This window comes from Carassius carassius, chromosome 48 (genome assembly GCF_963082965.1).
Source record: "Carassius carassius chromosome 48, fCarCar2.1, whole genome shotgun sequence".
Taxonomy (NCBI): domain Eukaryota; kingdom Metazoa; phylum Chordata; class Actinopteri; order Cypriniformes; family Cyprinidae; genus Carassius; species Carassius carassius.
In genome coordinates this window covers 16,746,884-16,818,972 of record NC_081802.1, presented here as the reverse complement: position 1 = coordinate 16,818,972, position 72,089 = coordinate 16,746,884, and the positions used below count along the sequence as shown (strand labels likewise).

General features: G+C 42.5%; 1 protein-coding gene across 1 annotated transcript; it reads left to right on the top strand.

Annotated features, from left to right (window-relative positions):
* Positions 1-22,045: 22,045 nt before the first annotated feature.
* On the top strand, positions 22,046-71,839 carry LOC132131705 (CD276 antigen homolog). The gene is made up of 4 exons (XM_059543793.1): positions 22,046-22,156; positions 70,515-70,555; positions 70,662-70,994; positions 71,084-71,839. Exons 1-4 carry the CDS (start codon positions 22,140-22,142, stop codon positions 71,224-71,226), a joined length of 534 nt encoding a protein of 177 aa, XP_059399776.1. The 5' UTR covers positions 22,046-22,139; the 3' UTR covers positions 71,227-71,839.
* Positions 71,840-72,089: the final 250 nt, after the last annotated feature.

Here is a 72,089-nt window from a genome sequence, read left to right as displayed (position 1 = left end):
AATGATTTGTTCGGTTCCCGTCGTGCGCGCTGAGCTTCTGAAGCGGTTCACTCAGAGTTGTATCCCTAACATCAAGAGCGCTGAAGAACTGGCTATGGATCTGCACTGAATTGAATGCAAATCTGTAAAGGCTATTGTTTGTTAGCGATGAAGATCTTTAGTCAATATTATAGATATATGGACAATATGTACAAAGATAATATTTAGATTTTTACAGATGGATCAAAGGATTTACAAACAGAGGCAATGGGATCTGCTGTATATATACCTAGACATCATGTGGGAGTAAACAAAAGAACATCTGACAGCTTAAGTGTGTATACAGTCGAGTTATATGCAGTATTACTAGCATTAAAATGGATTGAACAATCCGGATGGGACCACGTTGTAATATGTAGTGATTCTGTATCTGCCCTCATGAGTATAAAGTCTGGTGTGACTAGCAACCATCATGAATTACTTTATGAGATTCTATTTACAAACTCAATAATAAGTAGGCATGGGAAATACATTACATATTTGTGGGTTCCAGCACATATGGGCATCCAGGGAAATGAGAGAGTAAAAAGACTAAAAAGAAAATGTTGCGAGCTAAACAAAACTCTTCATGTTATAGGAAAACACCCAACAGGATTATGTGATGAATGTCAGGAGAAGGAAACAATTAATCTTTATATCATTTAAGAAATATGTACTAAAAAGACAAGAGTTCAAGAATCAGCTACAGGATATATTAGAATATAATGTTAAAAAATATAGTAACATATGGAAATAATGACCGAGGACGGAGATATATGTTTAATTTTCTAAGGAGAACTGGACTGGAAGGACGAGTTTAATTAAAATTTAGTAAGTTAGAGTGAGACAACAGATAGCAGTAATGCACTACTATGGATGCCAACTGCCTTAAAACTCCAACGAAGAAGAAGAAGAAGAAGAAGAAGAAGATGAAGATCTTTATTAGATGAACACCGCGTGTGCTGTCCACGGATCAACAGGTATAACTTAGGCTACATTCGATAACAGAACACAATACCACTATGGCATTAGTTTGTTGTACGTGTAACTTTTAACAAAAGGGAGCCAAGTTGAATGCAGCTTGAAAGCTGATTAATATCATGTGCTTCTTACACTCGCTCGCTGACTGAATACCTCTTTTTGGCGAATTCTCTCGTCAGAAACAACAAAGTGCAGATGTGTGTACGAATCTTTAATTAAGAAACTGTGTTAACAGTTTCAGTGATTTTAATGGGAGTTTCTGAGAGTGATTGAACTCTAGACTGTCAGTGAAAATGTTCTTTGAAAAAGTAAATGTTATTTGCTTTCTTTCTGTACAATGAAAGATTAGTAGCCGTTTTTATATCACATTAACATTCAATGTTAAATTCACATTTAATATAAAGTCAGTTGTATTAAAAATATGTTATGATTTGACACCCATATCTGTAACTTAAGTAAACAGACAGGTTTTTATGCATAGTTATTAGATTACATCATTAGGCTACTTTGACCATCGCATATTATCTAACATAATCTATGAAGGTGAGAATTGAGATATTTCATGATATAGTTCATGTGTCTGGGAATGTTTCTAATTAAAATGAAAAATAAAGAAATAATGCTTAATAATAATCTGCCAATATGTTGTTGTGGCTGCTGTGTGTCACATGATGGTCCCCCCACCCCGACTCATGCCCTCTCAAAAATATAGAGTGCATTACTCCCCTGCTTATACATTATATAAAATATTATTTTTACATTTAAGAAGCTGCCACAGAGTATGAAATAAATACCCTCCAAATCCCTGTTATCTCTGTTCCAGGAGGAATGCCTTTGCCTAGACACAATTAATATTGATATTTCCACAATATTTACGCTTGGAGAAATATATATTTGTATACATTTTGCAGAACAGACAGAAGATCCGTCAATGTGCATTCGGTTCGTTATGGTCAGATGTTCGGTAACTTAGTGGTCATGTGAGGAGTTTTCACTCTTCTCTGTGTCAGAGGTTATGTATACATATATAATACATACTTTAAAATATAATTTATTTCAGTGATGCAAATGAGCATTTTCGTCAGCTGTTTTCAGAGTTATGATACTTCAAAAAATTATTCTAATATATTGATTTATTACCAGTGCTGGAAACAGTTTTGATGCTTAATATTTTTTTTAGAAACAGTTTTCTGCATGCCCAGTCCTACAGTGCATTACGTTTACAAAACTGCCTTTGTTTTGTTAAGTATTTGAGTAAATTAAAACACAATACTTACATTTATATGTGAATTCCTCGGCTGCAACATAATTCTCACCCGCAATATTCTTTGAATATAAAAGACGTAAATTCCAAAACGGTGGGCGCATTACACAGCCTTCGTCATGTGGCAGTGATGCCATCAGCCTTCAAATGCGCCATTGAAGTGTGCACCATTCACTTTGGGACGCAGCCTTTGTCTTTTTTAGAGGAAATTTACTAGAAGGAAATCCTCTCTACATTATTTAAAGAAATTAATTTTATCTGGTCTGGAAGAGGTATCTTGGTTACCATAGTAACCAGGGGTCTGGGGGTCATTCACAGACGTCTCGGCACCAAGTCTGCTTGTTGGGTGAGGGGTGTTGGATTATTTGTTAAATATAATTAATAATTGTGTGTCTGATTGGTCCACACGCTACATACCAAATAAAACACCCTTTTGATGAGGTAACAATTAAGAAAGATAATGTAACAAACGTTTATAGATTGGGAAGTACAAGGCACTCATGACAGATATGCACACAATAATATCTATACCTGTGTATTTAAAGAGGGAAATTCATTTGGCGCTGTTCCTGTGTGTGCTTAACACCTGTCGCTTTGCATATATTTCTGGAGGATCTAGAGTTAGGTCGGTTGATCTCAACAGTTTATGTGACACCTTTATGATTCTGTGACAGTATTTGCCTGCTTCTGAAGAATGGGTAGTGTTGCATTGAGGGAAATATTACACTGCTCAAAAAAGCTTCCCTATGTATCATCACTTTAGGAGTCATGGGCTGTTTCTCAATATGTTTACAGTGTCCTGTGGACTTGTGAAACGTCAGCCTTCTTAAAGTGGAAGAGGTTGTTTTGGCCTCATTGCCATTGCTAAGAAACTGTTGACAAGTTTGAGTAAGTGCAAAACACTTAAGATATTATACTTTCAGTGCCCTGTAGTTGGTGACATCACACATTTTCAACACTCATTACAAATGTACTCAAGTTAAAGTGTGTATGTAAGTAAAGTACGGATGCCTATTCAAAAATGTAGTGAAGTAGAGAGTAAAGTCACAAGTTCTATTTTTACTACTTCCACAATTCAACCTTTCCTGAAACCATAGTTTTGCACGAACATTTGCAAACAGCATCACAATCTTACGTGGTTGCCACTACAGCTTTCGACCTGTGGTTAGAGCAATTTTTGTTAGTAAGACATCTGGATTTTAAGAGATCATGCTCTTGGGTACAATAAGCAAGCTAACATGTAGTACTTTTTGTTTCCTTCATTCCATTTAAAGCCATTACTTTTAACAGTTTATGCCATTACTTTTACTAAATTTATAAAATGTGCATCTAGACAGTGTAATTTTAATCAATTTACTCTAATGGGATGTTTCATAGTGACAAAAAAGTACAGAAGCATAGTTATAGAAAGAGGTGTTAGAAAGGGGATTACATTTACGTGATGTGATGACTTATGAAGCTTACAGTATAGTTCTGTATTGGCCAATATTATTGACACACTTAATTTTCCCTGAAAATCTTATGTTGATCCATTTTATGAAAATCATCTTCGGGTCAAAATGAGGGTTAATATTATTGTACGCATTCATTCAAGGGCTCATGCCACTAAAAGATAACGTTTTGGCCATTACCATTCTCGTCAGTCTTGGTTATTAGACAGAAGTAATTGGCTACCACTATAGATGGCTGCTCCTATGCTTGCTCATCCTAAAAGTACTTTTAATTAGCCCTCATAGATTTGTACACACTTGAATAAAGCAACATTATTTCTAGTCAGAAGTCACAACCACTACTATAGATAAAAGCAAACCAACATTACTTCCCTAATAGTAGTTTTGGTTTGGTCATGCCATGGTTTCCCCATGTACAAGATTCCCGACTTGATTTTTAGCTGTTAGACCCTTAGAGACAAGGTATGCTTTCACCTTGAGAACTTTATCTTTGATTCCAAATGCAATGACTTCAGTTTTTTCCTTGTTTAACTGAAGAAAGTTCTGGCAATTTAATTAATTAATTTCATCAGTGCTTTGGCAGAGGGAGTCAATGGGGATGTAGTCATTTGGAGATTAGGCTAGGTAAATCTGTGTATAATCAGCATAGCTGTGGTAGGCAATTGTGTTCTTGAAGCATATCCAGGCTAAACAAGAGTGGTGCAAGAATTGAGACTTGTGAGACCCCGCATTTCATGGATGTCCACTTAGACTTATGCTCTCTTATACTCACATAATAACCTCTCCCTTCTAAGTGTAATGAGATTAGGTGATTGACCAAAATGGGCTCATTTCAATTTTGATTTCTGCTACAGGTCTCAAAATAATTGGGACGGGGCATGTTTACCATGGTGTAGCATCTCCTTTTCTTTTCAAAACAGTTTGAAGACGTCTGGGCATTGAGGCTATGAGTTGCTGGAGTTTTGCTGTTGGAATTTGGTCCCATTCTTGCCTTATATAGATTTCCAGCTGCTGAAGAGTTCGTAGTCGTCTTTGACGTATTTTTCGTTTAATGATGTGCCAAATGTTCTCTATAGGTGAAAGATCTGGACTGCAGGCAGGCCAGGTTAGCACCCGGACTCTTCTACGACGAAGCCATGCTGTTGTTATAGCTGCAGTATGTGGTTTTGCATTGTCCTGCTGAAATAAACAAGGCCTTCCCTGAAATAGACGTTGTTTGGAGGGAAGCATATGTTGCTCTAAAACCTTTATATACCTTTCAGCATTCACAGAGCCTTCCAAAACATGCAAGCTGCCCATACCGTATGCACTTATGCACCCCCATACCATCAGAGATGCTGGCTTTTGAACTGAACGCTGATAACATGCTGGAAGGTCTCCCTCCTCTTTAGCCCGGAGGACACGGCGTCCGTGATTTCCAACAAGAATGTCAAATTTGGACTCGTCTGACCATAAAACACTATTCCACTTTGAAATAGTCCATTTTAAATGAGCCTTGGCCCACAGGACACGACGGCGCTTCTGGACCATGTTCACATATGGCTTCCTTTTTGCATGATAGAGCTTTAGTTGGCATCTGCTGATGGCACGGCGGAAAAGTATTCCTTGGCCCATTTAGTAATGTCATTGACACAATCATGCCGATGAGTGATGCAGTGTCGTTTGAGAGCCACGAAGACCACGGGCATCCAATAAAGGTCTCTGGCCTTGTCCCTTACGCACAGAGATTTCTCCAGTTTCTCTGAATCTTTTGATGATGTTATGCACTGTAGATGATGAGATTTGCAAAGCCTTTGCAATTTGACGTTGAGGAACATTGTTTTTAAAGTTTTCCACAATTTTTTTACGCAGTCTTTTACAGATTGGAGAGCCTCTGCCCATCTTTACTTCTGAGATACTCTGCTTCTCTAAGACAAAGCTTTTATAGCTAATCATGTTACAGACCTGATATCAATTAACTTAATTAATCACTAGATGTTCTCCCAGCTGAATCTTTTCAAAACTGCTTGCTTTTTTAGCCTTTTGCTGCCCCCGTGCCAACTTTTTTGAGACCTGTAGCAGGCATTAAATTTTAAATGAGCTAATTAAGTGGATAAAAGTGTAAAATTTCTCAGTTAAAACATTTGCTACATTATCTATGTTCTATTGTGAATAAAATATTGGCTCATGTGATTTGAAATTCCTTTAGTTTTCATTTTATTAAAATTTAAAAAACTTCCCAACTTTTCCGGAATTCGGGTTGTATACTATCTTATACTATATCGGATTTGCTGCGTTGCTGCTGTCTTCCGCTTTGCGCTGCAGACGTTTTACTCTCATTCCTGCAGTCCTGCTGTGTGTACTGTCATGCAGACGCCACCACCATTGTTGTTGAATGGGGACTGTTTGTCTGGTTCCGATTGTGTGTGGTGGCTGCTTTCTGTCTGTGTCAGCATGGAGAATACTACGATGTCGTTTTATTGAGAGAAAATAATAGTTTTGTTTCGTTTTCTTGTTTATACTTTTGTGGGAGTAAAGTTTGTTTTGTCTTGTTTGATTCTTCTTTTGGTTATTTTGTGTGTGTGTATGTATATGTATATGTGGGGAGTGGGGCGGGGCCGAGGGACGTGGGAACAAGGAGGGAGGCCGGCAATGATTGGGAAATCAGTGACACCTGCGACCCACTGCCAGTCTCGAGTCCCACGTAGGAGATGGAAGGATATAAAACTGGAGCGACGACAGTGAAGGACGAGAAAGGACCAGGCCTGGGCGTTTAGTTGTGGACGGCTGGTGCGCTGTTTTGTGTTTATTTTGTTATTATTAAAATGTCGTTTGATTGTCCGCCGGTTCCCGCCTCCTTCTTCCGGATGAATACGAAGGTTAATTCATTACAGTGGTGCCGAAGCCCGGGAGAAGGAGGGACGCGCTGCTGAAGATCCCTCGCCGCTGTGGGGAATCCGCGGTGCCACAGAGCAGGCGTGGAGGATGCCGCCATGGACACTCGAGGCGGTGGGCTGGATCGAGTTGCCGGGGACGGGCGAGCTCGCTGCCGACCGCCCGCTATCTGGAGGGGCGGCTGCCGTCCGTGAGGGAGCGGAGGAATCGGCGCCGTTCGCCAGAGAGCCGGAGCCTGCTGCCGTCCGCCTGAACGGGGAGGAGCAGGGAACGGGGGACTCCTGCCGGCTGCCCAAAACCGGAGGAGCCGTCGCCGTCCACCGGGCGGCGGAGGAGTGTCGTGCCGTCCGCCGAGGGCTGTCCAGTGCCACCGCCAGGCACAGCAGAGGAGATCGCCCAGCCGGTGGAGGGCCGAGCAGCAGTGCGTCTGGGAACCGGAATTTTTTTTTTCTCTCTCCCCTCTCTCGTCTCTGTCGCTCCTCCTTCCATCTCCTTTTCTCTCGCCTCGTCTGTCCTACCCCCAGGTTCCCGCAGGTCCCCGTGAGCGGTCCCCCCTGGAGGGAGGGGGGGGGGGAGTAGAGCACAGTCTCAAGGGTACCCCCTTGCCTGCGAGGGGCAATGGGGGTATGTGGCGAGTGGGGCGGGGCCGAGGGACGTGGGAACAAGGAGGGAGGCCGGCAATGATTGGGAAATCAGTGACACCTGCGACCCACTGCCGGTCTCGAGTCCCACGTAGGAGATGGAAGGATATAAAACTGGAGCGACGACAGTGAAGGACGAGAGAGGACCAGGCCTGGGCGTTTAGTTGTGTTTTGATTTTTATTTGAGTTCTGTTTTGTGTTTATTTTGTTATTATTACAATGTCGTTTGATTGTCCGCCGGTTCCCGCCTCCTTCTTAAACTTTTTGTTTGGAGTTGCTTCATCAGTCATTATCATTTTTTTATATTGTATGTGGAGCTAATTGTGTTTAATTGTGATTTTGTTATAGTTTATTTATTATTTTTTGTTTGTCTGCAGGAGCTGGGGGTCCCACGGGTGAACGGATCTTCCCTCTTGTGGTGGTGGTTCTTCTTTATTGTGTGCTGTGTATCACTTCAAGTGTGTGGTAGTGTGATCTGAGTGCACTTTGCTGTGTGTGCGTGGAAGTGTGCCCTTGTAAGACCAGACTCCATTTTGTTCCTGCCGATGGGAGCCTCAGCCCTGCTGATATTTACTTTATTTGGTTGTCATATTTAAAATTTATTTTTCCGTCATTGCCCACATTCATTCTTGTAATTTCGTTTTCCTCAATTTAAAGTGGGGTCTCATGCTGTTATTCTGACATTTTAGTGTCTATTTTAAAACCATTCTTGCATTAATAAATATTTGTGTTTTGATACTTCACCCACGTCTCCTGCTCACTTCTATGGGGGAACCGAACCTGTGTGCTTAATGCACTCCATTTTGGGGTTTTGAGCATTGTTCCCTAGAGTTTATTTCTAGGGTGGCGGATTTCTTTACTGGTAAAACATTGGTTTCACAATTGTACCGCTACGTCACATTCTGGCGCAGTCGGCAGGATCCCCTCTTATTTAGTGCAGAGATGTGGGTTTTGGTTTGTTTGAGTGTTTGTACTGTTCTTTTTCTTGTGTTTTTTTTTTTTTTTTGGAACCAAACTGTAGCAGTCCCTTTCTGTGGTGGACCGGCACAAGTAAAATTCAGTTTACATATTCATGGTAAGTGCTTGCGCAATTGCAGTTATGGAGGATGAAATGCGTGAGCTAAGAGATTTGGTGCCTCAATTAAAGTCATATAATGAACGACTGAGACAAGAGCAAGTGTCTGTTGCACAGCCGGGCCCATCTAATATTTCTATTCCTGTAGTTCTGGCTCCCCCACTCATTGATGCCGGTGCATCGACTGCGGAACGGTTTGTATTTGTTCCTCGAGATTGTAAATGCCCAAAGTTTAGTGGTCTGTTGGGCATTAGCATAGCTTTGGTAGAGTTTCCGTTGGCCCTGATGAGTCTTCTGGAGAAAGTTAAAAATCAATCCCCTCATGGCATCCCTAATGGTGAAATTTTGATAAGAGATCAGTTTGTCGAATATTTTAATGATTGTGCCCTTCGACGTGAACTGAAGCAGTGCAACGTCAACCTACTGTCACGTTATTTGATGTTCGCAGTGAAGCCCTTCGTTGGGAAAAAGAGGGTATGCCTGAGGGGGGCGCGTGGTCGAACTCAGTCTGTTCCATCTGCTTATGGTATTCAATATGGGGTACAGGGACATCAGAACCTTAGTGGTGGCAATCGTAGTGGTGGTTCAGCAGTGTCAAAATGAGTGAACTTCGGGACATGCTGCGGAAGCAGCAACAACAATTAAATCAGTTAACTCAAAGTATGGCTCAGCTTCAAAATCCTCAGTCACATCTACGACCATCTAGGGCAAATTTAATTTGCAGAAGGTGTCAGAAACCTGGCCATTTTGCTAGAGATTGCGACGGGGAGCGGATGCTCGACTCGTCTCCTGTGAATTTTGGCTTTAATGAGGGGTGAGCAGTCATCGTCCGTGCAGCCGTCGGAAAACTAGTTCCCACCGAGTTACAGGGCCGCAACTTGGTTCGGAAAAGGATAGGCTCAAATGTCACTGGTATTGATTTTATGTCACGTTTTATGTCTTCTTGTCCACAGCTCGTTGTATCTATGGGTGGGGTTCAGGTACCTTGCCTGGTGGACACTGGTTCAATGGTGTCCACTATGACAGAGACTTGCTTTATGACCAGTTTTGGGTTGTGGGGTCAGGAACAGCTTAGATCGTGTAATTGGCAACAGCTTCAAGCTGCAAACGGCCTTGCGATTCCCTTTATTGGTTATTTGGAATTGGATGTGGAGCTTTGTGGGCGAGTAGTTTTAGGCTGTGGCGTGTTGGTGGTCAGAGATCCTCCTGGTGGTGTGTGTGCACAAGTTCCTGGGGTGTTAGGCATGAACGTCCTCAGCCGCTGCTACAGGGAGCTCTTTGGCCAGCATGGTACAGCTCTTTTCAATTTACCGGTGGTGTCACAGCCCCCCAGTTTTGTTTTGCAGGCATTACAACATTGCCACCAGGTTGACGCTCAGCCAGCTGTGGGTTGTGAGGGGCGAGTCAAAGTGCGTGGACGTCAGGCATGTCGCATCACGGGTGGCACCATGAAGTTTGTTGCTGCAACCTGTTCTGTGCAATATTCGAGTGGTACTGTATTGTTTGAACCACCTACTTCTGGTCTACCGGCAGGTTTGTTGGCCTCCCCTGCTCTTCTGAGGGTGGACAGAGGTACTGTCTATGTGCCAATAGTAAATGTTGGTACTATAGACGTAGTGCTGTATGCTAGCACCGTTATTGGCACTGTGAACCAGGTGGATGTAGTTAGTTTACCCCCAGAAGTTGCAGAAGTTAAGACCATTATGGCTAAGGTGAGTACACAGGTTGTGCAGGGTTCTCCAATGGTACAGGAACAGATAGCCGCGTTAGATCTATCGGTATTGTCAGAAGAAGAACAGGGTAAGGTCAGAGTATTGTTGGAGAAGTATTTACCCGTGTTCTCTACACACGATGGGGACTTGGGATGCACAAACCTGATTTCCCACGACATCCCCTTGTTGGATGACATCCCTGTCAGGCAGCGGTTCAGGCGCATTCCTCCATCGGAGTATGATGTGGTAAAGGCACATATCAATCAGTTATTGGAATCCCAGGTAATAAGAGAGAGTTGCAGTCCTTATGCTTCACCCATTGTGTTGGTCAAAAAGAAGGACGTAGTCTGCATATGTGTGTAGACTACCGTCACTTAAATTCAAAAACTAGGAAAGATGCGTTCCCTCTACCACATATTGAGGAGACTTTGGATTCGCTGGCTGGGGCCCATTGGTTTTCTACCATGGACCTGGCCAGCGGGTACAATCAAGTACCTGTAGCTGAGGGGGGCAAATCCAAGACTGCTTTTTGCACCCCATTTGGCCTCTTCGAGTGGAACAGAATGCCTTTTGGGTTATGCAACCCTCCAAGCACCTTCCAACGTTTGATGGAACGGTTGTTTGGGGATCAGCAGTGCCAGTCCCTTCTCCTGTATATCGATGATATAATTGTCTTTTCCTCCTCAATAGACTAACATCTTGCTCGGATGGAGGTTGTCTTGAGCCGCTTGCAGAGAGAAGGCCTGAAGGCCATATTGTCCAAGTGTGCCTTCTTTCAAAAGAAAGTCCATTATTTAGGGCATGTCATCTCTTCTGAGGGTGTTTCAACTGACCCAAATAAAGTGGATGCAGTTGCACAATGGCCTCGGCCTACTAATGTCTCAGAGTTGCGCTCCTTTTTGGGGTTCGCTAGCTACTACCGGCGCTTTGTGGAGGGGTTTGCCAAATTGGCTGCTCCTCTTCACGGGTTGGTGGCTCAGCTGGCAAACCCAAAACATGTAAAGCACAGTGCTCAGGAGTTTGCTGAAGCCTGGTCGGCGGATGGGTTTTTATGGGTTGAAGGGTAAATTGACCACAGCCCCAGTGCTTGCCTATGCTGACTTCTCACTACCATTTATTTTAGAGGTAGATGCTAGTCATGGGGGACTAGGGGCAGTCCTTTCACAGGAGCAGCAAGGTAGGGTCCGCCCTATAGCGTATGGCACTCGCAGTCTTAGGGCCACTGAGCGCAATACATCTAACTACAGTTCTATGAAACTGGAGTTTTTAGCGCTCAAGTGGGCCATGACTGAAAAATTTAGGGAGTACTTGCTGGGCCATAAATGTGTGGTATTTACCGATAACAACCCCCTTAGCTACCTGACTTCCGCAAAGTTGGGCGCCATGGAGCAGCGTTGGGCTGCCCAAGTGGCAGCGTTTGACTTCGAAGTTAAATATAGGCCAGGGAAAAGCAATCGTAATGCTGATGCCTTGTCACGACAAAAGTTTTGGGGTACAGGAATAGTGCAAGAGATGTCTGCGGACATTGCCCGCTGGTGCCAGGAGTGCGAGCGGTGCCAGTGTGCAAAAGGTGTCCCCACTGCCCCTCGTAACTTTATGGGACACTTGTTAGCTGCCTGTCTGTAGTAAGTTCGTGGGAGGAAAGGAAGAGGACAAAGGGGTTGGCTGGACTGCTGACGTATTTATTAACTCAAAAATAACTTAAACTTCACAAACACCAAATGGTGACATTTACTCTGACATCAACACAGACACATTCGCACAACGCTTCCGGTTTACTCGTTTCCGGTTCACGTCAGCAGTCCGTCTCTCTCTCCACTGCTTCTGTCTCTCCTGGCGTTTTATACTCTCTCCGCGCCAATTACTGAAACAAGAAACAGGTGTTGATAGTTTTTGCCCAAACCACTCACTTACCGCTCGTCTCCTGATTCTCTCTCCCGCTGCAGACTTCGCTAAACCACGCCCCCTGTCTGACGCGTCTGTCTGCAACAGAAAAGGGAGAGAAAAATAAGGAGAGAGTAACAACGGCCCGCCACACAGAGCAGCCTTGACCTGGGTAAAGGCCTACTGACACGGCTCCGTCCACTGGACCATATCTGGCACCTCGTTTTTAGTAAGGTCAGTCAAAGTGCTGGTGAGGTCCGAATAATTAGGAATAAACCGTCTATAATATCCCGCCAGCCCCAAGAACTGCCTTACCTCCTTTTTGGTCTTGGGACGTGGGCAGGTCAAATAGCGGCTGTCTTATCAATTTGGGGACGCACCTGTCCATGCCATGAAAGATCTCCGACTTGTCGTGTGACCTCAAACCGTCCCTGCCACTTAGCCATTAACTTAGAGCTTGACGTTGGGAGTAATACAAGTACTTTCTCTCCCGGTGCAAATTTGCGTAATCTAGTTCCCCTATTATACAGCTGGCTCTGGCAGTCCTGGGTAACAAATTCTCCATTGATAGCCGCCCCAACGTGTGGAGTTTCGTTCTCAAGTCCAGCACATACTGAATTTCGTTTTTTTTTTTGCCCTGAGATGGTCCCTCCTCCCAAGTTTCTCTCAGTTCATCCAGCACCCCTCGGGGCTGGCGTCCATAGAGAAGCTCAAAGGGGGAAAAGCCCGTGGAGGCTTGTGGGACCTCTCGGACAGCAAATAACAAGGGCTCTAGCCATCTATCCTAATTTTTGGCGTCTTCATGAACGAACTTACGGATCATGGATTTAAGTGTGTGATTAAACCGTTCGACCAGGCCATCGGTTTGTGGGTGATAGATGCTAGTTCGAATCGATTTAATTGCCAATAATCCGTACAGTTCGCGTAGCGTACGTGACATAAACGCCGTGCCCTGATTGGTGAGGTTTTCTTTCGGAACCCCCACCCGGGAGATGAGACGAAACATTTAGCGGAAATGTTGCGGAGGGCCACTGCTTCAGGATATCGTGTTGCATAATCAACTATGACTAATGCAAAGCGATGTCCTCGTGCCGATCGCTCTAATGGCCCGATGAGGTCCATACCAATTCTGTCGAAGGGGACCTGCATTAAGGGAAGAGGGCGCAAAGGCGCTTTTGGGGCGGCTGGTGGGTTCACAAACTGACATTCCGGACAAGACGCGCACCGCCTGCGCACGTTGCCATGAATGCCCGGCCAAAAGAAACGGGTCATGAGGCGATTCAGTGTTGCTGCCTGTCCCAAATGGCCCACCATAGGATTAGAATGAGCCGCATGGAAAAGCATTTCCCTGCGGCTCTTTGGAATTAACAACTGGGTTGTATTCATTTATGTCCGAGCGTCTTGGGTCACTAGATACAACCGATCTTTTAAAATGGCAAAATACGGATAGGGGAGCGGGAGGGCCGGTTGGAGAGGCTGGCCATCGATGGAGCGGACCTGTTGAAACGCATGTTTTAATGTCTCATCCTGAGACTGCTCCAGAGGAAAGTCAATACGCTCCAAGAGAATCAGTCTCCTGATTTCGTTCGGTTCCTCTGAAGCAGAACCCAGCGGTCCTAGCTCAGTTTCTCCGACCTGTACCCATGCGGTCTCCTTCCGTGCCTTATTTCCCCAAGAGGCATCCGCACATAACGACCCCAATAAAACCGTAAACGCGGGCCAATTCGTTCCCAAAATGATCGGATGCCGGGGGTGGGGACTAACCACCACCTTTACACTATGCTTTTGTCCCCGGAATTGATTAACAATTGGGACAACCGGATACTCCACCACATCCCCGTGTCAGGCTTTTTTTTTTTTTTTTTGATGGAATGAGGTTTGGTTACATCCTGAATCCACCAAGGCCGGATATGTACCCCCCTTGATACTCACAGGTATTTGGTACTCGCCAGCCTGACCAGGGGTGACCTGTGGGATGTCTGGGACCCGGATCATCGTCCCCACCTCCATCACTGGACACCTGTCCACGAAATGCTCCGGGTCCGCGCAACGCCAACAGGCCAGCCCAGACCTTCCCTGGATTGGAGAATTGGCGCGGAGAGAGCGGAGAAACGGAAGCAATGTCCCCTCTGGCAGCCATAAGCCCTGCCCCCCTGGGCGGGGCCCTTGGATTCACAAAGTGCCCTTGGTCAATCCCGGGGCGGGACACGAGGAGGGCCGGGTGGACGGGACCTAGGGAGGGGGACAGGTCGAGAGAGAGATGGGGAGGAGAGAGAGGGAGAGAGATTTTAGTGGTTCGCCGACCCCTGGGCACGCCACCATGTGGTCCTCTGCTAGATGGATGGCCGAGTCCAGCGACGTGGGACGGTGGCACTGGACCCACTCGGCGGTCTTCTTCAGGAGCCGAGCGATGAATTGCTCCAGCACCACGAGGTCGATGACATGCTCCACGTCACTTCCCTCGGCCAGTAGCCACTTGGGGCAGGAGTCCCAGAGCTGCTGGGCCATCACGAAGGGCCGACCGGATTCCCCCAGGTCCAGGGAACGGAATCGCTGGCGGTGCTGCTCTGGGGTCCGGCCGACCCGTTGAATGATGGCCCTCTTTAGGTCGTCGAAGACTAGGAGGTTCGCCACTGGTAGCTGTTGTGCTGCCACCTGGGACTCGCCCGAGAGCAGGGGGATGAGTCGGACTGGCCATTGGTCGCGGGGCCAGCCGCACGCTTCCGCGGATTTCTCGAACAGTTCTAGGAATACGTCTGGGTGATCTTGCGGTCCCATCTTGTGGAGGGGTAAATGAGTGGGAACCGCGGGCAGTCCCGTGGCCTCGGCGCAAACCTTCTGGTCGATCCAGCTCCGCAACCTCTCGTGGTCCTCCACGGGCCTGGTGTTGCTCTTGATGTAGGGCTGCGAGGGATGAAATAACATCCGCAAATGGCGTAGAGGAAGGACTCTGCATAGCGGCGGGACTCCTTCTTCCTTTCCCGGGTTTCGGCACCAGTGTAGTAAGTTCGTGGGAGGAAAGGAAGAGGACAAAGGGGTCGGCTAGACTGCTGACGTATTTATTATCTCAAAAATAACTTAAACTTCACAAACACCAAATGGTGACTTTTATTCTGACATCAACACAGACACGTTTGCACAACACTTCCGGTTTACTCGTTCCGGTTCCCGTTTCCGGTTCACGTCAGCAGTCCGTCTCTCTCTCCACTGCTTCTGTCTCTCCTGGCGTTTTATACTCTCTCCGCGCCAATTACTGAAACGAGAAACAGGTGTTGATAGTTTTTGCACAAACCACTCACTTACCGCTCGTCTCCTGATTCTCTCTCCTGCTGCAGACTTTGCTAAACCACGCCCCCCCTGCCACACTGTCCTAATGAAGTTTTGGCTTTGGACTTCACTGTGCTAGAGCCCTCAAGGTCCGGGCTTGAGAACGTGTTAGTCATGGGGCCGGGTTGCGGGGGCAGCAGTCTAAGCAGAGAACCCCAGACTTCCCTATCCCTAGACACTTCCTCCTGAGTGGGAACCGCGGGTCGATCCAGCTCCGCAACCTCTCGTGGTCCTCCGCGGGCCTGGTGTTGCTCTTGATGTAGGGCTGCGAGGGATGAAATAACATCCGCAAATGGCGTAGAGGAAGGACTCTGCATAGCGGCGGGACTCCTTCTTCCTTTCCCGGGTTTCGGCACCAGTGTAGTAAGTTCGTGGGAGGAAAGGAAGAGGACAAAGGGGTCGGCTGGACTGCTGACGTATTTATTATCTCAAAAATAACTTAAACTTCACAAACACCAAATGGTGACTTTTATTCTGACATCAACACAGACACGTTTGCACAACACTTCCGGTTTACTCGTTCCGGTTCCCGTTTCCGGTACACGTCAGCAGTCCGTCTCTCTCTCCACTGCTTCTGTCTCTCCTGGCGTTTTATACTCTCTCCGCGCCAATTACTGAAACGAGAAACAGGTGTTGATAGTTTTTGCCCAAACCACTCACTTACCGCTTGTCTCCTGATTCTCTCTCCCGCTGCAGACTTTGCTAAACCACGCCCCCCCTGCCACACTGTCCTAATGAAGTTTTGGCTTTGGACTTCACTGTGCTAGAGCCCTCAAGGTCCGGGCTTGAGAACATGTTAGACATGACTGATATTTTACAAAATACACCTTGGCCATACCCACTAGAGACCAACAGAAAGAGACCGTAGCTCAGGTTCTGGTGGTAGAGTGCCATCCATCCATCCATCTTCTTCCGCTTATCCGGGGCCGGGTTGCGGGGGCAGCAGTCTAAGCAGAGAACCCCAGACTTCCCTATCCCTAGACACTTCCTCCAGCTCTTCTGGGGGGACACCGAGACGTTCCCAGGCCAGCCGGGAGACATAGTCTCTCCAGCGTGTCCTAAGTCTTCCCCGGGGTCTCCTCCCAGTGGGACGCGCCTGGAACACCTTCCCGGGAAGGTGTCCAGGAGGCATCCGGAACAGATGCCCGAGCCACCTCAGCTGACCCCTCTCGATGTGGAGAAGCAGTGGCTCTACTCTGAGCTCCTCCCAGGTGACTGAGCTTCTCACCCTGTCTCTGAGGGATCGCCCAGCCACCCTGCGGAGGTATGAGAAAGCTCATTTCGGCCGCCTGTATCCGGGATCTTGTCCTTTCGGTCATGGCCCAAAGCTCATGACCATAGGTGGGAGTAGGAACGTAGATTGACCGGTAAATCGAGAGCTTCGCCTTGCGGCTCAGCTCTTTCTTCACCACGACAGACCGGTACATCAACCGCATTACTGCAGAAGGTGCACCGATCCGTCTGTCAATCTCCCGTTCCATCCTTCCCTCACTCGTGAACAAGACCCCGAGATACTTAAACTCCTCCACTTGAGGCAGGAACTCTCCACCAACCTGAAGTGGGCAAGCCACCCTTTTCCGACTGAGGACCATGGCCTCGGATTTGGAGGTGCTGGTAGAGTGGTTTTGCAAATTAGGCGTGCCAGGTCGTGGCCACTCTGACCAAGGCCGTAATTTCGAATCCGCTCTCATCCAGCAACTTTGCCGTTTGTATGGGGTTGAGAAGTCACGGACCACCCCATATCACCCGGCTGGAAACGGTCAATGCAAACGCTTCAATAGGACGTTGCATGACTTGTTGCATACCTTGCCGCTTGCTAAAAAGGGTGTCTCCCCCAGGTACTCTTCACCACCCCTCATCAGTCAACTGGGGAATCTCAGCACTTTTTAATGTTTGGGCAGGAGCCTAGACTCCCTGTTGATTTCCTGTTGGGCAGAGTTTAAGAGCCATTGGCTGGCAGTGTTCATAGATGGATTCTGGAGCAGCAGGGTCGATTGCAAGTTGCTTTCAAGGATGCCCGGGAACGGTTGGGTTCCGCAGCCGATAGGCGAAAGGCCCGGCATGACCTGCAGGTAAAGGAAGCACCACTGAAGGAGGGTCAGCTGGTATACCTCCGCGATAATGGGTAGACACAAAATCCAGGACCTGTGGAGCTCATTGGTGTACCAAGTCCTTAGGGTGCCTAAGGGCGGTGGGCCGGTATACATCATTGCTCCCACCACAGACTTGAGTAAAGTAAAGCATGTGCACCGATCTCTGCTGAAGGCCTTGATCGGCCAGGATCTATCTCCTGAATTATCTGACCCTTTGGCCATTGAACCTCTGCAACCCCTGGAAGAGGAGCACGATTATGAGGAGGATTTGTTTGTTTTGGCGCCAGAGACACCACAAGATAGAGGTCGGTTGCGGCCACAGGATGCTGTTGTTCCTTCTGTCCCTAAGACATCTGTTGGTGTGCTATCTGTAGAAACCTGTAGATTAACAGATGGTCCGGAGGCTGAGGTGGGTTTGCAGCTGGTTGCATTGCCTCCAAATTCATTGGGGGTGGTTGAGAGTGGAGTGAGAAGAACTGGGAGGAGAACTGCAGGTCACCACTCTAACATGCACCACCTCCCTCGAGCAGTAGGTGCTGGTTCAGTGTCTCGTATAGTTGGGATTACAGTCGGTACCCTGTTTCGGCCTTGGAACTGAGTTCTGAAGGGGGCTGGAGTTTAGATCACCGTCGGGGCGACATTGCAGAAACTGGGGGTGGAATGTAATGAGATTAGGTGATTGACAGCCGGATTTGCCTATCAGCGATCAGTAGCCGTGGTGCGTCACGTCCGACTTTCCCCTTTGTGCCCGTGTTTACGGTGGTTACAGGTAAGCGTGTTCTGCTGTAACGGGGGGTAATTTGAAAACTGGTTGGTCTTTTAAAGCATGTTTTTGTAAACTTATAGTGTCGTTTTGTCCGGGTGTCGGTGTGTTTTCGGCGCTGCTTTAGTGGACCTAGTGACCTGTTGCCTCTCAGGTATGTGTGTGTGCATGTGCATCTGTATAAACGCATATTGTACTACCGTTGTTGTGCTGTTGACACTGCCGCATGCTGTCTAGGTATGGTTTCCTGTACCCCATTGTTATCTGTGGGCTGATTAATAGACCTATGCTTGTATATTTTCTATTTTGGGGTGATACCTCGACTGTAAGTGTTTTATATGTAATTATAATTTGTGAAGGGCAAGTGTCATTATTAGTAACGTCTCTCTTTGTGTTCGTTATAGGGTTCTCCCTCTCGTTCACTCTCTTTTCATCTCGTCTTATCTAATACTATATCGGATTTGCTGCGTTGCTGCTGTCTTCCGCTTTGCGCTGCAGAAGTTTTACTCTCATTCCTGCAGTCCTGCTGTGTATACTGTCGTGCAGACGCCACCACCATTGTTGTTGAAAGGGGACTGTTCGTCTGGTTCCGATTGTGTGTGGTGGCTGCTTTCTGTCTGTGTCAGCATGGAGAATATGACGATCTCGTTTTATTGAGAGAAAATAATTGTTTTGTTTCTTTCGATTTGTTTTCGTTTCCTTGTTTATACTTTTGTGGGAGTAAAGTTTGTTTTGTCTTGTTTGATTTTTCTTTTGGTTATTTTGTGTGTGTGTGTGTGTGTATATATATATATATATATATATATATATATATATATATATATATATATAAATATTGTGCTGTCTATTTGTGCTGTCTACTCAACTTGAATTGCTTCCTGCTTACATCTGACTTCAAGTTGCTTTGTAATTTCTTTTGAATTTATTTGATTCTTCTGTTTTTCTTTGTTTCATGTGATATTGATCCCTTTTTGTTTGGAGTTGCTTCATCAGTCATTATCATTTGTTTATATTGTATGTGGAGCTAATTGTGTTTAACTGTGATTTTGTTATAGTTTATTTATTATTTTTTGTTTGTCTGCAGGAGCTGGGGGTCCCACGGGTGAACGGATCTTCCCTCTTGTGGTGGTGGTTCTTCTTTATTGCGTGCTGTGTATCACTTCAAGTGTGTGGTAGTGTGATCTGAGTGCACTTTGGTGTGTGTGCATGGAAGTGTGCTCTTGTAAGACCAGACTCCATTTTGTTCCTGCCGATGGGAGCCTCAGCCCTGCTGATATTTACTTTATTTGGTTGTCATATTTAAAATGTATTTTTCCGTCATTGCCCACATTCATTCTTGTAATTTCGTTTTCCTCAATTTAAAGTGGGGTCTCATGCTGTTATTCTGACATTTTAGTGTCTATTTTAAAACCATTCTTGCATTAATAAATATTTGTATTGTGATACTTCACCCATGTCTCCTGCTTACTTCTATGAGGGAACCGAACCTGTGTACTTAATGCACTCCATTTTGGGGTTTTGAGCATTGTTCCCTAGAGTTAATTTCTAGGGTGGCGTAGTCGGATTTCTTTACTGGTAAAAAGTTGGTTTCACAATTGTACCGCTCCGTCACATAAGTATAAACTTAACCATTTGATTACCATCCCAGAAAGCCCAACCCAGTTTTCCAGTCTCTCTAGTAGTATGATAGATAGTATCAAACGCAACACTGAGATCTAGTAGTACCATCATTATATTGGTCTATAATTGCTCAATATGTTGTTATCAAGATTGATCTTCAGAAGGGGCTTAACAACTGCAGCTTTCAGGGCACTTGGAAAAGTCCCAGAAAGAAGTGAGGCATTCACCACATCTTTGAGATCTGTTTCTAAACTAAGCACCCTTTTGAAAAAATATGTGGGAAGTGTGTCAAGATATCCTTACAACGTATAGACCAACGAATATATAGAATACAGCGTATATGCAATCACATAATAATTTCTGTTAAGTGTTCATCATCTTGTTGACTACATCTTGTATTAATTTTTCAGAAAATTCCAGTCATATGCACATAAACTAACAGTCACCACTTATAAACTACTACTAAATATTGTAGAAACGTAATTTTCTTTGCATTGCTTTGCAATGATTTGTATCATAAAAAGCGCTATACAAATAAACTTGAATTTAATTGAATAGACCATTTTTTGATATCCCACTCCTGTTACTTTCCACAATTGTCTATTAGTTTTCATAACCTGTATATCTTAATAATCTGTTACACAACAGGACTATATTATTTAGTTTTACACATTGTTATGGATGATTAAGGAAATTTGGCCTTTGTGTTCCTCATATTTATATTCCTGTGAAACAGGAAGTCATGTCTGTGTGTTTGTATTACTCTCACAGTTACCAATGCTCAGATTAAATAGCAATATGAATTAGTGTGACACAGTTTATACATTTAAATTTATAAAGTGAGTTTTATCACCATCTGTGATCAAGAGAAACATTAAAGTTGGAGTTTCATCTTACCCTTGGGGCCTCTTCTTCCATCCTACCCTATTTTTTAGCAGTGCCATTTTTGAAGAGTTCACATGTATAAATGCGGGAATCCGCAATGAACCAAACATCAAACAGAGCAAAATGACAGTGAACACAAAACAGTGAAGTAGTCACTAGGTGCACTGTTTCTAACAGCAACATCTTGGAGATCTCAAATACCCCTTTTCAACAAATGCAATGAGTGCTGGTTTGGAGCTAGAGCCTAGTTTCAAATTGGTTCTTTGTCTTTCGACACCCAAAGCACCAGCTCCGAACCAGGAAAAGTGGTTTGTAAGTAGCACTAAAACATTGCTGGGATATTAGTAAGAACTGCTTGTGTCAGAGGCAGGGGGCGGGGTTTATCGTGACCAACAAAGTGCCATATTTGAAATAACAGTCGAAATCGAACAAGTTGGATTTGTTGTGTTTGGATGCCATGAACTTCAATAACAATGCCACGTCCAACATTGTTGATGGTGTTAAGGCTTGTTCGTGATGGCAGTGGCCGGACCATTTGGCATGTGGGACTGGTTTACCGCAGGAGCGACTGGAAGGCAGACGGCTCTTTATGCTTTTGGATTGTTCCCACGATGCTTTGGTATAGCGTGCCGATCGGTCCGCCCAATGGCGTTGCTTTCTGAACAAGCCCATTGTGTTTTTTGCACTGCCACGCTACCATTGCTATTCAGATGACTTAAGACCTGGCTCTGTGGTGGCTCTCTATCCAGTGCGGCAAACCGGTTCTTAGAAGGCTCACCAGACTAACCAGCTCCGAACTAGCAATAGCACTGGCTCTGAACAAGCACCCAGTTCATTCTGGTGGAAAATGGGTAAAATTATGAATTAATCCAAGTTATTAATCAACCACATGCATGTTACGTCATTAATAATACAGTAGTTCTATATTGTTGAACCAGTGTGATTCAAATAATGGCATTGTGACAATGTTCGGGAAACAGTTGTGGCTATAGTTAGGTTCTACAGTAATACATTGTAGTTAATCAGCATGTTACATTGTTGCATTAGAAAAGTAGATCTGTGGCTGTTTGCATACAAGTCTTAGATTAGTTTTACAAGTTAGTCATCTAATTAGGTAAGTCATCTAATTTCAGTTTCATAAAATGTTAACTGGTCTTATTTGAATCTGAAAAATAAAAGAATCATTAGCCCTTGGATAACTGCTAGTTGGTCATACTAGTTCTTAAAGGGTTAGTTCATCGAAAAACTATTTTTTTTTTTTTTATAATAATTTCGATGAACCCTTTAAGACACAGTTGTAACACAGCAGCTATGTTTATGAAACTGGATGATAGAAAAAATAAATTGATTAAAAAAAGTGTATGATAGGAGACCTTTAAAAATTTAACTTGACAGAAATGGATATGAAAAGGAGGAGCTATATGTACAGACTAAGGTGGGGTTTTTTATGATTCTCCTCTCTACAGACTGTGTGGAATGATTCAGTCTCATTTTGTTTAACTAGTTTAACTTTTTTCCCCCATGTGAATATAATGCAGCATTAAAGGGTGCATGGATTCCAAATGTAGGTAGGTGATTAATTTTTTAGTTTTTATGTAGTATGTAGAGTTTTACTATTGCGTGTATAGTTTAGTTTTTTTTTACATATAGTATTTTATTTCAGTGTATATTCATTTGTCACTAATGAACACATTTTTCATATGTTCGTCTGGTTAATATTTTTGCTGTTATTAAAATATAGTCACAGTATCTAAAACAATTCTCATGTTTAACAAAAATTCCAAATGCATCAGGGAGTTTGCTCATAGTTTAAAGAAAATGGTACGAGTTGGTACAAGTGTGTACTTGCTGGGACCCCTCAAGCAACTAGAGTGGAAAAAGTCCAACATTCAAGTGCATGTTAGTTCAACATGCGGGTTAACTAATTATTTATTTATTTTTAAAGAACACTGAAATATTTTTTAATTGTTTGCTTTTTAAAGTTATATATTTAATGTTTAATATTTTATGTTTTACATTTTATAATGTAAATTGTTGTAATATATAGGTGTATGCCAGGCTTTCTCAGAAAACGGTTTCTACTTTTTCGTCTTTTCTTTAGAATATGTGTTCAAAGCATTGGTTATAAAGTCATAATGGTTTCACAATCACAATAAAGTTAATCAGACTCACTATGCTCATGTTTTTCTAGTGAACATATGGCTCTCTGTAGAGTGGAAACTGTAGTCCAGTTTACATTTTCAAACAAAATGACTAATGTTTCAGCTGCTCTTCATTGTTTAATTTGTTCATCTTGTGTAATGTGGTGAGTGAATGCAAATATTTCCCTTGTCAAATCCCATATGATATTCAGCCATTGCCTACCTGCTATTATATTTTGTGCTGTCTTTTTCAGCAATTTATTTTTGTAGTTTTAGCAATATGCATAATCGTGTAGCATGGCTAGTCACCAGTATATGCTTTGTTTTTGGATGGTATAGTGCCCCTTCCAAGTGTGGCAAAAAAATTAACACTGATCTGAAACAAAAGAAAAGTACATTGTTTTTAAAGTAATAGGTTCACATCAACAAAGAAACCAAAAATAAACCAAAACAAATAAACTAGTTAAATGTACACAGGGATCCGCTCATAAAGAGAGACCAGATGACTATGGTGACTGCTGGATGGTCAAGCCATTAGATGCGTTGGAGAGAGACAGCAGGGCACCGTAATAGACCAGGCAGCTGATGTTATAAGTGCCCAGCGTTGAAATAAACCCGTAGCGTAAAGCAAGCAACACCCCAGCAGTACGTCAGTATAGATTGCAGATATTACACCTCCGTTCTTGCGGTCAAGCCAGCGCTGCCCTGCATAATGAAACCGTGTGCAGCACAACACTAATCCGAAGTTAGTAGTGAACGTCAGCATACAAGAATACGGCCACAAACATCCCCGACGAGAAACTCACTGCACCGTCTCTTACTCTGTCTGTGAACTAGAAAAATAAAACTCTTAGAATGAATGATCGCTCCCAACCCTTAGGGCAACAAACAATGAATTAAAACAACCTACCGGTTTAAACTGCTTGCCGTACACAGGGAATTAAACTCCAAGATATAAACAGACAATCTGGTATGACACGCGTTGTACCGCAGGATTCCTCAGTCCACGCTAGTGAGACATGCGAGCCAACTCAATACATAAAACCCCGTTCAATACAAACGTTCAAAAATACAGCCGCGACTGCAGCTCCTTACCAGACAAACACTCCCACGACACACCGGATGGATGGCGTCATCCGGGACTATGAGACGCACCTTCGCACTACCCTTTAAACGGTCTTTATAGGCCACATAAAATAAGGCATGCCATATAATGATGATTACCATTGGTTTATGATGATGATTACCATTGGCTAAAATCTACACCCCCCCCCCATTTTGTTGTTGTCGTCCCGACAAAAATCCAAGTTTCTAACATTACCCCCTGAAGAAAACTTAACACCAAGGCCTAAACAAGGCAGTAACAGAGTTGGATGCGGACACAAGAGGGCTACTAGATCCCGCCTCTCTTCCTACTGCTCTCGGCAAACGATGCACAAAAGAATGTAGTCCAGCCCCAACTCGTCCCGTTCTGCGCAGTGTTACCTCCGACTGACCATGCAGACCCTCTACAGTAGGTCCCGGCACCAGCAACTAACTTGTACCACTACCAGCCTCGATCTCTACTTTATTGACCACACTGGAAACAGAAACATCTGCCGACCCCAAAGGAGACATACACAAGGTATCCCTCCAGGCTACAATTGGAACTTCTGATACCACGAAAACCAAATCTCCTTCTATTGGCTCTTCCTCGATGGTTACCTCAACTGGCAATTCAACCTGACCCTCAGGTAGCTCAAGTGCCAACTCTACCTGGGCTCTGAGTTTCAAAGATGACCGATGGACATGGCGCATCTTCTTCTGATCATGCTCCGGGGCTATTGTATGCCTTAATGACCCGGTATAAAGTTGAATTCCACAAATCCTGTATCTTATGACGGCCATGGACCCCGTGATCACGCAAGTAGACCAACTGACCTTCAACGTGCCTGGTGCTCCTCAACCCACTGATGTACTCTACCTGCAACTGGCTCTTGTACTCTACTGAGCACAAAGTCGATGGGCAACCTAGGCTCCTGGCCAAACATGAGGAAATATGGTGACTCTCCCGTGGCCTGATGCGGAGTAGTGTTGTAACAAAACAAAACTTGTGATAAACAGAATGCCCAATCTCTCTTTCTCGCAGGGGACAAAGTTCGCAGCAAGTTGTGTAATGTTCGATTGAACCTCTCACATTGGCTGCTACCAGCCAGATGATAGGGGGTGCTGCGAGATTTACTCACTTGATAGAGGCTACACAACTGCTGTATTAACTGAGATTCAAAGTTGCGGCCCTGGTCGGAGTGAATCCAGCCAGGGACCCCAAATTTGAAGAACCACTCATTAACCAGGACATGGGCCACGGTCTCCGCCTGCTGATCCTTAGTCGGCACAGCCACAGTGAATTTACTGAACACGTCTGTCACCAACATCACATTCTCTTGTCCCAAACGGTGCTGCATCCTTGGCCAGTTGACACCGCTCACAGTCTCGCACCCAACGAGCTACATCGACAGACATACCAGGCCAATAGCACCGCTGTCGCACCAGCTCGAGGGTGCGTTCTGCCCTTCGGTGACCATGGTGCTGGTGCAACTGGGCCAGCACTTCCGATTGCAGCGACGCTGGCAACACCAGCTGGAACATTGCCTTTCCCCCATCAGGACGGAAGACCTTACGATGCAGTAGACTCTCCTGCTCACTGAATCGGTCCCATTGTCGAAGCAGCATCATAAGCGGCTTAGGCAACTGATGCCGCCCTCTGGGCTCTGGACATTGCCCCTGTTGCCAGAACTTCCTCACTTCTCCTACAACCGGGTCTGCTGCCTGCAACGCGATAAGGTCTGAGACTAGGCCATGCCTGTATAGCACTCTGTGTTGTAACTCCCCCCCCCGAGTCTAAGACTGAAACTCCTGACTGAATTACTAAGACTGAACTACCGACCCCGAAGGGTAGATACCCTCATCTTCTAACCTAACCGCATGGAGCCGGGAAAGCGCATCGGCATTCTGATTGTTCTTACCTGACCTAAACTGGATCTCAAGGTCAAATGCTGCCAACTCAGCGGCCCAACTTTGTTCGGTTGCCCCGAGCTTAGCTGTCGCCAGGTGACTAAGCGGGTTGTTATCCATACGTACCAGGCATTTATGGCCAAGCAAGTACTCTCTGAATTTCTCGCCCATGGCCCATGGCCCAGAAACTCCAGTTACATAGAACTATAAGTAGTGGTATTATACTCCGATGGCCTGAGGCTTCTGCTCGCATAAGCAACAGGCCTAATCTTACGGTCTAAACTCCTGTGAAAGTACCACCCCCTGCCCACCATGACTGGCATCGACCTCCAAGATAAAGGGCCGGGTAAAATCCGCATAAGCCAACACTGGCACTTTAGTCAGAACACGTTTCAAAACTTGAAATGCTTCCTCACACTGCTCGGACCACACCACAGTTATTTCCTGACCCCGCTTGCTAGACTTACCACCCGTAAACATGGCCACTACTTTGTGTAATGGGGCTGCCAACTTGGCAAACCCTTCCACAAAACATTGATAATAACTGACAAATCCCAAAAATGTTTGCAGCTCCGACACTGTCCTAGGATGAGGCCACTGTGCTACCACCTCAATCTTTTTTGGGTCTGTCGCCACCCCACAAGAGGAAATAACATGCCCTAAGTAACTCACCTACTCCTGAAAGAACGCGCACTTCCCTAGCTTTACTTTAAGTCCCTCCATTTTCAAATGGCCCAACACCACCCTAAGTCGCTGTAGATGTTGCTGCACAGACGATGAGAATACAATAATATCGTCGAGGTATAACAAGACAGACTGATGCCTTTGGTCACCAAAAAGTCGTTCCATCAAACGCTGGAATGTACTGGGCGCATTACACAGGCCAAACGGCATACGATTCCATTCAAAAAGCCCGATTGGCGTACAAAAGGTGGTCTTGGGACAATTAAGCTCGGAAACTGGAACTTGGTTGTCAGATCTAACGTAGAAAACCAACGGGCACCTGCTAAGGAGTCCAACGTCTCCTCAATTTGAGGCAGTGGGAAAGCATCTTTGCTGATCTTGTAGTTAAGTTGTTGGTAGTCAACACACATGCGGAGGCTAACGTCCTTTTTCTTAACTAACACGATCGGAGAGGCGTAGGGGCTGCAACTCTCTCGAATGATCTGTGCATCAAGCAACTGACTGATATTAGTCTTCGCCAGCTCATATTCTGATGGCGGAATGCGCCTGTACCACTGTCGGACCGGAATGTTATCGCTAAGGGGGATCTCATGTGACATGAGGTTAGTACAACCTACATCTCCTTCATGGGTAGAGAACACACCTTGAAACTCCCGGAGTAGGGCTTTAACCTGCTCTCGTTCCTTTGTGGTTAATGCCCCCAACTCAACCGACTCAATCTGTTCTGGTATTGCGGTGGAGGAAACACTACACGATGCTGCCTGAACGCTCACGGGAGGAACTTCAGTTAACCCGACAGGAAGGTCCACAAGATACACCTCCCGCAATGTACCTATTATAGTAGTGGGGTAAAGAACTACATCGATGGTCCCAACATTCACTACGGGTACATAAACTGTACCCCCAGCTACTCGCACCAACGAAAAGGAGGCTAATAAACCCCTGGCCAACCCCGTCTCTGAGGGCTCAAAAAGCACTGTACTGCTCATATATTGGGAAGAACACGTAGCTGCTACAAATTTGATAGTGCCAGCTGGAACTTGACATGCACTACGTCCTCTTACTCTCACATTACTGCCCTGCTCGGTAGTGCGAATAGCACGTTGGCATTCTTGAAAAGCCTGAATAATTGTAGAATCCTGCATTACTGACGGTAGCGTGTATAGCATAGACCCATAATGTCCAAAAAGCTCCTGGTAACAGCGACTAAGCACATTCATCCCCAGAACACCTGGGATATCAGACTACTAACACAGCACAACTCTGAATGAGATTACCGCAAAGTTCAACGTCTACTTCTATATAACCAATATACGGAATCTCCAGCCCATTAGCTGCTCAGAGCTGCAGCCAATGACACGACCGCAAACGATCCTGGCCCCATGGTTCAAACCTGAGCCGAAAACAGCTCTCGGTAATGGTTGACACCATGGAGCCAGTATCGACCAGACAAGACACAGGAATCCCTCCAATATTAGCAACCAAGTGTGGACATGAGGAAACCAAACGGGACACAAACTGATTACCATTAAAAACACATGAGCCATGAACGGGTATGTTGGCACCTTCTACAAATTATGGGATTTAGACGAGGGGAGCGATCGCGCACATTTTGATTACGCATCACCACTCGGGTGAGCTGATCAATCTGACGTTGCTGCTGATGCCGCAAATCCCGCAGTTTGGTAATTTCACCCGACTGAACCCCACGATCCAAATCTACACCGCCCCGAACCCCATATTGGATGCTACTTACCAACGGTACCGATTGACTCGTACCCCTCGTACCACCTGGTATTCCCTCTCGCTCCCAACGAATGGCCTCGCCCCGAATATCCATCAACGTTGCAGTGGGTTGTCGTCTTATCAATTGTTTCAGTTCTCGGCGGAGCGTACTATCAGACACATATTCCACAAACTGATCACATACGATATAAGAATTTGGAATAGCATGTGGCGCTTGACTTTTCACTTTTGTACAATTCACGAAGGGCAGAAATAATACGATCCGGATCACTCCTGTACGCGCTTGACTGATATTTAATTTCATCACAGGCCTCTCCTTCTAGATTATCACATAGAAAGAAGGCCCATTTGGTAAGTGACATATTACGAGTGCCTCTTCGACCCACTCGTCAATGCTTATACCAGTTCTACCATAAATCTCGGACAACGTCGTTCCCTTGGAACAAACATGAATCGTTTAGGTGCGCTACCACTCCTATCTGCCAACTGAGGCGCAACCAGCGGTGCCGTGCTAGTAGAGGCAGCACCAGGGTCAGGGACATCAGCAGGTGCCCGCTCCTGCCGCAGCCTCTCATTATCTGCCCATAATTGGGTCACCAAATCTCGCAGCTCCCGCAACTCCTCTTCCATGAAGGAACACTACAAAAAGGTCACTTACCCAAAAGGAATGCCCGATCAAACAGTCACCAATGCTCTGAGAAATAAAAAAGTAAAAATAAAATAAAAAAAACAACCACTCCCCAATGTCTCGGTCTCCCAAACAGCCGAACCCTGCCGACTATGCCAAAATGTGGCAAGATGCTAGTGGGCAAAGATATACAATTGACAGTTCGCACCAGGGAAGGAACTGCCTATACCAGCAGCTCATCCCCAGAGGACAATTTTAAACTCTACCCCTCTAAAATACCCGACTACGCCACCCCAGAGGCAAATTTACTGGGGAATTGCCTTATAAGATTTTATTCAAAGCACACAGGTTCGATTACGGCTGAGGTTGAGACCAGAGACAAAGGTGAAATATAAGTAAAAGTATAATTTTTATTTGTAGTCCCTGATAGACATAAATCTACAGATAAGAAAAATACATACACGCACACACTCACTCTTCAGCCTCCACCCTAGTGCTGAGAATATTCACCCATTCTTTTGAAAATGACACAACAAACACTCGTGCACTGCACCCACACCTCAAACCCCACACATAGAACACAGCACTCGGAAGGGACCACCACCAAGCAGAGAGAGAGGCTAGCCACATGGACACGAGTCCTGGACATCCCAACCGCTGGAGAGGAAGCAGAATTACAATTTTAGACAAATAATCATCATCTATATCCACACACATTCAGACACATCATTATAAAACTAGGGATTCAATAGAATGGCAGAGACATAGATCTGCTGGTCACAGTATACCAATCCACAGAAACAATGGATGGCACGAAAACTACCACGTCACACACCTGATCAAAAGAAAAATATAATGGTCGGTCAACAAGTTCAAAGAAACAACGTTAACAAAAAAATAATAAATTCAACACTGATCTGCAACAAAAGAAAAGTACATTGTTTTTAAAATAATAGGTTCACATTAGGGCTGTCACGATATTCGATTTTTCATATCACGGTTATTGTGGCCATACGAATTCACGATATCGATATATCGTGATATCTATAGAAACCTTGGAGGGGAAAAGATAAGTCAAATTATTTTTTACTTTGTTTATTGAGTTTTTCCTTTTTCACCCAACGAACATAATATTGCTACTGATAAATGCAGGGCACAAGACTCTGGCTTTCTCTGTCTTCTTTGCAGCTCCTATAAGATAACAAGAGAGAAAATACTGTCAAGTTCAACAGTATGATGAATAAATATTAATGGTAACACTTTACAATAAGATGTCATTTATTAACAATAATGTATTAACATGAATGAACAACGAACAATACATTACACAATTTATTAATCTTTGTTAATGTTAATAAAAATGGAGTAATTGTTCATGTAAGTTCACAGTGCATTCATGTTTACAAACACAACTTGCGATTTTAATAATTCATTAGTAAATGCTGAAATTAACATGAACTAAGATTAATAAATGCTGTGGAAATATTGTTTATTATTAATGTTATGTATATATGTTAACTAATGTAATTAACTAATGTTAACTAATAAACCTAAATGAAGAATGACCGCAGATGAGGCATTCAGTGCATGGCACTGCGACCAACTTAACATTTTATAGAGTTGAATGCAGCAAGATCAGTTTTAATCGTGTACCTGTTAATAGATTTGAACAAAGAAAAAAAGTGTGACTACGCACAGGCCGTATTGATTGCAAATACAAAAACTAGACGAGTAAAGAAAACACGTTTTTTTAAACGCGACTTATTAATATAAATCACCCTTTAATCAAATATATGAACACAGAAAACTGCTGTTAAAAGGTTAATATAACGTTTCCCATTCTATGACCATTAAAATATTGGCAACTTACTCTGATGAACACGGCTCTCCTCTGAGTAGCACTAGCAGCGAGCGCGGTGTCTCCTTCTTGTGTGACAGTGTCAGCGTTAAGGCACAATACTGCCACCTGGGAGCTCAACCAGGTACTGGTACTGGAGTATTTACATGTGGTGCTATCATAAGAGAACTGTTCATTTTAAATATTGCGGTTATTGCTAATACCGGTATATCATCACCACGCACTGAATTAACACGATATCTATAATTGTTGCTTTGAATATCATGGTTATCGCCAATACCGGTATATCGCGACACCCCTAGTTCACATCAACAAAGAAACCAAAAATAAACAAAAACAAATAAACTAGTTAAATGTACACAGGGATTCGCTCATAAAGAGAGACCTGATGACGATGGTGACTGCTGGATGGTCAAGCCATTGGATGCATCGGAGAGAGACAGCAGGGCACCGTAATAGACCAGGCAGCTGATGTTATAGGTGCCCAGCATCACCCCAGCAGTAAGCCAATATAGTTCGCAGATATTACACCTCCGCTCTTGCGGTCAAGCCAGTGCAGCCCCGCATAATGAAACCGTGTGCAGCACAACACTAATCCGAAGTTAGTAGTGAACGTCAGCATACAAGAATACGGCCACAAACATCCCCGACGAGAAACTCACTGCACCGTCTCTTACTCTGTCTGTGAACTAGAAAAATAAAACTCTTAGAATGAATGATCGATCCCAACCCTTAGGGCAACAAACAATGAATTAAAACAACCTACCGGTTTAAACTGCTTGCCGTACACAGGGAATTAAACTCCAAGATATAAACAGACAATCTGGTACGACACGCGTTGTACCGCAGGATTCCTCAGTCCATGCTAGTGAGACATGCGAGCCAAGTCAATACATAAAACCCCGTTCAATACAAACATTCAAAAATACAGCCGCGACTGCAGCTCCTTACCAGACAAACACTCCCGCGACACACCGGAAATGGATGACGTCACCCGGGACTATGAGACGCACCTCCGCACTATCCCTTAAATGGTCTTTATAGTCCACGTAAAATAAGGCACGCCCTATAATGATGATTACCATTGGCTTACGATGATGATTACCATTGGCTACACAAGCATTTTAGCTAGCTTAAACAGCTTGTTGACACAAACACATACACAAAGAGAGCAAGATTGAGGTGGTTTACCAGCATCCCCAGCTAAGTTTGCTAATGAATTACACTGGTCTATTAGCAAGACAGCACCAAACCAGCATAAACTTGTATTACCCTGTTGAAAAATACAGGTAGAATTTTCAAACCTTTCAGTAGGGTAGTGCTAATAATTTCTGATAATATAATTTTAATAAGAAAAAAAGGCCACTTAAGTGTACTTAGAATTCATGAATATTTCTGCATCCTACTTTGCATACTATACAGGTGCTGGTCATATAATTAGAATATCATCAAAAAGTTGATTTATTTCACTAATTTCATTCAGAAAGTGAAACTTGTATATTATATTCGTTATTGATTACATACAGACTGATAGATTTCAAATGTTTATTTCTTTTAATTTTGATGATTATAACTGACAACTAAGGAAAATCCCAAATTCAGCATCTCAGAAAATTCGAATATTGTGAAAAGGTTCAATATTGAAGACACCTGGTGTAACACTCTAATCAGCTAATTAACTCAAAAAGCCTTTAAATGGTCTCTCAGTTTAGTTCTGTAGGCTAAACAATCATGGGGAAGACTGCTGACTTGACAGATGTCCAAAGGACGACAATTGACACCTTGCACAAGGAGGGCAAGACACAAAAGATAATTGCAAAAGAGCGCTTCATGCTGCCTGCTGCTGACCAACTTCATAGAGATGCAGATTTAATTTTCCAGCAGGACTTGGCACCACACAGTGCCAAAGCTACCAGTACCTGGTTTAAGGACCATGGTATCCCTGTTCTTAATTGGCCAGCAAACTTGCTTGACCTTAACCCTATAGAAAATCTATGGGGTATTGTGAAGAGGAAGATGCAATATGCCAGACCCAAGAACGCAGAAGAGCTGAAGGCCACTATCAGAGCAACCTGGGCTCTTATAACACCTGAGCAGTGCCACAGAGTGATCGACTCCATGCCACGCTGCATTGCTGCAGTAATTCAGGCAAAAGGAGCCCCAACTAAGTATTGAGTGCTGTACAAGCTCATACTTATTTTTATACTTTTTAGTTGGCCAAAATCTCTAAAAATCCTTTCTTTGTGTTGGTCTTAAAGGGTTAGTTCACCCAATAATCAAAATTATGTAAATAATAACTCACCCTCATGTCGTTCCCAACCAGTGAGACCTCTGTTTATCTTCTGAACACAGTTTAAGATATTTTAGATTTAGTGCGAGAGCTCTCAGTCCCTCCATTGAAACTGTGTGTACGGTCTACTGTCCATGTCCAGAAAGGTAAGAAAAACATCATCAAAGTAATCCATGTGACATCAGAGGGTCAGATAGAATATTTTGAAGCATCGAAAATACATTTAGGTCCAAAATAGCAAAAACTACAACTTTATTCAGCATTGTCTTCTCTTCCGTGTCTGTTGTGAGAGAGTTCAAAACAAAGCAGTTTGTGATATCTGGTTCGCGAACGAATCATTCGATGTAACCGGATCTTTTTGAACCAGAACCAAATGGAACTGAATCGCTTTAAACGGTTCCGTCTCCAATACGCATTAATCCACAAATGACTTAAGCTGTTGTCACGGCCAGCTCGATATCGACCGTAACATAAAATAGGAGCGCTTGCACAGATTGGTTGACTTGCAAGTTTCTTTATTCAAGTGCCAAAATGATACAATACAAAAGAACATAACATAATGTCTAGGGTTTAAATAAAGAGAGAAATAATAATAATCCAAATGGTGAGGAATGATAAATAAGGAAAGAAGAGAAAGTTGGAGTAAATGACTTCTCCGGAGGCTGCCAATCCCCCCAGGTGAAGTGCTGTCAATGGAATCAGTCTATTCATTTATCCTGTCCACAATCAGTGGAAATCGCTCAGCAGGGCTGTACAATCGACCACACCCTCCTGAAGTCATCACGCCACCAGCAGGCAAGAAAAGGAAGCACGGGGTCGTAACACCTCCCTCCTCAAAAAGATTCGGCAACGAATCTAAAAGAAAACAAAAAGAGAAAAATCAAGCTCCACCCAAAGGACCAAACAATGGAATGTTCTAATTGTCCAAGAAGCATCCTCTACTCCACTTTGTTCAACACCTCTGGGCCCTAGAGATGAAAAAACGAGAAGAGAGAAACATACCACAGACATCTCGATGTTACGCTTGGGAAAGGGTGTCAGCTATAACGTTATCTTTCCCTCTTACATGTTTAATTTCCAAATGGAAAGGTTGTAAAATGAGACTCCATCGCATAAGTCGTTGGTTACGATTTCTCATCTGATTTAAGAAAACCAAAGGGTTATGATCTGTATAAACGATGATTGGCGCAGCAATTGACCCCAAATACACTTCAAAATGTTGTACGGCCAACACCAAGGCGAGGGCTTCCTTCTCAATAGTTGAGTAGACCTGTTGATGCCGATTAAATTTCTTTGAAAAGTAACTAACAGGATGTTGAACCCCGTTCGAATCTTCTTGCAAGAGAACTGCGCCCGCACCGCAAGCACTAGCATCAATTGCAAGACTGAAAGACTTTTCAAAATTCGGGGCGGTCAAAACAGGAGCACGTGCCAGCAAAGCCTTACAATTTTCGAAAGCTTGCTGACATGTCTCAGACCACTGAAAATTTATTTTCGGACTCAATAAATCTGTTAACGGTGAAACTACCCTAGCGAAATTCTCGCAAAAACTCCTATAATATCCCACCATGCCGAGGAATCGGCGTAATTCACGCCGAGTGGTGGGGGTTGGAAAACTACAAACGGCTTCTACCTTAGTCCCGATAGGTTTCACACATCCGTTTCCCACTACCTTACCCAGATACGTAACAGTTGCCTTTCCGAATTCAGACTTAGCAAGGTTGATAGTGAGATTAGCCTCAGCTAAGCGGGAAAATAATTCTTTGATCTGGTTAAGATGCTCAGACCAAGAAGAGCTATACAGGACGACGTCATCAAGATACGCCTCACATCCGGACATTCCATACAGTAGACGGTTTACCAATCGTTGGAAAGTCGCGGGTGCATTACGAACCCCAAAAGGCATTACTGTGTACTGCAGGAAAGCATCAGGCGTAACGAAGGCGGATAACTCTTTGGCGCGAGTAGTCAATGGCACCTGCCAGTACCCCTTTAGAAGGTCAAACTTACTTACGTATCGGGCAGAACCAACATGGTCGACGCAATCGTCAACACGAGGTAAAGGGAAAGAATCTGGTTTTGTCACCGCATTAAGTTTTCGATAATCGGTGCAAAAGCGATATGAGCCATCGGATTTATTTACTAGAACGCAAGGAGAACTCCATGAACTAAAACTGGGTTCAGCCAGGGTATGAGCAAGCAAATAGTTCACTTCTTTCTTTAACAAATCTCGTTTCAGTGGATTAACTCTATAAGCGTTCTGTTTAACAGGACAGGAAGTTCCGACGTCGATGTCATGTTCAATGGCAGAAGTACGACCAGGGACATCAAGGAAAAGAGAAGGAAATGACATCACTAACTCAATGATGTCACTCCTCTCCTTCTCTGTCAAATATGAAAGATGAGAGGACAGGTTAGCAAGGATCTCAGAGTTGTTAAGTCGTCCGTCTACTTTTTCTCGAGAAAGAAGATTCCCATCCTCATCAGCATTCTCTGAAGTATCACCACTTGTACCGCAAGAAAGAGTTGGATTAAAAGAGTCACAAGTGGTTACCACACTAACAGAGACAGAAGGAACAGAAGCTACATAAGATTTCAACAAGTTACTGTGACAAACTTGCACTTTTCTCCTACGGTCAGGAGTATTCAACAGATAATTATTATCTGAAAGGCGTTTAGCGACACTGTAAGGTCCTGTAAACTTTGCTTGAAATGGGTTAGCAGGAAGAGGCAGCAAAGCTAATACCTGATCACCCACCTGAAAATCTCTCAACTTAGCTTTCCTGTCAAAAAGTTGCTGCATTTTTGTTTGAGACTTACTCAGTTTCCTTTTAGCAATAGCTCGTGCCTCATACAGTCTACACCGAAATCCACTCACATAGTCTAAAACGTTTTCAGAAGGCTTAGACGAACGCCACTCATCAGCTAAAACAGCAGTAGGTCCTCGTACTGTATGTCCAAACACTAGCTCATTCGGACTAAAACCAAGGCTCTCCTGGATTACCTCACGTATAGCTAGTAACATCCATGGCAGACCTTCTTCCCAATCCGCATCGAGTTCCACACAATATGACCTTAACAGAGATTTCAAGGTTTGATGGAACCTTTCAAGAGCTCCTTGACTCTGTGGATGATAAGCACTAGAAATATTGTGGCTTACTCTAAGCTGACGCAGGGCTTTGGAGAACTGTTTCGACATGAAATTTGAACCCTGATCAGATTGAATAACTTTGGGAATTCCAAAGGTCGACATGAAATTAGTGAGGGCCTTCAAGACAGACCTTGTAGTGATAGACCTCAATGGATACGCTGCAGGATAACGAGTAGTCTGGCACATAAGAGTGAGAAGATACTGATGACCAGTCTTAGACCGGGGCAAAGGACCAACACAGTCAATGATCAGATGTTCAAAAGGAGTGGAAACAGCAGGAATAGGCTGCAAGGTAGCAACCGGCACTTTCTGATTTGGCTTACTGGTAATCTGACATGTATGACAAGATCGTATATACTTAGCCACATCTCGTTTTACCTTAGGCCAATAAAAGTGTCGCATAACACGATCATATGTTTTCCGTACTCCTGTATGACCAGCAAGTCCTCGATGAGCCAAATTCAACACAGAGTCTCTTACTGTAAGAGGGATTACAATCTGAGTTCTAGGTTCCAGAGAAACATCTTTATGCATGACCTCCGTCCGACAAAGGAGACCATCGTCAAGGAAGTACGAAGAAGAGTGGTGATCAGAACACTTCTTAGACCCTGCTGCAGAAAATAAAGGTTTAAGAGTGTCATCACTCTGCTGGGCTCTTATTAAATCCTCTCGAGAGATCTGTAACAAGGAAATCAGAGAACAGCCACCAACATCAGAGAGATCAGCATTAGTTTTTTCAGGAGTGGACATAACCTCAGATGGATCAACAGATTTACTTCGCAGTACCATAAAATCTTTCTGGTCAGAAGACAGCGAAGCACAGGCCTTCAGGTCTTTCTGTTTAGAGCATTCAGACGCATCAGATTCTGGTTCACCTGTATTAACAGTATAAAAGAAAGTGTCATGAAGGGGAACCTCTACAACTTGATTTTCAGACAACGGTTTAGCCATCGATCGAGTAACTGCACAAGCTGGAAACAAATCAGGGAATTCTTTAGGATTTTCGACAGATTTTCTGGGTATAGATACTATTATGGGCGGAGCTGCCACACTACTCTCTCCCCAAACATTCCCCCCAGCTAAATCATTCCCCAGAATAAACGTAATCCCAGGAACTGGAAGTGCAGAACGGACACCAACTACAACATCACCAGATACAATGGCAGAGGAAAGATGGATTCGGTGCAAAGGCACTTCAACAAACCCCATCTCAAAACCTCGTACTAGTACATAGGTTCCAGTCGCAGTTTCAGGAGTTAAAGGCAAAATTCCTTCTAGAAGGAACGATTGGGCAGCTCCCGTATCTCGGAGAAGACGCACGGGTACAGTTTCGTTCGACCCAGGCAATGACACGGTTCCTTCAGTGACAAAAGGGGTATAATCAGAGGAAGTTACACACCGATTGAAAACAGTTTTACCACCTGGAATAGGTAACGGGTGATCTCTCTCATCACGAGTATCATCAATGAATGGCAAAGCAGCAACTAAAGCAACAGGTTTCGACAGTCTTTCTTTCTTCTTAAGAACAACACAGTCAGATATTTTATGGCCAGGCTTCTTACAATAATAGCAAACTATGTCTCGTGAGAGTACAGGCTTACTAGAATGATCAGAAACTGTCGCCTTAACGTTCCTACTCATCACAGGAGACTTAGTCTTCGCTTGAGAGCAAAACTTAGACTTACTCATGTCATTCTTAAAACTGACCGAACTAAATGACCCCCGATGGGTTAACACAAATTCATCGGCCATGATAGCAGCTTCAGAAAGTTTATTCACTTTGTGTTCAGTGATATGTATAGCTACAGCGTGAGGAACACAATGTTTAAACTCCTCCAAGAGCACCAATTCTCTTAACTGTTCTTTAGTGGTAACTTTCATGGAAGTACACCAACGATCAAATAAATTCTCCTTTTCTCTTGCAAATTCAACATAAGTGCAATCATCAATTTTATTCAAATTCCTAAATTTTTGGCGATATGCCTCAGGCACGAGTTCATACGCATGTAACACAGCAGATTTTACAGTATCATACTCACCACTCTGTTCCAGTGTGAGAGCAGAATAGACTTCCTGTGCTTTACCTGTGAAAACACACTGTAATAACAAGGTCCAAAACCTTTTCGGCCATTTTAAAGACAAGGCAACTCGTTCGAAATGATAGAAATATTTTTCTATTTCCCTCTCAGAAAATGGCGGAACTAAGCTTACATTTCTATGAACATCAAACACAGGTTCGTGTAATTCACTCGGCTGACGCCGTTCAACGAGAGGCACATCAGCTCGCAAAGCTTCTGCTTGTTTTACTGACCACTCCAACTCCAACTTCTTTAACTGAAATGCTCTTTCATCCCGTTCTCTCTCCAACTCAAGTTCCAGTCTTCGCACAGCTAACTGCTGTTCTCTCTCTTCCGCTCTCTCTTTCACAGCGCGTTCTCTTTCTACCGATCTCTCTTTCGCAGCACGATCCTCCCGCTCAGCGCGGAGTTTCGCTGCCTCTAAATACAACTGTTTCTCTTGCAATGACATCTCTAGGAATTTTATCTCACTTTCACTGTCAACTTCACAAGGAGTAGACACAAACGATTCACTAGGAGCAGTAAACTTAGTGCTTACCTCTAAAACTCCTCTGTCAACAAGTGATCGCTTCAAAGTAGTCACAAGTGTTTCCTTCAGCCGCTTATCCTGAGTAGTGAGATCGATACTGAAGCGTTCGGCGATGTGCACCAGTTGCTCCTTTGTACAACTCTCAAGTAAGGTTTCTGAGGGACAAGCGAAGAAATCTTCGAGCACCGAAGACATTTTGTTAGTAAATACACTTAAGCTACAACAAAAAAACAACAACCAGATCACACGCGTGAGACGCTGTTTACCCGAAATACAACTCCCATAAGCCCCTGCTTCAAAGAGGAACTACGTCAGTGTATTACGTAACCTACTCATTCACAAAAATTCCGAAGACTAGCTACAAGTCGAAAACACATTGTAGGTACGAAAAGAAGAACGCACTATACACACACGAGCGCAATTACTTACCAATTTTTGTAGAATGGATTCACTTTTATAAACTGAGAAACTCCAGCTCCTATCTACGAAAACACTAACTAATTTCTACCTAGTCTTCAAAGGTGTACCGGGCTCGGGGCGGCATTAAACGCTGAACTCCGTAACGATCAGTTAAACTGAAAGTCCGAAAGCGTACCCCCTACAGAGAGTTAAATCTCCACCCAGGATAACCCTCAAAAACAAGAAAGACAAAATAATAAACAAAACAACAAACAGTGTTCCGTCGGAAGGATTGTATACACAACCCAGCTGGATACACTCTGACTAACCGGAGTTCTCATTCATAAAGGTAACCATTCACAAAAAAATAATCACATTACTCACCAAAGGATCGCGGACGAGACCCCAATTTATGTCACGGCCAGCTCGATATCGACCGTAACATAAAATAGGAGCGCTTGCACAGATTGGTTGACTTGCAAGTTTCTTTATTCAAGTGCCAAAATGATACAATACAAAAGAACATAACATAATGTCTAGGGTTTAAATAAAGAGAGAAATAATAATAATCCAAATGGTGAGGAATGATAAATAAGGAAAGAAGAGAAAGTTGGAGTAAATGACTTCTCCGGAGGCTGCCAATCCCCCCAGGTGAAGTGCTGTCAATGGAATCAGTCTATTCATTTATCCTGTCCACAATCAGTGGAAATCGCTCAGCAGGGCTGTACAATCGACCACACCCTCCTGAAGTCATCACGCCACCAGCAGGCAAGAAAAGGAAGCACGGGGTCGTAACACTGTTAACTTTTTTAATGTGGCTGACACTCCCTCTAAGTTAAAATAAACCAATATCCCAGAGTAATTAATTTACTCAAACAGTACACTGACTGAACTGCTGTGAAGAGAGAACTGAAGATGTGTTAAGACCTGAGGCAGCCTTTCACATTTACCTCCTGTTGCATGCACACGCTCTCATGTGGCCAAGACCGCAATTGTGGGTATTTGGACAGGATATGTGACATGCATACAAGTCAACAAGATGAGAGGAAGTTAGTGAGGGAAGGGAAGGGCATAAAAACGAACTGGAATACAGCACTTCTTTGCCTTGTTCCCTGTGCTGCCTTGTTTGTTAAATAGTTACCCGTATTAATTCCCATACTTATTCATAAGCTCCATCCTGTATCCCATCCTCTGTTCTTTCTGTGTTTGTTTTCTGTTTCTCCTTGTTGTCTTATTAGTTGTCATGGTCACAATAAATAGACACTCTTTTAAATAATTAGCTCTGAGCTTTTATGTTTCAGCTATGTTTAGTCGCTGATTGTGTTGGTGTTTTTGGTCCGGGTTGCCTGGAGGTTATTTACCTGTTTCTGGCTATTTCCTGTTTCTCGTACTGGACTATCTGTGTTTTTTGCCTGTTATTAAAGTTGTGCATGCAGATGGATACTCTCTCTCCCGTGTCTCAGGTACCCTTAACACATTTTCATTTAATCGTATAGAACATGTAATTTAGAGTCTGAAATATTACATTCAGTTCATACTTAAGTATAGTCTTATAATGCACATTATTTCCTTAATAACTGTATTTTTGTTTCACAAGTGTATGATGTTGTGGTGCTAGTATTAGCCTAAGAATCCCAACATCTTTAAATGTTCCTTTATTAGTCTGTAGTGTGAACAAGCAGCTTTAAAGGCAAATAATATTCTCAAATTACAAATATATCACATTCAATTACCCATGACCATAGACTGCAAAAAAAGAAGGACGATGCATCTCCACTTCCTTCCACTGTAGAAAAATTAAACCAAAATGTCCCAGGTATGGCTGCTGTCATCTTGCTCCTATTATGTAATTTTGAGGTTGATTCTGTGCAGCAGGTGAAGCTTCAAGTCCCACCCACACTTCTGCAGACCCAATTAAAAGCTCAAAATCATGACATCTCACCCCGTTTTTATAGCAACAACTCCCACTATGCCTACGCTCAAACGTTAAGTAATAAAGACAATATCAGTAAGAAAATATGAAAGGAACGCTCCACTTTTTTAAAAATAAAAGACTCATTTTACTTAAACGGTTGAGTTTTAACCCGATCTCCGGGTCTAACTGTAAACTAAAATATGCAGAAATTATATTTTTTTTTCTTTTCCATTGAGATTTAAGAAAGTGTTTTTTAGCATTATGAGCCACCAGTCAAGCCAGTCAGCTACAAGATTAATTGGAAGCAAAAAGTATTTGAAAATCTAAAAAATCTTGAAGACTTACAGCTAATGAGCAAATGAACTACAATCCCACGAATAACAATCACATTTGAATCTATGGAGAAATATAAAACTATTCACTGAAAGTTGTTGATTATTTCTAGAGAAATAGCGTGTTAATATGTAGGCCTATATACAGCGAGACCAACTCGATTGTCTTCTTTGCGGTGCGTCATTGAACCGAGCATTCCCTGCAAACTCTTTTAGGGGCAGTTTTCTTGCCCCGACTCGTATTGGTGGGTATTTTCAGCACAGCATCATGGGTAATGTAGTAAAAATTTCACCACAAATTTTAAACTAAACATGATTCTTTTAAAAACATGTTGAAATACGCAAACGGGTAGCTTCAACCAAAGCATATACCATCGATTAACAACCTTGGCGCTCACAGTAGGTCTGCCTTTAAAGGTTTAGAAGTTATTGTTAAAAATATAATACCTTGTGTAGAAAATGGTGTAGAAAAAGAGGTTCTACTGGCAAAGCAGCCGATTCTGGACACATTCTGCTCCCGAAGTGAGCCGTAGTGATGCTCTCGTGGTGTTTGCATACCGTTATCTCAGATTAAGTGAATAACGTAAATATTTGTTAAATGCACAGACATTTTTAGAAATGTTTTCATGAGCAACAGACACACTTTTTATATACTGCTTAATAAAGTGCCATGCTATTTAAATACCAATAAAATGGAGGTATATTTGCTTTTAATAGTGTATTTTTTTTATTATTTATTAAATAGTACTCAATATAACATTGCGACTACAGTAATATATACAGTACAGACCAAAAGTTTGGACACACCTTCTCATTCAAAGAGTTTTCTTTATTTTCATGACTATGAAAATTGTAGATTCACACTTAAGGCATCGAAACTATGAATTGACACATGTGGAATTATATATGGAATTATATACATAACAAAAAAGTGTGAAACAACTGAAAATATGTCATATTCTAGGTTCTTCAGAGTAGCCACCTTTTGCTTTGATTACTGCTTTGCACACTCTTGGCATTCTCTTGATGAGCTTCAAGAGGTAGTCACCTGAAATGGTCTTCCAACAGTCTTGAAGGAGTTCCCCGAGAGTTGCTTAGCACTTGTTGGCCCTTTTGCCTTTTGCCTTCTGTCTGCGGTCCAGCTCACCCCTAAACCATCTCGATTGGGTTCAGGTCCGGTGACTGTGGAGGCCAGGTCATCTGGCGCAGCACCCCATCACTCTCCTTCTCGGTCAAATATCCCTTGATGCCTTCAGTGTGAAAATAAAGAAAACTCTTTGAATGAGAAGGTGTGTCCAAACTTTTGGTCTGTACTGTATATATGTATATATGTACTGTTACAAAAACTGATTTGTGAGCAGTATTGGAACTGAAGATGTTAGAAACACACATCATTGTTGACGTGGTGAATTTGGCCAATTGTGAAATAGCTGTGTCGCCATCAGCGCTCCTGTACTCGCTCTTGAGAAACTGCACCTGTACAATGAACCATAAATGTTGTGTATAAATTAGAATCCTACACACACATGAAAAAAGTCATGGATACAGATTTTTTTTTTTCCTTCATTCAATAAACTGCAAACCTTGTTAACAGATTCTGTGCCTTGGTCAGCAAGAATTATCTTGGGTGCCCCAAAGTTGTAAAAGAAATGAATGCAGTGAGAGACAACTGCACAAACGACTCATTTCCATTGTTGGTCCTGGTGACTGTACCAACTAAATCCATACCCAGTTCCAGAGGCTTGTCCACCTTAGAATTAAAATAGCAACATTAATACGTTTGCATTTTGTGACCTCATGACTTCCCTATCTCAAAACCCATGCACGTCTGTGGACAACAAACTTACATACACACATTGGGATGAACTTGGGCTCCTGCTTGATGGACAGTCTGCTAAACTGGCACTGGGCACACTGCAAAACCAGATGATCAGAAATAAGCACATGAGAAATGCATTCCATAACATAATCAGTTTATATGTCTCAACAGTGTTGAAAAGGAAAACATGTAGTAGCATATTTACCCATTTATCAATGTCCATCCCACATTGTAGGCCAGTAGAATCTAGCTGAAAATTGCAACCTTGTTTTTTTTTTTTTTTTTCTGGGTTCCACAATATTCTAATTCTAAAAAAAAAAATTACTTTTTATCCAGCACTTTGCTTACAATGCTTTTTGACATGTGATAAAGTTTGCCATCTATTGAAATAGTTTTATTGTTAAAATCTAAACAAATAACCTTCAATGAGGTTCTGAAAGCCCAATTGAAGGAATAGGTCCATTTAAACTGAAATTGGAAAACAGGTTTATGTTCATTGTGCTAGTTGCTTCAAGTCAGTTAAAGAAAAATGAAAATTAGCTTGTGTTTTACTCATCCTTGAGGCATCCTCCTATGTGTATATGACTTTCTTCTTTCAGACAAATCCAGTCAGTTTATATTAAAGGGGTGGGTCAGTTTTTTTTTTTAAACATTATTTTTCACATAATTTAGATTTATTCGACATCCCTCTGTCCCTTCTCTGAGAAACGCGCTGATCATTTCCTTCTTTTATTAAGCTGCCTGCATTCAGCTCAGATTCTCCAAAATGGTGCTACGGTGATGTGGGGAGAGACAGAGGAGACAAATAGTTAAATAAAGTAGTTTTTTGTTTTGTTTTATTCACATACAAAAATGTAGGATCACTGGAGAGAGGCAAGTAGAGGAAGAGTTAGTCCTTAAAGTTAGCATACAGGTAAGACCTTGTCGCGAACGAGACCGAGTATGTGTGTGTGGTATTTATGGTGCAGATGTGATTGGGTGATGATGAGGGTCAGGTGGAAGTGCTCAGTACTCAGGTGAGGGCTTGCGTTGTGAATGAGTGGAGGTGGAACCTGGTGTGTTTGTAACACTCTGATTGGTTTGATCATCTTTCATAGACATACATTATAGGAAATGTGTGCATAGTTGGTGTAGGATGGAGTATGTTGTTTAAAAAGCTAAAGATGATGTGCAGTTTTACAAAGCCTTTATTTATCCCTGGAATGATTGTTTTGTTAAATTAAGCTGATCTTTAGGCTAACATACGACATTAGTAAATGAATTGGTTTGATTATCCACAGTGTGAAGATCAGGTCTTCAGATAGAAAATTAATTATGAATTAAATAATTTTAGAAAATGTGATTATTTCATATCGTCAGAGTATGAGAAAGGAAATGAAAAGGATGTATCAGTATTGTTTTCATTTATATAGACTGGCAAGAAAATTATTGTTTAATATAATTATCTGTCATGCAGTTGATAAATGACACCGCGATAGGCTAATATGTGTGCTGTATAACATTTACATTTTTATGAAACTTTCATTTTCTTTAACACATTGCAAAGAATAGACTTTCCTCCCCTTTATTTCAGGAAAATATTCTACTCCTCATTATTTTAAAGTGAAGAAATCAAGAAAGTTTTATTTCTACTAGTCAGTGAAAGGACATACCAATTTTATGCGCATCGTAATTCTATTTTGGTCAGGGCCGCTTCTGGCCAAATGGGTGCCCTAAGCAGGACTGTATGGTTGTACCCCTCCTTCCTCAAATATAATGAAAAAAAAAAATACTATAGGGGTGAAAATAGAACTTTTTGAAAAAAAAATTGATACATGTATAAATTACAATTGTAGCTCTCGACATTTACCTATGGCTATAACTTTATTATGACTTTATTTTATAGTCTCAAGCCTTCAGAAATCATGCAAAAAAAAATTAAGTAGTTTTACTATGATAAAACCATGGTTTATTTTTTTAAAGGTTGTGCTGTCCACATGTATTTTGTTGAATTAGTTATAGAGGCTCTGTCAACTATAGCAAAAAGGTGGCCAAAAATGAAATATTAAGTGAATTTTTTAATTAAATGTCTGGCCAGTAGCCTAAACAAGGATTTGATCATCCTGTAACTGTAACAGCAGCAATTACCAGGCCTTTGGATCCCTTTGCAGGCATTTGTAATAACAGGTTAGTACATAAATTATTTAGTATTAGCCTATGTATTTTTAACTGTTTTTAACCAATCATTATTGCCTCATTGTTTTTAAATAATGCATTTTAAGTTTTTATAACAACAACAACATAACTATTACAGTATATTAATACTGCTTTGTAAATTATTATTTGAAGTTACAAAACTATGGCTAATTTGCAGTTACCATGGCTACAAGAACGATGATTTTTGGTGTTATTCTTGTGAAAATAATGGCAAATTTTCTTAAGGGAACCTGAAAAGTCAGAGAGAATATTCTATGCGTTGGTGGTGGTGAAATTATTTGTCAGCTACAGAAATGAGCTTATTGTTATGAGCTGACTTATGTGATGTTTTCTCGTTAAACTCATACAATTTCCTATTAATTCAATAGAACATTTACCCCCACTAGGGATTACCAATATGGCGGCGTGGCTGCTTCACTTTAATGACATCATGAGAAATACAGTTCTATATTATAGATCAGTGGTTTGAGCTCATTCGGTTGTGAAAAAGTAGCATAATTTACATATGATTTATAGTTTATTTAATAAATATTAAATATGTAAAAGGTGTGCATTATAGTTGACACCTAGATGAACCGTTGTTTGTATGACTGTAAGTCATTCTTCTAAAATGCTACTGTCGTTAGAAAAGTGCATACCAATATCGCATGTAACTTTAGAGACGGTCCCTAAATTTTCGAATATCGAACGCCAAAGTCAAGCCAACTCTATGCGTTTAAAGTTGATATATATATATATATATATATATATATATATATATATATATATATATATATACATACATACATATATATATACATATATATATATATATTTAACTGTTTTCCGTTTTCTTCTCTCTGCGCCGGATTTGCAATGTCTTTTAACCGGGCATAGATGTCCATTCATCATTTATGAAAATTCAGCCACAAACATGGCTTTTTAAACCATAAAACACAGTTTTAATGCATAAAGCAACATACTTTCATGTTAAGTGCTTTATATGTCTCATTTGGGAATTCGACTAGTCCAGAATATTAAACTTGGAGCAGCTATCTTGTGATTCAATAAATCATAGTAAGTCACGTTAACAACAAACAACTACATTGTAGTAAAGGTTTTGTAAAACTGCACAGCGTTTTGTGCTTTTTAAACAACACAAGTTACTCCGTCCTACACCAACTACGCACACATTTCCTATATGTATATGAAAGACGATCGAACCAATCAGAGTAGGTGCAGCCCCGCCTCGATCTGTAGGCGACAGGCTGGTGTACTTCCATTTCCAGAAATAACGGACTAGTCTTCCTGTCCTCGGGAGTTTATACTCCTGGGGCGAACTTGCCGAGTACGGACTGCCAAGGATGCAAGTCCACAGTTTGCGTACTTGGTATTGAGAACTGGTCTTTGGGACACATCTGGTTCCATTTTTTGTGCTTTGCAACCAGTTGTGTTTTGGTGTATTTGTATGCACAGTGTTTCCAAAATTGGCTGCCTTTTCCCCGCGGAATTTGGGTATTTTTGGGGAAATGTTTGAATTTGGTCGGTTTTACAGAAACCTGGCAACCCGCATTGCTTGGTCGAGGGGGAAATAGTCACTCACGCGAGACAAAAGGGGAACCAACTTTTTGTTCACTGAAGAAGCGAAAGAAGACAGAGTGGACTGTAGCTAACGTTGATTTAATTTTGTTTTTCCAATTTTTAATCGTGTTTCGTTTAAATTTAGGTAACGTTAGGAAGAACGATACATAGCAGACACATAATACAAGAATCATGTTTGTAAGGTATGTACAGTAATAATTTTTTATGCTTTCAGTCAGACGGCACAGCTTGGTCGAAGTAGGATACTTCGTATTTACGAGTTAAACGCACAAAAGTCGTAATTACGAGTGGGAAACTGATGCCGCGTTTCAGGCAACCCGTGTTTTTCTTACCTTAAACCCGTGAAAGTGCACTGGAACGGCAGTCGAACCCGTGACTTCCCACCCGTGAACTCGTACTCGTACTAGATCGATGCGCTCGGAGTTCCGAGGTCACACAGCACGCGAAACAACGATGGCAGCCCCTACGCATAATACTGCCTACGGATGCAGTGTTTATGCAAGTGGACACGTTGAAAAAACGATTTTAGGACAATGTAAAGGTGCAATAAAATTAATAATCTAGCAACAATTCCTTGCCTCAGGAAGTTTGGCGTGACTTGCCTGGAACGCTACAGACAGATACTTGCGAGCTCAAAAACCTGCCTTGGAACGCAGCATCAGACTTTTAAGGTTGAGTTTTCGAGTTAGGGTTGCCACCCGTCCCTTAAAACACGGAATTGTCCCGTATTTGAGAATAAAATAGCGCGTCCCATTTTGAAACAATACGGGACGGGGTTTGTCCCGTATTTTCGCAGTTGTTTTCAATGCAGCATCACATGCAAACCATCCCACCATTCTATGAATACTCTTCCTATTCTGCCCCTGATTGGGTAATACTCGCTGCCATCGTTGGATTGATTGGTTTGTTTCAGGTTCAAGGCCAATCAGAGTCAGAGGAGGGCGGGTCTCTTTGCAGAGAGTCGATTTGAAATAATGTCGGAGGCTGCTCCAGATACACTTTATAATAATTTATTAAACATTAATGCATGAACTAACAATGAGTAAGTAATACATTTGTTACACTATTTATTACTCTTTGTTAATGTTAGTTAATAGAAATAAAGCTGTTCATTGTTTGTTCATGAAGTTCACAGCACACTAACTAATATTTACAAGATTTTAATAAAGTATTATTAAATGTGGAAATTAACATGAACAAAAATGAACAATTGCTGTATAAGTGCGGTTCATTATTAGTTAATGTTAATTAATGTAGTTAGGCTAACTAATGAACCTTATTTTAAAGTGTTACCAATTTGTTTATTACAGTTAAGGTGTACAGTCAGACACATAAGCATTATTTTAATAAGAGACAAGTGCCATCTTTTAAACCACATGCCTTCTTGTTTTATTTCTTACAGTACACACAGTGCATGGCTCTGTCTTGGTACCTTAACCCAGGGCCGTAGCTGGGGTTAGAGGGGACCTGGTGCAGGTTGTAAAGTGGGCCCTACTTGAAATTGTTTAATATTTGCTGTATGTTCGTTCTATTTATTTATTTGTGCTATTAACACAATGTTTCCTTTTTAAGTTTGTAAGTGTCCAGAAACTAATTTAAAATAGCACTGCATAGTCTTCACTGTAAAATAAAATACACAGTCAAACCAAAATGTATTCAGACACCTTCAACATTTCTCACATTATCACAGTTTATTTGGTATAGTTTAGAAATTGGTAATAAAATATGACAAGAACTCAGAGTTAAACTGTGTCAGAACAAATTCCTCTTGATAATGTCAGAGATAGAAAAGATGAAAGAAAGAAATGTAATAATCAAATTTTCGATTTCACTGGTAGTCTACAGTATGAATAATTTTTGGGTATAATATTTCACAGTTTGCTGTATTTTGCTTTACTCACTTACATAAATACACTAGTGTCCTGCACCCACCAGTAAAACAATATAATCAATTATATCTGATTTCTAGTTTGACTGTGGATAAATTCTTGTTAAAACTACAAAGTAATTCAGTCAAGAGCAGTGAGTGATTTACTTTTATTTTCATACATAAAGACACTGACTGCAGAGCTAGTAAATTAGACACTTTAAGAGACAAACGCATCCATTATAATGATACACATCCGATTTTTTTCTCAACTCTTTACTTTAACTAGACATAACCACAGACTTTTCGAACACACTTTCCAAGACGGGTATTTTGACATATTTATGTATTTGTCGTTACAAAAGCAAGAAGACTTTGAGACGCGTCTTTGCATGTGGCCTGAACACCAGAACACCTCATAAAAATTAGGGTCGCAATGTCATTTCAAAAGGTCGCATATGCGACCATTTTTGTCGCAGTGTAGTTCCCTGAGTAAAGAGAAAGATAATTGATTAGTTCATCTCATGAGTCTTTTGGTTCGAGTCGTTCCTTAATCCCGTGACAGACCCATACGCTATTTCTGACATTTCTGTCACTATTTTTGTTACCGTTTCTTCAGGATCTGTGGTGTGTTATCATTTTATAAATAAATAAAACCCTGTTATAAATAAAATATTGATTAATTTGTCTTTTTGACTGTCTATCAGTAAATAAACACTAGGCTATATAATACAATAATAATCCAAGCCTCAAATACAAAGTATTTATAGCCTAGTTTGTTAACTTTTACTCCAATTTTGAGTTTGCTGGTATAATAATTGCTTTTCCTAGGCAAACTTGACATTTTGGTCTAATATATATAAGAAGATTGCTCAAAAAGGACATAATGACATAGATTAAAAGCAAATATCATTTTGAATCCTAAACCAGTAACACTACAGTTCTATAGTCTAATCTGAAGGGTGAACTCAAAAGACATAAATCATTCAACAAGGTCATTTTTGAAGATTAGAATCAACTGTAAAAAAAAAAAAAAAAAATCTTTATCAAAGTGATTTCACCATCATATGGACAACATTTAAAGCATAACCAATAATTATAATAAAAAATAATAATAAGTACTATGCACCCATTTGTAAGGAAGGTTGTAAATTAATTACTTTAGACAATGCTGTCACGTCACGTGACAAAAGAACGAACAACCCGAAGACCCGAAAGATGAACTAATCAATTCTCTTTCCAGCTCAGACTGCATTGGGTTAGCGTATAGGTATGTCACATGATTAAGGAAAGAGTCAAAAACCCGATAGACCCGAACTATGAACTAATCAATTCTCTCTCCGGCTCAAGACTGCATTGACTGACACAGGTGAATTACTACTAGCAGAACAGAACCTATAGAATATTGCGCATGCCCGACTGAACGAATCACTTCCCAAGACGACTTGTTCTGCTCGAGTCACATTAAAGATTCGTTCAAGAACGACACATCACTAGACAGAAATAAAGTAAATCTGGGTAGTAATAACTGATGCTGGTGATGCTTTTTGTGGAGTTGTTTAATCAGATCTTGAGAGATTTAAAGTCTTGAATCTTCAGTTCATCTAAGGCTGTGTCTGAAGAAAGTTGTGGTTTGTGTTCTTATTTCTCTTCCTTTCAGTGCTTGTTCACAGCAGGTGTTTGAAGGATTTAAAAAATGTTTCAGGAACATCATACTAAACTTTAAATAACATTCTACTTACATTAAGGAAGCTGGATCTTTTTATGTTCTTGGAATGTTACAAATCAACATTCCTAGAATGTTTTAAATCCAAATTAAGTTGACAGAACGTTTGAAGAACACATACCTTTTAAAAACGTTCCTCTAATGTCAAGAAAACTGGACATGTTTTATGTTCCCAAAACCAACACTCAATATTTAGAGAACGGTCTTACAACAAAATTCTATTAGCTGGGAAAGTACCAATTTTATTGCAATCCCTCAATGCTATACTGTGGCTGTAAAATAATGCTTCTACGGTGTAGTTACAATAATATTACAGGACTGTCCCTCAATTTCCCATAATGCATTTGCATTTACAATAAAAAGATGAATAGAATTAATTGTACAATCTATTGTAAAAATTACATAGATTGCTAACAGTGTAAATATGAGCTAACATACACATGATGCAAGTCGCATAAAATGTTAAAATTTAATTTAATATGCGGTAGTAAGAGAAGACAGACATATGGACAAATCTGATGAAGCAAGAGAGAGCTCAATTTGGTCCGGTTTTCTGAGAACAAACAGCATGCGAGGAGAATACTGTAGAATACTGTTTCTTACTTGCATAATGAATAAGGAATTATTGAAGAACTAACAACTCACTACTGTTAACTACTAAGGAAGATGTGTTAACTATCAGTAATCAGTATGTAGTATAATTTTATGATTGTGTTAAGTAACAGTTAGTTCTCAATAACTAAAGTAATCAATAACTAATATATTCTGTCATACCTCCTGAAGAACTACAAGTAATTATCTACTAATTAAGGTTCAAAAAATATTCCTGCGCATTTATCTGATTATCATGGCCGGACCTCTGTAAATTTTTCATGTTCGAAAATAAAATTTGTTCTCTGATTTACTAATTTGCTGCTAGACTCCTCATATGAATGTCTGCATGTATAATTCAGAATGTTTAGCGCCCATGGTATGAAAATGATCACTGCGATACGCTTCCGAAGTGAACGAGTCTTCAGAGACTTGTTAGCGAGACCGCGAGACGCAGCATGATCCAGCTATTATAAGCGTTTTTGACTTGTTTTCCCACTACATTTAACACTTTAGAAAGTTAATAAAGTAGGAAGTTGCGGTTTAGGGTCAGCGATAACTTTATCTTATCTAATTTCCAAAATATTTGAAATTATTTCGGTTTATTTTATTTATTTATAGGTTTTTGTTTATTTTAATAGCAACATCTGCCAGCATTGCATTGTCAGCATTAAGGGCGGTCACACTGGACTTTTCGTTCCATTGACTTCCATTCAAACGCATGCGAATGCTTCAGACCGGAAACGCAGGCTCATGCGAAAAATTTCGCATTTCGCTGCGTTCGAAAGTTCAAGTTTGGTGAACTCTGACCTGCGAATTCGCATCACTTGAAGTCGTGTGACCAGTAGATGATCGATACGTCACTGCGTGACCTCTCTGTACAGAAATTAAAAAATGAAGGAAGTGCTAATTTTAGCCGTAGCGCAGCATCCTATTTTATATAATACATATTTAAAAGATAATAAAAAAAGAAGCTGCATGGTTCGCAGTGTCAATGGAAACAGGAACAGATGGTACATTTGAATGAGGACAAGTTCTATAATGTTTTATTGTTTAGTGGGTATATACAGGTCCTTCTCAAAAAATTAGCATATTGTGATAAAGTTCATTATTTTCCATAATGTAATGATAAAAATTAAACTTTCATATTTTTTAGATTCATTGCACACCAACCGAAATATTTCAGGTCTTTTATTGTTTTAATACTGATGATTTTGGCATACAGCTCATGAAAACCCAAAATTCCTATCTCAAAAAATTAGCATATTTCATCCGACCAATAAAAGAAGTGTTTTTAATACAAAAAAAGTCAACCTTCAAATAATTATGTTCAGTTATGCACTCAATACTTGGTCGGGAATCCTTTTGCAGAAATGACTGCTTCAATGCGGCGTGGCATGGAGGCAATCAGCCTGTGGCACTGCTGAGGTGTTATGGAGGCCCAGGATGCTTCGATAGCGGCCTTAAGCTCACCCAGAGTGTTGGGTCTTGCGTCTCTCAACTTTCTCTTCACAATATCCCACAGATTCTCTATGGGGTTCAGGTCAGGAGAGTTGGCAGGCCAATTGAGCACAGTAATACCATGGTCAGTAAACCATTTACCAGTGGTTTTGGCACTGTGAGCAGGTGCCAGGTCGTGCTGAAAAACGAAATCTTCATCTCCATAAAGCTTTTCAGCAGATGGAAGCATGAAGTGCTCCAAAATCTCCTGATAACTAGCTGCATTGACCCTGCCCTTGATAAAACACAGTGGACCAACACCAGCAGCTGACATGGCACCCCAGACCATCACTGACTGTGGGTACTTGACACTGGACTTCAGGCATATTGGCATTTCCTTCTCCCCAGTCTTCCTCCAGACTCTGGCACCTTGATTTCCGAATGACATGCAAAATTTGCTTTCATCCAAAAAAAGTACTTTGGACCACTGAGCAACAGTCCAGTGCTGCTTCTCTGTAGCCCATTTCCTGCACAAGCCTGTGCACGGTGGCTCTGGATGTTTCTACTCCAGACTCAGTCCACTGCTTCCGCAGGTCCCCCAAGGTCTGGAATCGGTCCTTCTCAACAATCTTCCTCAGGGTCCGGTCACCTCTTCACGTTGTGCAGCGTCTTTTTGCCACATTATTTCCTTCCCACAGACTTCCCACTGAGGTGCCTTGATACAGCACTCTGGGAACAGCCTGTTCGTTCAGAAATTTCTTTCTGTGTCTTACCCTCTTGCTTGAGGGTGTCAATGATGGCCTTCTGGTCAGCAGTCTTACCCATGATTGCGGTTTTGAGTAATGAACCAGGCTGGGAGTTTTTAAAAGCCTCAGGAATCTTTTGCAGGTGTTTAGAGTTAATTAGTTGATTCAGATGATTAGGTTAATAGCTTGTTGAGAGAACCCTTTCATGATATGCTAATTTTTTGAGATAGGAATTTTGGGTTTTCATGAGCTGTATGCCAAAATCATCAGTATTAAAACAATAAAAGACCTGAAATATTTCAACTTTATCACAATATGCTAATTTTTTGAGAAGGACCTGTATATATATATATATATAGAGAGAGAGAGAGAGATGGAGAGTACAATATAATAAGACGCTTTCGATGCCCTCGCAAAAGACACAGTACAAGCACAGATTAATCCATGTTGTGATAACTGAGGGGAAACCATTATATCTTGCTCCCGTCCATATTCACAGCGGCGTCCGAAATAATTTCGCACGTTCAAAGGCTAGTGTGACCGCCCCTTTAGTCTTAGTAGTTATCAAAAAAGGCAGCGGCTATTTACACTAAGTGCAAATATCTATAGATTCTATTTATACTATGTTAAAATAGCAGGATTTTTTGCTATTTATACTACTTACTGCAAATCGTGGCAATTATCTGCACCTCAGTATTGTAGTGCATTATAAAACAGTATGCAATAATAACTTATTAAGTGTAAATTTAATGGATGCCACCTTATTGGGACAATAAAGCCCTCCCTACACCTAACTTTTTGATTATTTACTTAATTTTTATTGAAAATAAATGCTTTTCTGATGTGATTTGAAAAGGGAGAAAAAATTTCGCTAATAGGCAGATTCGAACCCAGGTCGATCATGTCAATACAACATGACACACATTTAACCTTCTGCGCCACTGAAGCTGACTGTCAGTTACTGTCTTTTGTAATATTGACTATCTGAAAATAACACGTTTGGTGGTGTATGTTTGCATGTATAATACGGTAAACAATTGATCAAATTATCCACCCCATAAGTATATTACTAACAAACTTTGATGCCATAAATAGGGTATGATTTAAAAATGAGCATCCTTCCAAAAACATCTACATTTCTGTCTCTTTAGAATTAGTTGTATTTATAGGGATTATTATAGAAACCCCCCGAACCTCACAAATTTTCAAAGCCTGGCTACGGCCATGCAGATAATTCTTTATTAATTACTAAAGGATTCACTATAATTTCACTTTAGAATGTGCACGTACTGTTTCAGGTTCGCAATAGGTCCTGCAGAATTATTTTATAATTTGGGTTCCCAATATTTTCACTTTAGAATAGACCGACTGTTTCAGGTGTGAAATAGATCCTTCTGAATTATCTAATAATTCTTTATTAATTACTAATTGGTTACCTGTATTTTCACTTTCCCACAGTCCTTGCCTTACATACAGGAATTGAATTAATGTTAATGTTGTATATGCTTTTGAGGCACACATACATTACTGTATATAAAATATAATAACTAAGATAAGTTATTGCAAGGCACTTGAGTGGTGGTCGGGTTCCTATTGGAAGCTGATTTCTTACAAAACAATTCACTACACAGCAAAACCTCTATAAAATGTATTAATATTGCATTTTCATACTACTACTACTACTAATAATAATAATAACATTTATATGAATCACGTTCACAATTCAATGATTTTGTTTAACTGCTTATTAGTAGTTATTTTTATTGAACTTTAACTATAAGATAATTAGCCCTCTATTGCATGAAATATTACTTAGACATGGTAAAAAATGTTTTGCATGTTTTTATTACTTAAAATGAGCTAAATAACATATATATATATATATACGTTTAAAGGGGGGTCGTTAGTAGATTGTTGCCGTATGGCAACAATATGCAATCGTGGAAAGTACCATTAAAATCAACAATAAAAAAAAAAAAAACTCATTTTATTTAAAACACGACTCAACAAATCCATCTCATACTTAGTGAAATGCTTAAACAAACATTTATACAGTAAAAACATATCATTTCAACAGTTATCTGAAATGTCTGGTAATAATAACCTGGAACCTCTGATCTCACTGAAATAAACTTCATTCGTTTTTAGTTTCATTTCATTATCTTCATGACTTGTTAAAGTAAACAAAGCAGTTCCTCTCTGCAGTGAAGCAGAGGAAAACGTACTCGGTTACTAAACGTAACCTCGGTTCTCTCTAGAAGAGCGAACGAGTACTGCGTCTTAGCTAAGACGCTACGGGAAAAGTCTCTTTTCACGAAATACTGAAGCAAAAAATTATCCTTAATTTTGTATTTTTGTAAAGCGCATTTGCAGCAGTACACAGCCATAGGCGAGACGGCTCGTTCGCTCATTGGCTTGTTCTGCGGCAACTGCACAGCCTATCGAGCGCAGGCTGATGCAACATCAGACCAATAAGGGCGCTTCGCGCCCTTCTTGCCACTTCCCGCCGAAACGGGTGTGGCTCAACCTATAAAAGGAGCTCGAAAAGGCTGACTCACCTGATTTATTTCATCGCCGAAGCGAACCAGAGTGAATCGTACGCACGGCAGAGAACGCAGTACTCGTTCGCTCTTCTAGAGAGAACCGAGGTTACGTTTAGTAACCGAGTACGTTCTCTTACGAGAGCTCTCTCGTACTGCGTCTTAGCTAAGACGCTACGGGAACCCGATGTAAAACGCCGTGCGCGCAGGGATCACACACCAATAAACCTGAAGCAACGCCCAGGATTTACAGTGCACAGTCACCTGAGGGACTCACAGAGAGTCCGGGACAGAAAAGGGGGAAAGCCCTCCGTCCCATATCTAGCAGCATCCGTAGATGCGGCAATATGACATCACACAGCCGAGGCAAGGCCTGACCAATGTGGCAATGCGGGTCTTACGCAATACTGCCCATATAACAGTCGGCAGCGCATAGCGCTCATGAACTCAGAATTCCCCTCAGGGCCCCGATTCTTCTATACCGACAGCAGCCTTGCTTGCAAGGCGGGAACCTCCAGGTTATAGAACCTGATAAATGTAGACGGCGAGGCCCAACCCGCCGCCATACATATATCCTGCAAGGAGATCCCAGTAGACCACGCCCCACGACGAGGCGACGCCTCTTGTGGAGTGTGCTCTGACGCCCAACGGGCACTGAAGGCCCCTGGAAGCTTAAGCTAACGCTATGGCGTCAACTATCCATCTGGATAGAGTCTGTCTCGAAACAGCCATTCCCTTGGAACGTCCACTGAACGAGACAAACAGCTGCTCCGTCTGCCGAAAGGCAGCAGAGCGAGACACATAAGCTCTTAAAACCCTGACAGGGCAAAGAAGACTCGAGTCTCCATCCTCCCCTGACACCGGCAGGGCAGACAGGGCAATAACCTGAGCCCGAAACGGTGTGTTGAGGGATTTCGGCACATAACCGTGCCTAGGTTTGAGTATGACCCTTGAGTCATTGGGCCCAAACTCCAAGCACGACTGGATCACCGAGAGCGCGTGCAAATCACCCACACGCTTCACAGAAGCGAGAGCCAACAAGAATACTGTCTTGAACGACAGATGCTGAAGGCTAACCGATTGGATAGGCTCAAAAGGGGGACCCTTCAAGGCCTCCAAAACCGCCGCGAGGTCCCACATAGGGACTGACGGAGGTCTGGGAGGATTCAGCCTCCTAGCTCCTCTGAGGAACCGGATGACTAAATCGTTCCTTCCTATTGACTGACCGGACGCCGTTTCAGAAAACGCTGTGATGGCCGCCACATAAACTTTGAGCGTGGATGGGGCTCTGCCCTTATCCAACAGCTCCTGTAGGAAGGAGAGGACCTCCGTCACCTCACAACTAAGGGGTGAATAACCTCAAGCTGTGCACCAGCTGGAGAACACCGACCACTTCGAGGCATACAGACGTCGTGTCGACGGAGCTCTAGCCTGAGTGATGGTATTTAGCACTCCCACTGCGAGATCAGCGGGTAACCGTTGAGTGCCCATACATGGAGGGACCACAACTCCGGTTGAGGGTGCCAAATCGAGCCCTTGGCCTGCGAGAGGAGATCTCTCCTCAACGGTACCGGCCATGGGGCGACATCTGCTAATTGCATCAAATCTGGGAACCATGGTTGGTTCTTCCAAAGAGGTGCCACAAGCAGTATTGAACATCTCGTTTCTCTCACCCGTTCTATCACCTGCGGAAGGAGGGAGACGGGAGGGAACGCATAAAGCGGGCAGCACGGCCATTTCCGTGACAGCGCGCTTTCGTTATTGGAAGAGAACGCGGGGCAGTGAGCGTTTTCGTGGGACGCAAAGAGGTCCACCTCCGCCATGCCAAATCTCTCCCACAACAGCCGGACTGTTTGCGGGTGTAGAGACCATTCGCCCGTAGGGACATTGCCTCTGGACAGCCTGTCTGGACCCAGATTCTGCAGTCCAGGCACATGCACTGCTCTCAGCGAGCGCACGTTGCGTTGAGCCCAAATCAGGAGGCGTTCCGTCAGCCTGCACAGGTTTCGGGACCCGAGACCGCCCTGGCGATTTATGTAGGACACCACGGACATGTTGTCCGAACGGACTACGACGTGGTGATCCTTGATATGGGGACAAAAGCGCGTCAGCGCGTTCTCCACTGCCAGCATTTCCAGGCAGTTGATATGATGGAGCTTTTCCCATTCTGACCATAGGCCAAAGGACGGTCTGCCTTCGAGCAGCGCTCCCCATCCCGAAGTGGAGGCGTCCGTCGACACCATTTTCACACTCGGGGAAGTCCCCAGGCTTACACCTGATTGGTACCAGCCGTTCGCTGTCCAAGGTGCTAGAGCCGCAACACAGCTCTGATCGACCTTGAAATGCAGCCGGCCAGACGCCGGGGACCTGCGGGAACCTGGGGGTAGGACAGACGAGGCGAGAGAAAAGGAGATGGAAGGAGGAGCGACAGAGACGAGAGAGGGGAGAGAAAAAAAAAAAAAAATTCCGGTTCCCAGACGCACCGCTGCTCGGCCCTCCACCAGCTGGGCGATCTCCTCCGCGGTGCCTGGCGGTGGCACTGGACGGCCCTCGGCGGACGGCACGACACTCCTCCACCGCCCGGTGGACGGCGACGGCTCCTCCGGTTTTGGGCAGCCGGCAGGAGTCCCCCGTTCCCTGCTCCTCCCCATTCCGGCGGATGGCAGCAGGCTCCGGCCACCTGGCGAACGGCGCCGACTCCTCCGCTCCCTCACGGACGGCAGCCGTCTCTCCACATCGTGGGCGGCCGGTAGCGAGCTCGCCCGTCCCCGGCAACTCGCTCCAGCCCACCGCCTCGAGCGTCCATGGCGGCACACTCCTCGCCAGCTCGATGGCACCGCGGATTCACCACAGCGGCGAGGGATCTTCAGCAGCGCGTCCCTCCTTCTCCCGGGCTTCGGCACCACTGTAACGATACAAACCTTCATATTCATCCGGAAGAAGGAGGCGGGAACCGGCGGACAATCAAACAACATTTAATTTCAAAATAAACACAAAAACAGCGCACCAGCCCCTCACCCTTCATCTCCAATCACTCCCCCGGCCTCGCTCCCATGTCCCTCGGCCCCGCCCCACTCGTCACAGGCCCTGTGGTCCACGAGCTCCGCTCGTGATCGGGCCAGAACCAGCCAGTCGTCCAAATAATTCAGCACTCGTATGCCTCTGAGTCTGAGAGGAGCGAGCGCTGCATCCATGCACCTCGTAAACGTACGAGGAGCTACGGACAAGCCGAATGGCAGGACTGCAAACTGGTATGCCTGGCCCTCGAAGGCGAATCTCAAAAACCGCCTGTGGTTTGACGCTATCTGTATTTGAAAATACGCGTCCTTCAGATCTATTGACATGAACCAGTCCCCTCTGCAAATCTGCGCGAGGAGCTTCCTGGTCGTGAGCATTTTGAAACTGCGTTTCATCAATGCCTTGTTCAGCTGTCTTAGATCCAGTATGGGCCTGAGACCCCCGTCTCTCTTGGGCACCAGAAAGTATCTGCTGTACAGCCCCCCCTCGCTTTGAGCTTGAGACACAGGCTCTACAGCCCCTTTGCTCAACAGTTTTGATATTTCGGCCCGAAGTATGTGTGCTACTTCTGTTTTGACCGTAGTTTCGACGCGCGCTGAAAAGCGCGGTGGGCGTCGAGAAAACTGTAGTGAGTAGCCTCTCTTTATAATGCCTAGCACCCAATCCGAAACCCCTGGAAGCATTGACCATGCATCTGCATGAATGGCTAAGGGCTGGATGCGACACGCACTCTGTTGACTGGGCAACGGCGGCGCTCGAGTGTGCTGCGCATCTGAGGCGGGGAGCGCGCTGATCACAGCGGGCAGATCGCTCATCCTCGACCCCGTTCCGGCGCTTAACCGACTGGAGGGAGGCTGAGCGGGTCCCGTGGGACTCGATATATCTGCAAGTAACCGCGGGCTGCATGTGTGCACTTTTATCACTTTCAACTCGCCGTCTGCCTGTGCAGAATGTACGTGCACGGGCCTCGTTTTTACAGAAGCCCCGCGCCGTAAGTGACGTAGTGTATGTGGGCACTGGGAAGTGGGCACGTTTACTATGCGGCGCGCTCGACCGATCTGTGTCGATCTTATGTGCGCTAGCCCTGTGTGCAGGGCTGTGCTTACATGCGGGGATGGGCACTGGGTAGTGGGCATCGTCACTGCATTTAAAGCACCATCAGCCGTGGCCGGACGAGCGTGCACGGGTTTCGTTTTTACAGAAACCACATGACGCGTGTGACATAGTAATTGTGGGCACTGAGGGGTGGGCACGTTTACTATGTAGTGTGCGCGACCGACTTGAGTCGACATTATGGGCGCAGGCCCTGTGTGTAGGGCTGTGCTTACATGTGGAGATGGGCACTGAGGAGTGGGCATCGTCACAACATTTATAGCACCATCGGCCGTGGCCGGAACACCAGAAAAAACACTCTTTTTGTGAAACATCTGGGTAGCCGTGATAACGGCTTTTGTGTGCAGGCAAGCGGGCACTCGTGCAGGCTTGCGCATTGCAGAAGGCACTGAGGCAGTCACAACTCTTGGAACTGCAACAGCGGCGCGCTTGGGTGAGAGCTCGGCCGCAGCGGAACTCGAACACCGGCGCTTTCCCAGCAGTGCTAGGATGCTTTCGGGGCTTCTGGCTTCATCGCAATCCTCTGCCGCAGCTCCCGCGGCGCGGGGCGACGGCTCGAAGAGCGAGAACGGGGTCCCGAGCTGCGTTGCTGACGCTGTCGTGATGGGGCAGCAGGAGGCGGTGGGCGTGACTGAGAGCTCTCTGGGGCCGGTCTAGAGCGGCTAGCTGCAGAACTGGAGCGCTTCGGCAAGAAGTGCTTGAACGCCTGTGAAGCTTTCTGGTCCTCGGCGAATCTCTCCACAAACTCGTTGACGGGAGGTCCAAAGAGGCCGGCAGGAGTTAGCGGAGCGTCAAGAAAAGCAGCGCGCTCAGACTCCTTGATGTCAGAAAGCGTCAGCCACAAATGCCTTTCAGCCACCGTAGCGGAAGCCATAACCCGTCCCATGGCCTGTGCAGCAGACTTAGTAGCGCGGAGGGAGAGATCCGAAGCACTCCTCAGATCCGCGAGACAGATCGCTTCAGGTCCCATCTCATCCAGCTTGCGGAGAAGATCGCCCTGGAAAATCTGTAGCGTCGCCATGGTGTGTAACGCAGACGCAGCCTGCCCAGCAGCAGAGAATATCCGTGCGAGCAGCGATGACGTCATGCGGCAGGCTTTGGATGGCGACGCCGCCTTAGTCCGCCGTCCAGCAGAGGGCGGGCAAAGGTGCGCTGCTATAGCCTGTTCCACCGGCGGAAGTGACAGGTAGCCTCTGTTCTTAGCACCGTCCAGTGTGGAGAATGCTGACGAAACAGATGAGCGGATTCTCGCCGAGAATGGAGCGTCTCAAGCCTTCGCCCCTTCTTCGTGAAGCTCAGGAAGAAAAGGGGCGAGTTTTGAGCTTGAGGAAGAGCGCTCATCCGGAAGATAGCTACCATCCAGCCGGGAACGTGAAGGGGGCGCTGGTGCAGACCACTCGAGGCCGAGGCTCGCCACGGCCAACGAGAGTACACGCATCAGCTCCTTATCGATATCCCCCCGTCTGCTGGGCCTCTGAGCAGCGGGCGCGAGATCCACGGAGCTTGCCCAACCCTCACTGCCCGAAGCAAGCAGAGAACACGTGTCTTCTTCCTCCGACGCGGGCCTGAGATCCACTTCCTCCGATGACGTGTCGGCAAGCAGCAGACGCTGAGCATCGGGAAGCGATGCAGGGGAGACCGGCGAAGCGGAGGGAACCGGCGAGCTCGGCCGAGCTGGAGGCGGTTCTGGTAGGCGGTTCTGGTAGGCGCTGCGAGCGGCGCTTCTTACGGCGCTGCGGCGCAGCGGATGATGCAGGCTTCGAGAAGGATGCCAGGCGAGTCCTCAGAGTCACCATAGGCATCAACTCGCAATGAGGACATCTGCCATCAGCGAGCGCGAGCGCTGCATGGTCTTCACCCAGACAGGAGACGCAGATGACGTGACGATCTCCTTCGCTGAGCGGGGTTCTGCACGAGCCGCATGAAGGCATCTTTAAAAAGACGCAGCTCTTTTGTGAATGTGCGTCGCAGGGCGAACACACACACAGAATATTACAGAACAAGGATTGTAAAGGATATGGGCGCCGGATGGCGCAGCAGGAACGGCAGTGGAAGGCGGCGGTGCCAGCGGCTTCAGGATGGCTCGTCCTGCTGATATGCTCTTCCAGACGGCGCTTGCTTCCTCGTGATCCAGCGATGCGTGAGCTTCGCTGAAGAGATGAAAAATCAGGTGAGTCAGCCTTTTCGAGCTCCTTTTATAGGTTGAGCCACACCCGTTTCGGCGGGAAGTGGCAAGAAGGGCGCGAAGCCGAAGGTCTGATGTTGCATCAGCCTGCGCTCGATAGGCTGTGCAGTTGCCGCAGAACAAGCCAATGAGCGAACGAGCCGTCTCGCCTATGACTGTGTACTGCTGCAAATGCGCTTTACAAAAATACAAAATTAAGGATAATTTTTTGCTTCAGTATTTCGTGAAAAGAGACTTTTCCCGTAGCGTCTTAGCTAAGACGCAGTACGAGAGAGCTCTCGTAAGAGAACTGCACACTTGGAGCACTTGCTTCTCACAATGCCCTTGCATCCTGGCATTTTGCATCTGCCCTTCTCAGATGCATGCAGGGGCCAGTGGTCCATGCCGTCTCTGCAGACAGGATCTGGTGGGACAAAGCTTTGGGGCCCTCTTTTATAACCTACAAAATAGCTTTAATCACAAAATAAAAATAAAATTATAATGTTTTTACCTTTAAAATTTAAGCAAAAGTTGTAAACATAGTCTCAGAGTAGTTTCATGCTATGTAAGTCAATGGGACTCCATGAGGTTGAAGCACCAGGACGTTTCCATATTTGCATATAGTTGCCATATGGCAACAAATGTATTTTAGCATATTATAAAAAACATATAAAATCAAAACTGAATTTAATGTTAAAATATTAAAGTTTACTTATCCCAGATAGATACCCCAGATATTTAATTTTTTTTATTTGAGGAAAATTTTCCAAAATTCTGAACAAAAGGCAATCTTCAGGAGCCCCAGACAGGGATGTTTGCATGTCAGTGTCCATGAGCAAAAAGGACTGGCAAATAGGATATCCTGGTCAGGTGACCTCATAAATTGTCATAAATCATAAAATTGTATTACATACTGATTAGTTAACACATCTTACTTAGTAATTAACAGTGAGTAAAGTGTAAAAAATTACATGTTAGTTTTTCAATAATTCCTTATTAGTTATGCAGTGTTACCCAAGTTGCTATAAAGAATGCATGATTAGCCTATATAACCATTTCATTAAATAGGAGACCACTTTCTTGTTCTTTATGAGAAGTGGATTTATTTTATTTTAGCATTAAGGCATGCTGTGTGTCACAGCAGTTAAATTGGTGTCTATTATGAAAAAAACCTTACTATCAAACCTAGGCCTATATCATGAATTTGGAAATTTTAGAGAAATGCTTAATAACTGCACTGTAACTAAACCCATTAGGTTTTAGCTAACTAAATCTACTGTAGATTTAGTCGACTAAACCTAGACTAAAACTAAAAAATTCAGATGACTAAAACTAAATGGCATTTTAGTCAAAAGACTATGACTAAAACTAAATCTAAATTTGCTGTCAACATTAACATGGCAGCCCTATATGCTCAGCAGAAAAATCTTCAGTCACAGGTAACTTGATCCTCGTTCCCGAACTTAAGCAACAATCCATAGCATCAGGTTTTAACAATGTCCAATTTGTTTTATGCAACAGTAAAACATGGCTGTTCACATTCAGAAGCTGTAGTGATGCTTTCTTTTTACCGAAATAATGTGAAACATATTGATTATATAATTTTTTAAATATATTTTAATACAATTTAATTTGATTTTAGAAAAGAAATATATCACATTAAGTATGCTATCACATTGCATTTTTCATCAATATCGCACAGCCATGCATGGATAAGTCTTTTAAGTTCAACCGTGATTTGATTGCTGTTAAAACAAACTGTTTGCAAAATGTAAACAACTGCACTGATTTCAGTCAATATATTTTAGGGGTGACCCCGAATAGTTGACGAATCGATGCTTTGATTCGAGGAGCCTTATTCGACTACAAATCTATCTCAAATTATGCCATTTTGACTATATGGGGGAGCTCAAATGTCTGATTTCACATAGAACTACCGGTTTTCTCCCAATAAGTTAATGTGCGGCCTATTATGATAAAGCTGTAAGAATCTGAAAAGAAAAAAGCTTCAAATTAATATTTTAAAGAGTGTGGATATATCCAACCATATAGATTTATGTTTCACTTTCCATAATCCGTGACCGACAGAGGAGCATCTTGGCGGCAGGTATTTAAAACTTTACCAAGACTCAAACTGACACAGGCAGAGACTGGATTTTTTCGAACAGGTAGGGTACAAGTGGGCCCTTTTTGCAAATAGCCTTTAAGTCTTAATATTAACGTTATATTGTATAAATAACGAAGCGTATTCTACATGAAATTATGAGTTGAATCCCATTGATTAAAAACTTGCTATCAAATGCATCACTCTACTGGTCATCTTCAGCGCGCGCAGCTCAAAACAGAAATGCAGAACATTAACTGCTAAAGTTTTAGGCTAACGTTATAATGAGAGCTATTGTATATTATTACACTATTGTAAAAAAAATCTAATAAAATTGATAATTGTTATGGTTTCGCCAACGTTAAGTGTTAGCTATGTTAATCAAAACAAAAAAAACATTATTTACCCTGTTTATATCTGCAAGGTGTTCATTACACATTTTCCCTGTGTGTTAACATCAGTAATTATGGCTGTCGAATATCTGACTCGACTCAATGTATTTTGCCCCGCCCCCAAACACATGATTCGACTATCAGTCGAATATCGGTAAGATTCAAAAATTCAGATTCGACTATGAAAATCCTTAGTCGGGGACACCCCTATATTTACATAATGTCAAATCCATTGAAAATAAATGATAAAGTCACCATCACCAAGGACGCAGACATGAGACGGCAAAGCCTGTGCTGTGTATTATCAGAAGTCTGATTTACTATTTGATACATGTTTTTTTTTCCAAAACAGATCATCTATTAAAAAAAAAGAAAAAAAAATGGTGGTTCATATAAAATTGTCTCCAGAGTTTCCTTAAAGGGGTCATATGATGTTTTTTGTTTGTTTTTGTTTTTATCATTATTTTGTGTATTTGTTGTAACAGAATATGTTGACATTTAAAATTATTTCTCAAATACTTTACATTAATTGTAGGTCCTCTATGCCCCGCCTCTCTCAAACTCATTTTCTACAAAGTTCCACCTTGCGACAAGCGCAGTCTGCTCTGATTGGCCAACTGACCCAGTGCATTGTGATTGGCCGAACACCGTAAACACTCGTCGGAAATGTAACCCCTTTCCATAATTGCGAGCTTCATGTTTCAAAATTAACGTAAAGGCAGTTAATAATATCCTTAGATTTACCATCAGTTCAAGCCCAAAAGAGGAATAGAGTGGCACAACAGACACAGGCTGTATCCGAGAACTTAAGGAGGTGCAATTACTTTGCAGGCACCGTTTTTGCAAGAAGGCACCTCATAAAACGGATTTCGGACAGACTTCTGAGGCAGAGTAATGGTTTAATGATCTACAGCTGAATATAGAGAGCTTTGGTGATAACTAAGTGGATATTTCTTTACTGCAATATTAATTTCTCGCTAGAAATGACATCAAAAGTGAAAAACGTTGATCAAAAACATACATTTACACACAAACTGACCACCGGCCACAACTTTCAGATGCCATCTTTATTTTTTGGCTTAACTGTCACAGAATGGAACGCACAGGATTGCGGGATATCAAAGGCAGTGAAGGATACATCTATGCTGCCTTCAAAAATCGGCAAGATGAAGGCATCTCAGGAGACAGAAACTGAAGCTAACTTTGAATTCGGACGAGCCTTGATGCCTCACGGCCTTGAAATGCATCCTCCAAAGGCAGCATTTTTCAGTAAACTAATTTTGGGACTACCCACTTTTGGGTGTTTTCCCACCGCAGGAACTAGGTACGATTTTAGTAACGGACTGCCTTTTTCGAGAACCAAATTAGCTCCTACTCTGGAGCAGGGTCTAACCAGCACAACATTGATTGGCCAGACACATTCGAAAACGCCCTTCACCCACCATGATTTAAAACGCCCTGTAGCATACTGTAAAATTGTGTCAAATTATTTTGCAAGTATGATTAACAGCGATAAATATATGGACGTGCAGGCACTTTTAGCAAATGTAGCACTGCCAGTTGTCACTGGAGATTCTTAATCCTCCTTTCCGCTCTTTTAATCGCTTTACTTATACATCAACATTCCATATCCATTATTTACATTTAGTTCTGGAACTAAAGCGGTGTGAAAGGCCCTTGTGATGGTGCTTATGTGTTTGCAGTACATCAGCCACGGATGGTTAAGACAGCTGACTCCACTCTTTGACCCTCTCTCTCTCTCTCTCTCTCTCTCTCACACACATAAGCGATGCGCAAAATTCCGCATTTGAACATTCAATAGCAAATACTTAAAATAATAACAAAACATACTTAAAGTAGCTGATTCAGAAGCAGCAGATTGTCGTAGCAAAGTCAGAATTACCTCCTCTCTCAGGTTCACAAAACGGTCGTCCATAACATTCATTGCTGTTCTAAGTAATCTTAAAGATTCCTAAATGCATCAACTTTCGCAAGGCCAAATAAAGTACTTTTGCTTTCTCCTAGATACACACAGCATCTCCCTGACATGACGGCTTCAACACTGTTTTACTGAAATCACACCTTCTTTCTTTGCGTGAACATTTAGACGGCATTACTTAAATCTCTCCACATAGTGACGTAGACATGTTGGGGCATGTTTTAAATTAGCTGATTTAGGGAGGTGTGGCAGAGTCTTAACTTTGATAAAAAATATATCTTTGGATTTGAGACTTTAGTCTTTGCAACTTTACAGATCTTCTTCATGCACCAAGAGCTTGTAACACTCCAAAGAAAAAGGAAAAATTTAAATTGCATCATATGACCCTTTTAAAGTCATCATGAGATCAAAATAAAAAATGTGTTAGGTCATTTTGCAGTATTTATTATAAATGTTTTATTGGTGCACATTATTATTTTTATTATTATTGTTGTTATTTATTAACGTGTCCTTGTAATCTTTAATCAAAATAATCTGTCCTCCCCCTAGCAATGGCATTTCTTCTCTTCTCTGATGACGTTCACAGGTGGAAGATAACAGCAATAGCAAACAACAATTATCAAACAGTTCAACCAGTACAAAACTGAAAATCTTTTAACCTCACTTAAATTTAAATTGGTTCCAGTTCCACAAGAGACTCCCCATTTCCGAATATGCCTTATATCAGTGGTTCCCAACCTTTTTCAACTCGCGGCCCACACAACCATACCCATATGTTTGCACGGCCCACTGTGTGCACAATTTATTAATTTGTTCCCTCAATGTACTAAAACGTGCACACGATTACTATTGCGTTCCCTCGATTTACTAATTCATTCCCTCTATTTGCTTAATCGTGTGCACGATTTATCAAATCGCAATTGTAAATCAAGGGAACGCAATAGTAATTTTGTTCACGTTTTAGTACATTGAGGGAAAGAATTAGTAAAGCGTGCGCACAATTTATATATTTTCTCTTGCATGTCATGTGTGGGACTCCGTAATTCTAAATATCATGGACCATAAGCATCACTTGTCCACTTAGTGTAGTTTGGGCTCCTTTTCACTACATCCTGTAAACGTTGTCATACACATTAATGGTGATACTTTATTAAAGTAACAAAGCACAAGGGTGTTTGCGATTACTGGACGGCAAGTGCGCTTCAAATAATGAAGTCCACGCATTAACAGAACACAGCGTGGACCTAACATCTTAAGAAGAAGCTATATTATTAGGGCTGCAACTAACGATTATTTTGATAATCGATTAATCTGTCGATTATTTTTACGATTAATCGATTAATCGGTTTATGTACTTATATTTTAGTTTTTTTTTCTTTCTTTCCCCAAGTAAATTATTAATAAATGGTCTTTATCCTTCAGCATAGATTTTTAAGAGATTTTAACCATTTTGCACTGTCATATCCTAATCAAAAATATACCTGGAGTTGTTTTATTGTGTTAGTAATCCTTTGTCGAACTCTTCTGCAATCAGAACACTGACCCATACTCTAGCAAATTTCACAAGGAGATTTCAAATAATGTTTTCACCATGGCAGTCCTTAGAGCTCCTAAAGTAGTTTAACATCCCGAACAAAGCTTATTAAGGAATCTTTCAGAACATATTTTCACGAAGAATAAGGATAAAACAGAATAAAATTGCAGTGTATTGTATTTTATTATTTACTGGGAAACACCTTTATAGCTTATGCTGTGAAATTGTAAACAATCCTTCGAATAAAGTGCCAGTGGCATGAAACCTGAATGGAACTCACAATTTAAAGTAAAATCCATCAGAAGGTTGTCCAGAAAAGAAAATTGGACACACACAAAAAACCTGCTGTGTGAAAAAGAGGAGTGAATACTTAGAAAAAAAGTGCATTTCAAATATATTTAAATATTTACCTCTCTCATTCAGTCATAATTAGGCTGCACGACTGAATTATGAACTGGTAAACGACAAACTGATCACAGAACATGTTTGTAAAGCTTTAAATGTTAACTGTTAAAAAGCAATGTTATCAGCTTTTACAACTTAACATTTGCAAACAACATTGTACTGGAGAATCTGCACAAATAAAAGTCTTAGGGGCCGTTCACATATCGTGCCTAAAAACGCGTGGAAAACGATAGGCGCACCGCTTTCTCCTTCTTTCCAAAGCGCTCGTGCAGTTGCGCCCCTGAGGCGTCTGCCTTTGATAAGCAACCATGACGTGCTCTCTCCTTGAAGACGCGGAAATTTCAGCAAAGGATAAATGGATTTGCAGCTCAAAAATCGCTTGCAGTAGCTCTGCTACTAAATTTATTTCAAAATGGAAAACCATATACAACTATGATCAGCTGTTCCTTTCATCTTGACTGAGCTTTTAACGTTGTTACGGGAAAGGATGAAGCTGATTGGTTAGTTCTTGTCACATGACCCGCGATGCGCTTGCAGCATTCTGAAAAGTTGAGATGTTTTTAACTCGATGCGGTGCGGTGTTGAAAATAACGAACTTGAGCGCGCAAAAGACGCGATATGTGAACGTCCCCTTAAACAGTTCAGTAGTGCAGAGTTTACAGGTTACTCTTCTGTTTTGAAGGCTCAAAGTAAAGTACTCCCAGTCTCCCACATCCCGCTAAATGCTGCAGAGACGCTGTTCGGGAAGCACGTGACATAAAACAAGGCCAGCTATTGGCTATTCGCTACTTCTCCTGCTGTACTGGCTGAGTAAAACCTCCGGTGGCTCATTACTGCCACACTTTGGTCACCGCAGATTTGAAATATGGACGAAATGAGCCGCTTACGGCAAATAAAAGTTATTTAGCAACGAATCGATGACTAAATTAGTTGACAACTATTTTAATAATCGATTTTTATCGATTAAATCGATTCGTTGTTTCAGCTCTATATATTATTAATGATTACAAAAAGGAGAATTGTTAACGATATTGCCAATATCCACACAGCTGACAGCTTTCCCTGTTGTAGTTTGTTCAAGTTTTGCATGAAATAGACACTGCTTTTCTGCACTTTTGCTTGCACATCTCTGTCATTTCGGTCTCTCTTGCGCTACACAATAGAACTGCGTTTATAAGGTGTGTGTCAGCCAGGGTTGCCAGGCTTTCACAACAAAAACCTCCCAATTGCTACTTAAAACTAGCCCAATCACGTTTCGAGGAGAATCCCCCCGTAAAAATCACATTCGGGTGGGGTACAATACTCTTTTTGGTGGGGTTCTCCTGGTAAAATTTGCACTTTAGGGGCTAAATATCACGTTATTGGGGTCGCTTGCAGACATGGAAAAACAACCCGCGGTAACCGTGTTAAAGGAGGCATTCAACAGAAGAACTGCTGACACTGCTGCGTGGCAGAAATGACATGTATATACATAGGCCTACTCCCCGGTGGCGAACTCAGAAAAATAAAAAACCTTAAATCGAAATATAATATTTTTGGTCACAAATGCAACCGTTTTAGTCACAGTTTGGAGCCCGGATGTGCATGTTTGCATTTATTTATTTATTTACTTTTATGATACAAGGTATGTTTTTATTTTATTTTTATTAAAAATATATATAATAATGATTTGTGCTGATAAAACTATTTATTCATAATAAAAGCAATCAGTAAAAATATAGTCTATTTTGATATAAGGGGGACATTAAACAGCATTGCCTTATGATTGTGCATGAATTTAATTGTCAATTAAGAGTCTGCTCAACCAAAGATGGATAATCTATCATTAATTCATTGTCGGAACAGAATTAAAGATGAATGAAATTCAAGCGGTTTTTGTTTCTGTCTCTTTAATTTGACCTAGTGAAGGCAAGATGGTGATTTAAAATCTTTTACAAGAACCATAAGAATGTCCTAGACAAATACAAAAAAAAAAAAAAAAAATTTTTTTTTTTTTTTTTCTCCAGATGCTGGCTCATATATTTAATTCTACATCTGATAGACAAAGGTTAGTATTCACAAACCTCAGTTAATATATTTGATAATTATCCACGAAACCATTCTGTGCAGTTTGTGTGTTGGTTGCTTTCTAAGGTTGTTACTCTCATCTTCAGGGTCTCTGCAGGACACACTTGAAATTGAGGGTGTTGTTGGAGATTCTGTCATCTTGCCATGTTCATACCAGGAAAGAGTGCTAAACCCAGATGAAAGGAATGTGTTTTGGAGATACAATACATACAAGAAGGTTTATAATATTGAAAAAGGCAAGCCCATCACAGGAGACCAGGATGCAGTGTTCAAAGATCGAATAGAAAGTTTTCCCTCAGAGTATAAAAATGGAAACTTCTCCATCAGACTCAACCATCTGAATTTCACTGATAATGGGGAGTACTTCTGCTATATCTCAAAAGTGAAACAGCAAGACAAGCTAAGGCTGACAGTCAGAGGTGTGTGTTAAAGTCATTACAGAACCTTCCTGATCAAATATTTTCAGCTTTGACATGTTTTTTTCTCTCTCCATATTTGTGTCTAACAGCTCCACTATCTACTTTGTCTCCTCCAAAACCAACGACTCATTCAAGAAGCTCTTCCATGAAAACAGAACCAAATGGGATTGTAACTTTCCTTATTGCTGTTTTGGAAGTTTTTGTTTTGCGCTATTTTGGAGTATTTTACTAGAATACTGTATTGCTAAACTCACACTGTGTCTTTCTTTAACGTATCCTCACAATTGTTTGTTTCTGTGCCCCACAAGAATTGACTTATTGGTAAGCCCCGCCCCCCTTAGTTACTGTTGCTTACTCAGAGTTGCTCACTGTCTTACAATGACAGCTGTCAGTGAAAACATTCGTCCAAAGTGTTTCTGATACATTTAGGACACAGATGGACCTTCAAGTAGGACTTAAATATGCCATGGAGGGATATATAAAAGATATGAAAAGAAATGTAAAAATAATGATTGCAATACAAACAGGAGAATTATGTTACGGTTGTCACGATTGCAATGACAACATCCTGGATTAACACCATTCATATACTTTGGTGTTAAATTAAATTAATTTCTCTTAACCAGATTAATATGGAGAGGCACTCTCATGTTTTCTTCTTCATTGTGATTAGGGTTGAATGCTTGGGGACATTTTGCTCTGTTTTGGTTGGATTTAGGAAATGGAATAAAATCAATTACATTGCCTATCCTCTCAGGATAACTGGAATTATTGTTACGAGTACCCCAGGCACATGGTTTTTCCATTTTTGTAGCATAAACAACATTAAAACCTATGCGAGCTTCGGATCCTTCTATGGTTCTCAATAAACCTAAATATCGGGCTTACCGATAGGTCAGTTGGTTTCTGACTGTTGTACAAATTATGATTTTACAGTATATTGTGTAACAAACAGTAATAGTGTGAAGCATTATTACAATTTAAAATAATGGGTAATTTATTTAAATATATCTTACATTAATATTTTATGAATCATGAATTCTTAAAAATGTGATGCGAAAGAAATACTTCTCATGGGTGATTTTAATATAAATT

Bases quoted from the DNA above. Each gene is read 5' to 3' on its own strand.
- LOC132131705 (XM_059543793.1), top strand. The intron at 70,556-70,661 runs GTTAGTATTCAC...TCTCATCTTCAG, and splicing joins TCTACATCTGATAGACAAAG to GGTCTCTGCAGGACACACTT. The intron at 70,995-71,083 runs GTGTGTGTTAAA...TGTGTCTAACAG, and splicing joins GCTAAGGCTGACAGTCAGAG to CTCCACTATCTACTTTGTCT.